At 41.1% G+C, this 72,089-nt stretch overlaps 1 non-coding gene and 2 pseudogenes across 1 annotated transcript; 1 reads left to right on the top strand and 2 right to left on the bottom strand.

Annotated features, from left to right (window-relative positions):
• Positions 1-4,344: 4,344 nt before the first annotated feature.
• LOC122096756 lies at positions 4,345-18,354 on the bottom strand (annotated as a pseudogene).
• A 1,804-nt stretch (positions 18,355-20,158) lies between these two features.
• Positions 20,159-37,890, bottom strand: LOC122096757 (annotated as a pseudogene).
• A 4,497-nt stretch (positions 37,891-42,387) lies between these two features.
• LOC122096787 lies at positions 42,388-42,550 on the top strand. Its single transcript, XR_006145393.1, has one exon. It is a non-coding gene; the product is annotated as a U1 spliceosomal RNA (small nuclear RNA).
• The last annotated feature ends 29,539 nt before the right edge of the window (positions 42,551-72,089 follow it).

The following is a 72,089-nucleotide window of genomic DNA, read 5'->3' on the forward strand; positions in this document are numbered from 1 at the left end:
ATTCCAACCTCATTCTTCAAGGAAATAGAAGAGGCAATCCAAAAATTCATATGGAACAATAAAAGACCCCGAATAGCAAAAACGCTCCTCAACGGAAAGAACACTGCTGGACGAATATCAATACCAAATTTCAAACTCTACTATAAAGCCATAGTAATCAAAACAGCTTGGTATTGGCATAAGAACAGACCTCAGGACCAATGGAATAGAATTGAAAACCCAGAAATGAACCTACAGACCTATAGCCATCTAATCTTCGATAAGGGAGCTAAAACAATAGAATGGAAGACAGACAGCCTCTTCAGTAAATGGTGCTGGCAAAACTGGTTAACTATATGTAGAAAACTAAAGCTAGATCCTTATATATCACCCTGCACCAGAATCAACTCCAAATGGATCAAAGACCTTGAACTCAAAGCAGACACTCTGAAAACATTACAGGATGGAATAGGAGAAACCCTGGGTCTCCTTGGCTCAGGCCGAAATTTTCTGAATAGAGACCCGGAAACACAACAAATGAAAGAAAGGTTGGACAAATGGGATTGTATAAGGTTGCAGAGCTTCTGCTGGGCAAATGACATAGCTAGCAAGGTCAATAGAAAGCCCATGGACTGGGAGAAGATCTTTACTTGCCATACAATGGACAAGGGTCTCATATCTAAAATATACTTGGAACTGAAAAAATTAAACCACCCAACAACAAATCCTCAAAGAAACAACTGCCCAATAAGTAAGTGGGCGAAAGACTTAAAGAGAAGCTTCTCTGAAGAAGAAAGAAGGATGGCCAATAGACACATGAAGAAATGTTCAACATCCCTAGCCATAAAAGAAATGCAAATCAAAACAACATTGAGATATCACCTCACTCCAGTTAGAACGGCAAAAATCAAGAACTCTAACAACAACAGATGCTGGAGGCGATGTGGACAGAAAGGAACCTTACTTCATTGTTGGTGGGAATGTAAACTTGTTCAACCACTTTGGAAAGCAGTATGGAGGTTCCTCAAAAGACTCCACATAGAGCTCCCCAATGACCCAGCAATCCCACTTTTGGGCATTTACCCAAATGATCACAAACAAGGCCACACTAAAGCTACCAGCACAACTATGTTTATTGCAGCATTATTTACCATAGCTAAGATATGGAACCAACCCAGATGCCCCTCAGTAGATGAATGGATCAAGAAGATGTGGTATATATACACAATGGAATTCTATGCCTCCATCAGAAAGAATGACATTTCCCCATTTGTTAGGAAATGGAAAGGCTTGGAAAAAATTATATTAAGTGAAGTAAGCCAGGCCCAAAGAAACATAGGTCCCATGGTTTCCCTTATTTGCAATATCTAGTATAGGTATGAGTCAAGCAGAAAAAGATAATGTGATGTTAGGAAAACGAACCCTCAAATATGTATTTTAATGTTTTTGTTTCTTTCATGCATGTGTTTCTAACGCATTTATAAGATTATTTCTTTGTTGCTTTGTATGTCCCTCCCCCACAGTGTAACCCCCCCGCTTTCACTATATTTGATGTCAGTATAACATGTGGAGGAGACGGGGACAAACAAGTCGTTTAAGGATTCAGGTGGACCTGTTGCAACAATGAGAAGTGCAAAATGTCATCTCAAAACCAGCTTTACAATGTCGGTGGGGGGGGAGGGGGGGTATGATTGGGTGGGGGGGAGGGGGGAGGCTGCGAAGGGAGGTGAAGGGTAAACAAAGGAGGAGGCTGCAATGCTTGGTAAGAAATGTATGTATTATCCTGCCCATGTAATTGTAACCCCTCTGTACAGTATGTTCTCAAATAAAATTTAAAAAAAAAAACAAAAAATACAAAAAAACAAAAAACAAAAACAAAAAAAAGATGATGTTAAGCAAAATGAACCCCAAGATAAGAACTCAAGTAGTTTTTTTCCTTCCTTGCTATTGTTCCTAACGTATTTATAAGGAACCATGTGATGTTTTTGTTGCTTTGTGTGTCCCTCTCCCACGGTATAACCCCTGTTTTCACTGTATTTGATGTTGGTATAATTTGAGGAGGGGAAGGGAAAAAACAAATTGTTTAAATAGGGATACAGGTGGACCCATTCCAACAATGAGATGTACAAGACAGTATGTCGAAAAATGAACTTTACAATTTAAGTGGGGGAGGGGGAACCTGGGGGGGGGTAGTTGTGGAGGTGGGAGGGAAGGGATGGTAGGGGAAAAACAAAGGAGGAGGCCACAATGCTGGATAAGAAATGTACTCATTACCTTGCTCATGTAACTGTAACCCCTCTGTACAGTATTTTCACAATAAAAAACTTAATTACAAAAAAAAAATACAGAGAAACAATAGGATTGGCACTATTGGCAGGAACAATTTGTGTGCAGAAGATAGGGCCAAGGAAGATGAACTGTAGTTGATTGACTAGAAAATGGTGGCAGAGAAGAAACCAGTAAAGGCAATGAATGTGAAGATGGAGAGGGTGCCATGGAAATCTCAGATGGTGCTTCTACTGCAAGTAGTTATTCTTTGGCAAGTGATAGTAGGAAACCTGAGCTTCCTAAGGCAAGACCTGGCTTTATTGCCTAGCTGGACTAAAAGTCAAGATCCTCCTGCCTCACATTGCAGAGTTCTAGGATTACAGTCATGCATAACCACATTTCTGTTTGAAACATTTAACTTTCATGTTAGATTATTTCTTTTTCACCTGTGGCCTTTATAAGCCTGACTTGGACATTTTTGGACCTTGGCATGAACATTTGTCTGGATTATGAGGAAAGAATAATTATTCCAACAGTTTCCCATATTGAAACACCCACTCACCCACTCCTTGGGTACTTGTCAACTCACTGTGTTCATCTGGCCTGTGTGGAGATTGTCCATTCTGCTCTGGTCCTTAAGAGGTCTGCTAGATTCTCAGCTGTGTACCAGAAGAACACAGAGATGGAGGGTTTTAGATAGCAATGAGAAAAAAGAAATTTACTTCACTGAAACTCGGTTATTTGCCTTATTTTTGCCTGTCATATTTACCTTGCTCACAGTTTACATTCTTTTATGGTATAATGAAGTAATAACATTTATTTTCCCCAGCATTTAAGTTTAATTCTTTGTTTTCATTGAGACAAACTTCTGAGAAAGAACAACTAACCTCACGCTCATTTCCACAAATGGATGTTTTTATTTTCATATTCCCTTGTAAGACAATAATTCTTGGTTTGGAAAGTTAGGAAATAGAAATAGATTAAAATTTTAAACATGATACATTTATTTGTGATGTCAGTAGGCTTTGGAATTTTAGTCACTAAAATATGTGTGACTACTACGCTTACTCTTGCCCACTCTGGTGAGAGCATCCTTAATTACTAAGTTATTAACAAGTGAATGGATTGCCAGGCAAACTTTGAGAGTTTTTGTTTTCTTGGCAAACCAATAAACATTTCTTTAGAGGAAAAAATACCACACTATTTCTTCTCTTCATAGAGTCTACTATACTTCAGTTAATTCATCTGTAACTATTAGTATACAACTGAGTGTATTTGCTTTTGGGTTTATTGGAGCATTCTAGCAGCCACAAATAAGGGAAACCATGAAGCTTGTGTTCTCTGGGTCTGGATTACTTCCCATAATATAATGCTTTCCCAGTCTTTCCACATTATTACAAATGGTAGTGCATCATGCTCTCTGATGGATGAGTGGGATTTCTCTCTGTTTGTGTGTGTGTTTATACATACATTTATATATGTATATATATGTACATATAAACACATATATGTATATATTTATATCTATATATACATATATGTATATAAAATGTGGTATACATGTATGTAACCTCATACATACATACATACATACATACATACATACATACATACATACATACATATATATATATATATATATATATATATATGTAACCTCATACATGTATGCCACATTTTATTGATCCATTCACCATATGAGGGTTTTCTGGGTACTGGAAAGTGAGAGACATGAGCCTTATCCCTCTGTTTGTGGGAAGACATGAGCTCTTGTAGCAGCAGTACTGAGCCTTGTTACCCTTTTTTATGGCCTGAAGTGGTAAAAGCTGATCAACAATTTGTTCATTTTTGCAATTCCTGGGGCCTGAACTCAGTGCCTGTGCACTGTCCCTAAGCATTTTTTGCTTAAAGCTAACATACTAACCTTTGAGCCACAGCAACACTTCCGGCTTTTTCTGGGTATGTGGTTACTGAAGAATCAAACTCAGGGCTTCATGCATGCTAGGCAAGCACTCTACCACTAAGCCACCTTCCCAGCCCAAGATTTTATTTTTTAAAAGCTAACATGTAAAAGAACCAACTACATGAACAACTGTATTACAGGAGGCGAGCTCCATGACTAGAACCATGACTTCCCTGGCCAGAAACCTGGGAGACCAGGCCTTTGCCACAAGTCTCCTGTGTGGTCAGCTTCCAACCACTGAGCATCGTTTCATTGGCCTGAAAGGAAGGAGAGTTTTGAGATGTGAAACATGATGCAAGCAGACAGAGGGGGCCTCATCCCCCACTGTCAACACTGAGGATGGGTACTCACAAACCCAAGACCCTGTGGCACACATGCTAGTAGACACTAATTATGAATTGTGTGGAGTCATGATCCAATGGGCAGATGGGCTGGGCTATTATGAGAAAGGCATAACCTCCTTCAGAATCATATGGACTCCAAAAATGTGAACTAGAAAAGGTCTACTTTGTGTTTGAGATTATTGTTTTAACTTCCTTTATCTGCACTCTGTCCTCTAAAGCCAGCTCCCATGTTTGAACTCTTCATATGCAGAAAATGAGCCATAAATAAGGCCAAGTAATTGTTAATCTTATGGAAGTCAGCCAGGCATAGAATGGCTGTCTGGGGTTTCTTTTCCTCTCTGAGTTACAAAAAGTGACTTGTTCCTGAGACACAGAGCCCATGTTCTAATGGCTGAGCTATTACTGCTGGATATCACATTTCACCATGTGGATATAACTATAAGAGACAAAGCAGCCAGGACTTTGATGTTCCCAAAATTATTGCCATGCTGAGTGAGTCTGACACATGACTTCGAATGACTGCATGAAGGAAGTGGACATTCTTTTGTTTTTACAATATGTAATAGTGTATACATCGATACATGCTTATTCACTTTACACTGACTTTAATTTTGTCCCAGGTTTTCATTTTGGTTTCAGAGGAAAGTGTCTGGATTTACCATTCCAGCAACAGGCTCCCAGATGCTCATGCAGGGTGAAGAGGGGAGAATGGGTTGAAATGATGACTTCCTTCTGTGTTTCCCTGGCAGTGCTGAAAACCAGACCCAGAGCTTCTGGGCTTCAGGTAAACAAGCAGTGGATAGAGTCTCCCTTCTCAAGAGATGAAATCTTCATGAAAAGTGCCCAGAGGACACTACAGTTTCCACTGCTTTTTTACTTCCACGCAGTGCACAGAGCACACGAGCAAATGCTGGAGGGCACAGGTATGGCTGACTCACCACCCTTCAAGAGAGTCAAAAAAGATGAACACAGTGGCAGGGGACCTGTTCCTCAGCAGAAAGCCTTGCAAGGTTCTGAACATCACCCTAAGTGAGGCTGGCATTTGAGCACAGTCTTGGACAGGTCATGAGCATCTGAAGAGTGTGGAATGTTCTGCTAATCCACAGGTTGACTAAGCAGCCTCTTCTTGGGGGAAAAGGATCTACTATAAGTAAACACTTATCAGAAATCTCACTAAACCTTGTTCTTTATATTAAGTCAGTTCTTCAAGGCAGACAAGTGAGAATGGATAAAGGAGAAGGGCCCTAGGACCACTGAATTTTCCCATCTTAGAGCATCATTTTCTTTCTCAACATACAGTAGGGAAGCCACAGCCTAGTCCTGCTAGCCAATAGAAATATATTCTCAATAGTATATGCCAACATGTTGAGGTCCAGAGAACTCAGTGATAGTGGTTCCACTCTGTTCTCTCAGTAACTTCTCTTCTCTTTTTTGAGATAGGGTCTAATCTAAGTAGGACTTTGGGCTAAGCTCCCTGTGTATGCAGATCATAGGCATGTACCACCATGACTAGCCTCATTACTTCTTTTTGTTTTCTTCCCTTTGAAAGTCAGCCAATAGCTCTAACATCGCTCTCTTCCATTTACATTCTATTCACGCCCTTATCTGGTTCTCTCCATCTGGTCTAACTGGAGCCATCTGTCTCTAGCCAGCACACTGTCATGGTGGTCCATCTTCCTTCTTCCCAGCTAGCTCCATACACATCTGTTTGTTACTAGGGAGTCTTTCCTGACTTGTGCTTTTCACTTTTCCAAATGACTGGATGTGCAAGACAATAAAAGGAGTTCCTGAATTTTGCCAAGAGTGTGAATGACATGGCTGATTCAAGGCTGTTAACTATTTTCCACTTAAACACACAAGCAGTGGGCCAGGATTGGTGGCTCACACCTGTGATCTTAGCTAATAAGTAGGCTTAAATCTGGAGGATGGTGGCTCCGAGACCAGCCTAAGCAGAAAAGTCTTGAGATCCCACCTTCAAAATAATCACAAAAGAAGGGCAGGAAGTATGGCTTACGGTGAGCATACAATCTGAGCAAGAGCTATCATAGTGTAGGTCACCTTGTGCTGCTGGTAGCACAGGCCCTTTAGTCCCAGGTTTGTATAATAACATCTCTTCAATTCCAACTTTGTGTATGAGTGTGTATGTGTACAACTTCACATACTCATGCACTTGTTGTGTACACTGATAATATTAAGTTGCACGTGCTTATGTTGCAGAGACTTCAAACCAATTTGAATCTTTCCAAACACAATGAACCATCAAGAATTCTACCACTGAAACATTCAGTACAAAGATTCCACTTCCAAAATGCCATTGGGTTAGATGGTGTTTACCTATCCATATTTACTTAGTCTTTCCTCTAGTTGACCCTCATCCTCCCATACCATTGCACCTCCAGACATTCCCCCAGATTATTGTTTACAATGATCTTAACATTTTCCTGGAAATAAAGATTCTTTAGTGGTAGAATTAGCATTTAATTGTTAGCAAGTCACCTTCTTCAGTAATAACTCACAATGAGCTTAAAGATCTACCCTTAATCAGGTAGGGATAGGTGGACACAGCATAGTAAAATGGACAAAACAGCATTCCAATGCCAGGTGGAACACTATGGGACCTGACCCGATACCATCATGTGCTAAACATGGACCTCCAAGGTGAGGGCAGAATACCCTCTTGTACTTATGGAACTCCTGGATATCAGGAAAGTAGGAGGCTGAGACCTGAGTCCAACCCTTACTCTTCTCAAATTGCTGGCGAAGTTTCAGAAAAACTCAGTAATCTGCCCAAGGAAGGTATGCTAGGCTACAGGTGAAGAAAGACAGGAGCCTAAAACGTGGCATGCAATTTCTGAGAAGACACCTTCATACTTACTAAGAACTTATGAGCTTATAGAAATGGATTGGTTGTGGTCAGACAGTATGGGTATGCAAGCCAAGGAGGGGACTGACCACTTCCTTACAGTATCATCCTATAGTGATAAGAAGAGGAAAATAACCCCAAATGGGACTGCACTGGTCATCTACTTGATGTCAAAGTATTAGGGCTGAACAATACTGAGTGTTAACCTGGACTGCTGGTCAGAGAGCTGGAAAAGTAGGGAGTAGGATGTGAATTGAATGATAAATAGAGGGATGAGTTGATGGAAAGAATTGTCAACTGCAACATCACATTCAGATCTACCAGAGATCTCTCATAAAGGGCCAATACAGTCAACCATGTGAACCCATTAGCACTGGTCATTCTTGTTTGCTAGCCAATCACTTTCTGACTTATCAGACATACACACACACCCCAAAGGCCATGGTTTGGTGGACACAGAGGGCTAGAATATAAATGTCAGCAAATGCCTACATGTTAGCAGAGAGTATCAAGGTTTAGCCACCCTGCACTGTTCATTTCCAAGATTCTCAACCTGTTAGGTCCTTGTGGCAAACTCAGTGCTCCAATGGGAATAGATGCTGCCTCCAGGCCTCCCTTTCGTATTCTCCAGGTCTCAGAAGTCCCCAAAAGGCTGGTCTGGAGGTGTGGGGGAATAATGCAGGCAAAGCCCAAGTGTTGGAGGCTCCAATTCATAGCAATGATAGGGTGCTGCAGAGCTCTGGATTGTGTTGTGCCTCCAAGGGAAGGAGGCACTGTTGGCACATGAGTGCATCAGGGCTTCCTGATCCTCCCTGCCCAACAGCAGCTGTTCTGGATTGAGCAGCACACTGGGATGGGGTATGAGGCACCCTGGGGACAAGTACCCACCAGTAGAGGGATGGATAGGGCAGGTAAATCTACAGACAACAGTGCCAGTACTGGGGAGCTGTGCTCTTTTATCAACTTCTCCACATTTCAGTTTTCAAAAACAACTTAGACTTTAGAGTAAGTTTCAACCTATGGAAAATTTACACAAGTGTGTTTCCCTCACTGCCCTAGCTCTCCCTTGATTCACATGTCATAAAACATATTATTCAAAGTCAGAACATTTCCACTGAAGCCATATTAGTCATTAAACACAAACCCCATACCAACCTCAACATTGCCTCCTTCTGCCCTTCTCTCACTCAGGAGTCCATCTGGTCCTGCAGATCATTGCTCTCCTCCCCTTTGAGGGGCCAAAGTTCCAACCAAACCTCCATCCTTGGCCATTGTGAGGGGTTCTGCTCAGCATTTGCCGTCTTGGTAGACATAGATTGAGGGATGTCGACGGACTGTTCCTCTTTGGCAGGAGTCTACAGAGCAACAGATGCTGCAGCCATCTCAGTGAATCACACTGGGGCACCGAGGTCACCATGCTTATCCTTGTTCATGGTACTCGTGTTAGAACTCAGAGTACTGTACTTGCTAGGTAGGTGAGCTATGTGCCTATTTTGTGCTGGTCATTTTTTAGTTATGGTCTTGCTTCCTATCCAGGTACATGCCTGGGCCTGGACTCACCTATTTTAAGCTTCCTGTTGTAGTGAAGTTGATATTCATTGCTAGCTTAAGAGGAGATGTCACCCAGTTTTTGGCCTGGGCTGGCCCTGAATAATGATCATCCAAATCTCAGCATCTTAAATAGTTAGGATTACACATGTGACTTCCAGCTCCAATGTGCCTTCCTTCTCAACCCTACCAACTCAGCAGTGACTGACAGCTTGCTCTCCTCAGTTACTCTTTCCCTCTGGAATTTCAGAGAGGAGTCATGCATTTTCTTTTTCACTGTACTCTAATTGCTCCCAAGATTGCCTGAAATTGTACTATCTCCTCATTGTAGGCTCCCCAAGGAAGTGATACCCTTGGATACTGGATATTTCTACATGAGGAGGTAAACTTAGCTGTGAACCCCAAAGGGAGATCCTGTTATTTCAGCTGTGGGCTGTCAGTTCCTTCCGCAACTCCCTCAGCTACAGTCATTTTCCATGACACAATGGTCTTCCTGCATTCCCCACACTGATGGGTACAAAGACAGCATCATGCCAATTGGCCAGGTCAAACTATGGGACACTCAGTGGTGGAGCTGGAGGAGTTGCACTTGTCCCCTATCCAATCTGACATCCAGTCCCTCCCTTCAACAGAATTCAATCTCTGTGCATTCTCCTCTCTGCCAACACTCTCAGTCTGTCTCCAGAACTAAGGAACAAGGTATATGTAATTGAGAAAACACAAACACAATCTCTCATCATGAATGGACCAATTTAAATAGTGAAAAAAATGAACCACAAAATTATACTGAACCCCTCTCCCCACTTCTTTTATTTGTGCAAGTTTGCTCCCTAATTGCTCTTGTGTGTTTGTTGGGGAAGGTGTGTGGGTACGGGTGTGGGGGACATTGTGTATAATAGGATTGAACTCAGGGCCTTTGGCTCTTAACCTGGCTCTTTTTGTTCAAAGCTGGCACTCTACCATTCCAGCCACTGATCCCTAGTGGATTTTTCCAGGCTAATTGCAATAAGAATCTCTTGGGTTTCTCTGCCTACACTGGCTTCAAACTGCAATTCTGGTATCAGCCTCCCAAAAGGCTAGTATTACAGGTGTGTGTGAGCAACTAGTGCATGGCCTCCCACTGCCACTTTAAAAGGGCAGCTTTTAACGTGAAGTAAAAGAAAATTCTTGATTGAAAACTGAGTATCAGTGTGATTTAGGTAAATCTGGAGGCTCCTCATGGGAGGAAAGGCCTACATGAACCAAGTAGGTTTGATGAAATGTCCCCAGAGAACACACAAGATACCCTGAGTGGAACAACACCCAAAGCACAGGTTCTTAGGACATTGTCTAAAATAAGTTTTTAACCAAGGTACTCACAGATGTGCCTCCTATATCCTTGGGAAAGATACCAGTAGAGCAGCCATCTGAATCTTGTCCTACGGGGGTACAGAGTGTTTGGAACCAAGCCTTTTCCTTGGTCCAAACCACATCACAAAGAGACAATATGGATGCTTCTAGTCCAATGGCTGGGCCCTTTACTGCTACAAAATTAGGCTTCTTAGACTGGATGAAAGTATTCACTAAGTTTCTAAAGTTAAAAAAAATACACAGGGAACAAGTAAAAACATTGCATATGTGAGCAGATGACAAAAATATATTCTAGATTGGAAGTTGCCAAGCAGAAACTGTGCAAATCATAAAAACAGATTTCTTAAAAAGCCTCCTCCCAGAAAAGGTAGACTGTGGATCTACCTGCTGCAGGTTGTAAAGGCTTACCTACAGCCTGGATATTACACAGGTGTGGCTGCTGCCACCGATTGTAGGTGACATAGCCAGAACGGCTTTCGTATTTACAGTGGCTCTTGGCCACTCTGACTATTGCATATAGCATTTCCAACTTTTTCTCTTTGAAGACCCAAAGATCATACTGATTTTAGGGAGTTCTTTTTTTTTTTTTTTTTTTTAGGGAGTTCTTGTATTCAAGAAAAAGGAAAATTCAGAGTAAACTTGGCACTAAGATTGTCTGGTACTGACTGAAGGGTTATTGACCAAGGGATATAACCTGCCCCTGCAAGGAGACTTTACACATTGAATTGGAAACACGTATTTTCTAAGGTCTTATAAACTGGACTAAATTAACTTATGGACATGGAGATAAGCTAATTTAAGACATAAGGTTGGAAAGAAAGATCAGCAAGCATCTCAATGCCTGTATCCCATTATGTGTTGGTGGATGCTACTGCCACAGGAAATTGGAGAGCAAAGCAGACATGGGAGAGGGTGGCCTTTGCAGGGGACAAGAACTTGCCATAAAACACAGCCAATGCTGTGCTGGAATTTGTTTTATAGGCTTTGTAGTTCCAGGGAGGTTGATGCTATACTATATAGGGAATCTGCTTCTTCCTCCCTACCATACAGCTGATTCTGTTTTCAGAGGTAGTTTCTTGTTCTGATTTCACACAGTAGATCAAAGCATAAACTTATACCTACATACATATAAAGTTATTCTTTATAGGTAGTTTGAGCCTGACCATTGAACAATAACTACAACTTTTCATATACAGACTTCTAAGCCAGGGCTTGACTGACAACAGCTATTGAAGCACTTCCTACTAGTTCCTCATCCTCTGAATACTATCAGATGGAATATAGTGCTGCATCTCCCCTCCCCCCTTCCTCCCCCCCCCCACCCTCCCTCTGCAAGTCCTGCAGTTGAACTCAGGGTCTTCTGCTTAGTTGGCTGGCACTTGGCTACTTGAATCACACTTTCAGTTCTGTTTGTACTAATCATTGGAGGCTCAATTTTAACAGACTTTTCTAATTGATCTGGTCTTAACACAAATCCTCTGGATGTATCTCAGACTTTTGAGTAGCTAGAATTACAAGTGTGAGTCAATGCTTCCAGCTAGATTATATTGTAAGGAGGGAGGTTGGGAGGTTTGTAAGGAACACAGGAGAACAGGGCTTGCAGATGCAGATTCCAGCAATTGGTGTGAGGTGTAGTCTGTTAGGTGAGGCCGACCTCATCTCAGCCTTGCCAATTGCCCCCAAGGTAAGTAATGTTTTGCATTATGCAAGAATTGATCCTTTAAAAGAACAAGCTGCACTAATATCTAAGGTTTCTAAATGAGATGGCCCAAGGCATTATTCAAAAGCTCACAATGGAGTTTAATGATAAAGCTGTGGTACATGAACACATAAGAATCAAAAACTGTCCACGATTCCATGCTTCTCCCATGATATATTTGTACATATATAAAAAATTTTCATCTCTTGGGCTGGGAAGGTAGCTGAGTGGTAGAGTGCATGCCTTGCAAGCATGAGGCCCTGGGTTTGATTCCTCAGCACCACATAAACAGAAAAAGCCAGAAGTGGCGCTGTGGCTCCAGTGGTAGAGCGCTAGCCTTGAGCTGAAGAGCTGAGGGACAGCACCCAGACCCAGAGTTCAGGCCCCATGACTGGAAAAAAAAAAAATTCTCATCTCAAGCCCAAAGAAACACAGGTCCCATGGTTTCCCTTATTTGCAATGACTAGTGTATGTCTGAGACAAGCAGAAATGTTCAGAGGAGTTGATGTTAGGTGAAATGAACCCCAAGATAAGGACTCACATTTCTTTTCTTTCTTGCTATTGTTTTAAACATATTTATAAGATGATTGCTTTGTGGTTTTTTATGTCCCTTCTCCTCAGTATAAACCCTGTTTTCACTGTATTTGATGTTGCTATAATTTGTGGAGGGGAAGGGAAAAAACAAATTGTTTAAACAGGGATACAGGTGGACCCATTGCAACAATGAGATGTACAAGACGTTATGTCAAAAAATGAACTTTACAACTCTGGTGTGGTATGGGGAGGGAGATGGGAAGGGATGGTAAGGGGAAACAAAGGAGGAGGGAACAATGCTTGATAAGAAATGTACTCATTTGGGCTGGGAAGGTGGCTCAGTGGTACAGTGCTTGCCTTGCATGCATGAGGCCCTGGGTTTGATTGCTCAGCACCACAGAAGCAGAAATAAAAAGCTGGAAGTGGTGCTGTGGCTCAAGAGGTTGAGCGCTAGGCTTGAGGTGAAGAGCTGAGGGACAGTGACCAGGCCCAGAGCTCAGGCCAACGACCGGACTCCCCAACCCCCAAAAAAGAAATGTACTCATTACCTTGCTCATGTAATTGTAACCCCTCTGTACTACATTTTCAAGATTAAAAAAAAAAATTCTGGTTTCAAAGTCTTTGAGGAAAATCAATACCAGGATTTCAATAGGATTGATATATTGTTTTATAACTGGAATTTCAATTTTTGCCTGGAATGGTAATAATGTCAAATGAAATTATGTCTCTATTTCAGAGGTCCATGCTAAATTCACCAGCAGCCATGCTCAGAGGAAGGGTGCAATGATGATGTGTAAACTCATTTGTAAACATGAGTTGAACAGAAACTCAGTTTGTTAAAACACAGCCACCCACCAAATCTTTGTAGAAATGACCTGTCAGGAGAGACCTCTCCGGTCCACAAAGCTGTACCATCATGTACTACAAAAATCCAGCGGCAGTGTGGCTAGTGGTAAGAGATCATGATGGACCTAAAGAGGAAATGTGTACAGTTTTGTTAAGTAAGTATACATGTGGTTGTGTTTGCTAGCCATGGGGCTTGAACATAGGGCCTGTGCACTGTCTCTGAGCCTCTTTGTGCTCAAGGCTAGTGTTCTACCAACTAAATCCCAACACCACTTCCAGCTTTTTCTTAGTAGTTTATTGGAGATAAGAGTCTCATGGACTTTCTTGTCTCAGCTGGCTTCAAACTGCAATCCTCAGATTTCAGCCCCCTGAGTAGCTAGGATTACAAGCATGAACCAGCAGGCTCCTGGTTTTTATACTTATCCTTTAAAACTTAAAATGAAAGCCCATAAACATTAAGAGGTGTACAATGCAGCATACACAATTTGTATTTGTTCCCATTGGATCATCTGTGAACTGAGTTAAAGGCTGTCTTAGATATGGAAGGGAAGGAAAGATTTTCCACAAAGTTAGTTTTTGAAGACATTATTATTCAATAGAATTCCTTCTGAGAAGACACTTGACAAGATCAGATGTTAGGTCAAACCCTCATGGAATGGTGTAGGAATTGTCTGGGGAAACCAGGCAACAAAATTTGAATTAGGAGGTAGTGTGCTTCCTTCCTCAGCTTACTCAGCTTTATTATCTGAAGAAGAAAGGAATGAGTAGGAAGAGGTCAAGTTCTAGGGCCAGTTTATGGGTTTGTTTTGTTCTCTCTCCAACTCCTGTAAGATAGGAGTGCTGAGTAATAGCCTCTTCCTTTGGAAAGTCCCCACATTATCTCACTCTATCATGAGAGGAGACCTCACTTCTGTGGAGATAAGCTTGCTCTTGGGTCCTTCAGACACATAGTATACATACATCAAAAGTCCAATGCTATAAAAGGAACCCAAGATACTCAGTTTTATCAATGATGTAAGGGCCATTTCATGACAATGAATCTGCAAACTGGGTATCATCAATTCCAATAGTGGAAATAGCAGCCCTGGACAGTGGATGATGTAAGATGTTAATTGATCTCCATTCTCACTTCCCTTTCCTTCCATTCTGAATATTTGCCACAATGAAGAGTTTTGCCTCAAAAAGTTTAAGGAATTTGAGTCATGATACCACAGAAACAAGCAAAAATATAATACATAGAAAGATTGTTTTGTGTAATGTCCCTCATAGGCATATGAAGTTAATTTAAATAAACTGAGTAAGAGAAAAATTAAGTGAAACAGCTTTAAATAAGTAGTTTTTTCTGATTCTCCCATATTCCATTAAGCAAAATTATCACTGATAAAAATACATTTACTCAAAGCAGCAGCAATGCAGGTTTCACAGAAGCACAATGTTTAGGTTTCCTATAATATCAGTTGAGCCTTCTGTGGGATCTAGGAGAAGGACATGGCATTGGGAGGCTGGGAGAAATAATAGGAGTGAGGATCTGATGAAAACAAGCATCTAAAATCACCTAAAAGTGCAAGAGATGAGGTTTCTACTTAAATATCTGTATCTATCTTTTCTCTTTCTCTAATACCAGTACTACAAGCCTCAGCCACTGTCTAGGGCAGAGACTGGATACCTGAGGAGGGAACAGACTGGAGAGCAGCAAGATTGGTAAAAAAAAGCTCTAAGATGCACAGGAGAGGACTCAGGGGGTCTCACAGAAGATGTACAAAGTCACCACTGAAGGCAATGGTATGTGTGTGTGTTTGTGTATGTGTGTGTGTGTGTGTGTGTGTGTGTGTGTGTGTGTGTGTAAAAAGTGAGGCTTAAAGTCATGCAACATATCCTGAACTATGATTTAACAATGAGTAGTGTCACACATTGATATGAGGTTCTGATAATCTAGAGCAGAATTATGTCCACTGATGAAGGTTTATAATTTCAAGTCAAGTAAGAAAGCAGTGCCTTCTAGCACCACAAAACTCCAATCTGAGAACTCAGAATAATAATGGGATTATAATATTTAATGGGATTATAATATTTCAAACCATAGGTATGTTATTCTGGGGAATAACAGAGATGGGGGGGACTGAGATCCAAGGCTAGTCTAGGCAAAGTGTTAGCAAGCAGACCTTATCTCAACAAATTCTTCTGGCTAGGTGGTTCATTCCTGAAATCCCAGCTCTGTGGGAGGTGTACGTGAGGGAAGAGCAAAGCCCAAAAATTACTTAAAATACTTAAAGCAAGAAGGGGGCAGGAGGTGGTAGAATGCATGCTAGCATGTATGAGGCTTTGAGTCCAATCAAACGATAGTACTATTAAAACAACCCAACAGATGTAAGTTGTGCTCATTAGCTGGATTCAGCTTTTTTCCTCTCTACTAGAAATATTTAGAATTCGGGGAAGCATAGGAGAAGTGTACAGCACAAGTACCATGCAGCTGTACATTATCTATACAGCACTCTTAGCCAACATGCTGAGCACTTGCTGGGTTTCAGTTGTTGGCCTCTGATAAGCAGTCATTAATATCAGACTCACAGAAAGAGCAGATGAGTTAATCGAGTCAACTGACTTAAATGACTGACATTGAAGCCTATGCAGGGCTGTGATCTTCAGTTCTAGTACTTGGAAAACTAACCCCAACCCTGATGCAAACACATTGGCTCTGCAAACCTGATTGCATCTGCCATCTTGGTGCCTTTTCTCTTTCTATCATCTGTGAGATGGTCTATGAAGTAAGTTAAATCCAGGCCACAATAGAAGACGCTGCCCAGTGCACTGAGATACACCTGCTGTCATCCGCAGTGGCTGTTTTCAGGACACTCTGGACTTCTTTTATCACCTGGAAGTCACCATAAGTTCCAATGATAAGAACCACTTTGGGTACAGACTACTATAAGCATTTTACTAGTCGACAAACTAGACTACAGAAAACTCATGCCCAGACTGATGTGCTTTGCTTTGCATAGAACAGCAATAAACAGTCTGTACATTGCTTATTTTCTGGAAGGAGAGACATATGTGCTGGGGACAAAATACACTGTAACTATGAAACAAGAGGAATATCATAGGAAAAGAAAGACCCATCTGTACGGTATTTTCACAATAATAATAATAAGAAGAAGAATGAGAAGAATGAGAAGAATGAGAAGAAGAAGAAGAAGAAGAAGAAGAAGAAGAAGAAGAAGAAGAAGAAGAAGAAGAAGAAGAAGAAGAAGAAGAAGAAGAAGAAGAAGAAGAAGAAGAAGAAGAAGAAGAAGAAGAAGAAGAAGAAGAAGAAGAAGAAGAAGAAGAAGAAGAAAGCCTTTGTTTCTCTGAAGGTTACAAGAAATGGGTATTTCTGCAGTTTGAACAGCAGGTGGCACTTTTAACTACTTTACAAGTGAGTCCAGTCTGTTTGTTGTTGTTTTTGTTATTGTTGTTGCTGATTTAGCTTAGGATAGAAACCTAAGTGATATGGTGAGAGGGCACAAAATCATTTAAAATGATCTTGGAAACATTAAAAAACCTCACCAGTGAACAGATTGCAAATGTACCAAAACAGATTAAACAGATTAAAAATGTACCAAAAATCAAGCCCTGAACTTGTTCTGTATGAGTGTAGCTAGCACATAGACCTTCTGTAGGTAGCTTTCCTTGTCTGGAACAACCTACTCAAGATGTGTACAAAGGAAAAGAAACAACACTAGAACTTAAAATTTGGAAATGCCTAGTGCAAGTTGAGATGTATGCATTTCTAGAGTCTTCCTAGCACTAGGGGCTTTTGAACAACAATCTCTCCAACAACAATCTCCTTGGCCTTTGCAAGTTGCCTTTTCAGGTATTAGTCAATATGCATGCATAGAAAGCCCCCTTGCTGTGTGCTCTGCCACAACACTAAGACCATCAGTGTTGTAGGATGATGGGGAAACTTCTCCCAGGACAGAATGTGGCCATTGTTATGTTTAGCAAATAATTAACCTGTCAAACTGGGCACCAGTGGCCCTTGACTGTAAACCTAGCTACTCAGGAGGCATAGATATAGTATGCCAGTAAAAAACCAGCTTGGGCAGGAAAGGCCTTGAGACACTTATCTCCAAGAAACCACCAGAAAACTGGAAGTGGCACTGTGGCTCAAGTGATAGAGAGCTAGACTTGAGCTGAAGAACAGAGAGACAGCCCCTAGGCCTAGAGTTCAAGTCCCATGACCGACAAAATAAAGGAAAAAAAAGTAAAAGAAAGAAAGAAAGGGAAAAAGGAAAGAGAGAAAGAGAGAGAGAGAGAAAGAAAGAAAGAAAGAAAGAAAGAAAGAAAGAAAGAAAGAAAGAAAGAAAGAAAGAAAGAAAGAAAGAAAGAAAGAAAGAAGAAAAAGTTGAAAGAAAAAAACCTGTCATGATGAGAGATATGGCAAAGCTCCAGCCTCTGCAGATAAAGACATCCTGACCTGGGAGATGGCTCAAAAACAGAGGCACTGTTACCTTCTCCTGGTAAGAACCAAAGCTCCCACTGGAGCCCATACCATTAGAATGGAGCAGATTCGCAGCACATGCCTACAGCCCCAAGTCAGTGTGGCCAGAGTGATTAGCAGCCAAGCTTCCAAGTCCCCTTTGATTCCTGCCTCCTGGGCACATTGTGGGCCAGCTCAGAAGGAGGTTTCAGAAGAGCATAAAGAGCCATGAAACAAAGCAGTCGTGTAGAAACACAAAGCACATGACTCTCACCTCTGGTCTTCCAGAGTTATTCTCAGATTATTTTGTGGATAAGAAAATGTGAGTGAATCATCTTGCTTCCTGAAAAATATCTCTGTATAGGTAGACATTATTTGCCTCACACTGAAAGGCAACCACTTGTCCAAAGGCTGGTCTCATCTGTGGCCAATAAATTTCTTTTTCCCGGCCATCATCCCTTTAACAGACATCTGTATGTTGGCTGATAGCACATCCATGAATGGAGATGTACCTGCGAAGGTTTTGAAACCATAGTGGTCCATGATGTCCTATCACCATTTCTCTCCCACTGTCATCTCAGAATTAGACCAGAAGCTGGTTGCAATCACAGCACATATCAACACAAGACTGTCAATACCTGAACCTTGTCAAAGTCTACTTCAAAAATAGCTTTCAGTTTCAATCTATGTCTGACAGAGTATCTACCCCCTACTTTTTTGGTCTAGGATATATGGAGCTATACACTGGGAGACTTAGAGAATAAGATTAGAGAGAATGGGTCTCCTGGACAGGATCTGCTATAGGTATGACAAGTTAGAAGGAAAAAGAAACAGCATAAGGAAATATTAACATGGCCAACGTGGTCAAAAGACATCTCTCCAATGCAAGAATGTGTTTCTGACAAACCTGTTCTTGTTGGGCCATGGCCTGGTATGGTGGTGCCACTTTACACTCTGGTCCCAATAGAGTAACATACATGTCATGGCTTCTTCCTTCCATGGCCTAGGCTGACTACCAGAGGTTTATTCCCTGTTTTTACCTCTGCTTTCTAAAAGGGTACACACATCAAGGGGCTCTCTTTTTTCCCCCTACAAATATTCTACCAATGTTCCCTCATTTCACAACTCCTCATTGCCAATCTAGGTGCTGCTGTTCTATGAGTCCTAATGTATCCTCTCCTGAGCCTAACATTTGTTGCCTTTCCTCCTTTTGGTGCTGGGGACTGAACTGAGAGTCATGTGCATGCCAGGGATGTACTCTACTACTGAGCTGCATCTTCACCTCTGAACTTTGTTTATCAAACTTGTTAAGAACTCTATTAAGTATTTGATACGATTACTAAGGTACATGAGAATAAGGGAGATGCTGCACTTAGCAATTGGACAAAAAAATCACCGATCTATAGGAATCACCTCCACATTAGCTTGTGTGGCAATGAATGCAGAGCTCTGGCTAGGAGAAAACAAAAGTCATGCCTGAGAAATACATGGTGGTCTACTGGTAAAATTATCAACAGGAGTTTTCTAAGGAGTGAGGCATGAGTCATTAATTATGAACCAAGAACTACTTCTTCAAAAGTGTAAAGAAATAAGCCAAAGCCACCAGAAAAGACTCATGAAAAGACTCATAAATGGGTACTTAAGAGAAAACAAAAATGTTCTTAGTCAAACACTGGTAGATAGGATGGGTGGTGCCTCCATCACAGCTTGGCCTCAATCCTTAACCCACTGAGGAATGAGAGTGCCTTGGCCAGGCCTGCCTTCAGTTCTGACCCAGCAGCCTTAGAAGATTTGGGTTCATCCAACCTGGTAAGTTCTAGGATAAGAGACCCAGGGGTATCAACACTTACTCCCTAGGACTCCCACAATGGAAGCTATTTGCACTTTGATCTCCCTGGGGCAAGGACACAAAATAACCTGCTTCTAGTCACAGATCACTCTCTGGGACCGTTTACTTTCTAATGAGTGAGACCAGCTTGGCTTAAAGATCTCTATCCCACCCCTCCCCACCCTACCCCAACCTCAGGGCTGGTAGAGGAAAACTTATGGAACTTACCATCTCCCAACTTTACTAGCAACAAGGTACTTGCACCTCACCCAGAAGTACCTTTTCCTTAGAGCTTTCTATAAGTTGCAGTATTCCCATAGCCCTGTTTCTGAAGAAAAACATACTCTTACAGGTTATTGGTGGCCATGGAGGAATGCTTGGCACAGACAACCTGCCTGGAGCCTCACTGAAAGAAGAGTGAAAGATTCTGGCAAAAAGAACCAGTGATTGATTTGGCCTCCAGTGAAAACAGAAGTGTTCACCCTCTTCCTGGCCATTGTAGGTTCTAAGCAATTGAGATTTCTGTTTCACTCATGTAAAGTAAACATACCCAACAGGCTAGATCCATCCATCCCTTATATCCTTACAACACCCTGTGGGCCTCAGACAGCTTTGACTGCTGGAAAAATGAACATGAGAATGGGTCATTGGGAGAGGCCATGTCTCCCCTCCTCTGTTTGACTTGGAAGTACTGTGTCAAGCAGTTCTTGATACACTATGGGACTGGTCAGCTTCTCAGCCTCTCACTCCCTCAAACAGCTAGAATCACTTCTGTACTTAAAGCTGCCAGACACCTTGAGAAACTACCCTGGCAACCAGGAACTTGCACTCATCCTGTGAGTGCTGCTTCATTGCCAACTGAACTCTAAACACAGGGATCAGTGTTCCTGATACTGTTTCTGGGGAATGTGACTGAAATCCCTCTGATGGGACATGAGACAAGAACCTGTGGTTGTCTGAAGGAGAAGTAGCATCTGGATCTAGTTTTCTTTCTCTTCAAACTGCTTTTTTGCTACTTGCATGCTTTTGAGAGATTGAAAACTATAAAACTGGGCCAGGGAGAAAAACAACAACATTGGCACTTGTCATCCTCCTCTTCAAAATAGCAAAAAAAACCATGAATTTAATACTCCTCTTGAGCACCAGTCCTATATTGCTAAGATTAAATCCTTCTGGCCAAATTTATATTTCAAATACACTGAAAGAATAAAAAGGATTCTAAAGAAGAATAAGGGCTCAGGGTATAAAATGTATACTTCTTTATTTATACAAATAGGGTTTTAAAACAATCATATTTAAAAGAAATCTGCATTTTTACATTCACTGTCAGTGAGTTCCTGACAGAGAAGGCTGAGCATGATGATACATAGCAAGGTCCCACTGCAGGACAACAGTAGCTCAGGAAAGCACCATTTATTTGAGAAGCAGTAGGCAGGCTCTGGCATTCCTGTTGCACTGCTAGCAATGGGAAGTCTTAAACCTCTTCTTCCACAAGACTTCTTCAAATTCCCCCTGTTCATCAGCAGTGGCATCTTTGATTTGCTGGTACTTGGACACCGGGTCATTGATGTTGCTTTCAACCTCAGTGAACTCCATCTCATCCATGCCCTCACCTGTATACCAGTGCAAGAATGCCTTGTGCTGCAACATGGCACTGAACTGCTCTGAGGTGTGCTTGAGGGGTTCCTGGATGGCCGTGTTGTTGCCAATGAATGTGGCCAACATCGTGAGGCCATGTGTGGGAATGTCACACACAAGTGTCTTCACGTTGTTGGGGATCCATTCTGCAAAGTAGCTGCCGTTCTTGTTCTGCAAGTTGAGCATCTGCTCATCCACCTCCTTCATGGACATGCGGCCTTGGAAGATGGCAGCCGCTGTCAGGTAGAAGCCATGGCGGGGATCACAGGTGACCATCGTGTTCTTGGTGTAAACATCTGCTGGGTGAGCTTGGGCACTGAGAGAGCATTGTACTGCTGGCTGGCACGGCTAGTCAGGGGTGCAAGGCCAGGCATGAAGAAGCGCAGGCAGGGCAAGGACACCGTGTTCACAGCCAGCTTGCGCAGGTCTGCATTCAGCTGGGCAGGGAAGTGCAGGCAGGTGGTGACCTTGATCATGGTAGCCAACACCAGGTGGTTCAGGTCTCCATAGGTGGGCATGGGCAGCTTCAGGGTGTAAAAGCAGATGTCATACAGGGCCTTGTTGTCAATGCAGAAAGTTTCATCTGCATTTTCCACCAACTGGAGGACAGACAAGATGGTGTTGTAGGGTTAGGTGAGGATGATAGGGTTAGGTGGATAAAGGCTCAGCCCAGCACTGGGAACTAGAGTGTCTGGATGTTAGGGAGGAGGGGTGCCCGTTAGCCATCTCCCATGGACTATGATGACATATCAAATATGAAGTTGTCTGGTCTGAAACTCTGGCCAAATGGTTCCAATCTCACTGAGTCTAAGGTGCCAGTGTCCAACATCTTGGGCAAGGGCATGACACTGAAGGTGTTCATGATGCTGTCTGGGAACTCCTCTTGGATCTTGTTGAGAATCAGGGTGCCCATGCCTGACCTGGTGCCACCTCCCAGGGAGTAGGCCAGCTAGAAACCCTGGAGACAGACACACCTTTCTGCTCACCACTTCCAGCACTGACTCCACCAGCTCGGTTCCCTCTGTGTAGTGGCCCTTGGCCCAGTTATTGCCTGCTCTGTTCTGGCCTATCAGACACAAAGACATGATGAGACACATACTCCAGGAATAATGACTTTGCTGTACGTATTGTGAAGACTATAGGCTCCTCTGAGCAACTTTGGCTATTATTTTAGATACACTGGTGAAATAAAGGAAATGTTTTCTTTTTTGGGGTCCAGTCGTGGGCCTGAACTCTGGGCCTGGGCGCTGTCCCTCAGCTCTTCAGCTCAAGGCTAGTGCTCTACCACTTAAGCCACAGCACCACTTCTGGCTTTGTTTTCCTGATTATATGGTGCTGAGGAATCGAACCCAGGGCCTCATGCATGCAAGGCAAGCACGGTACTGCTGAGCCACCTTCCTAGCCCCCAGGAAATGTTTTCAATGTATCTGGGACCCTACAAATCAACCAGGTTCTAAAGAAAGTAAAGACAATGTGGAGGAAGATACATTTTAACCCAAACCACGTACTTCTAAAAATGAACAGAGCCTGGTGATGGGAAGGGGTCTTAGTGGTAGAGTGCTTGCCTCACATGCACAAGGCCCTGGGATCGATTCCTCAACACCACATAAACAGAAAAAGCCAGAAGGGATGCTGTGGTTCAAGCGGTAGAGTGCTTGCCTTGAGCTGAAGAGCTGAGGTACAGTGCTCAGGCCTAGAGTTCAAGCCCCACGACCGACCAAAAAAAATGAACAGAGCCTGCCTCAATACTGGAAAAGTACTTACTTTCACAAGAGGAACAGGAGAACAGAATGGTCAGAGGGAAGCTAAGCTGCAGGCACTTGTCTGCACCTTGCTCACACATAGCTGTGCTTTGATTTCTGGTGTCCTGAAATGGTTCCCTGTTATTGCCAGGTATTTGAAAGGGCCAGCAACGCTGAAACCTTGTTGGAGGCGTTCCCTGCTCGCTGTTCATTCCCTTCAGAGGCTGTTTGCAGACTGGTATTTATCTGTGCTGATTGAGTGGACAGGGACATGACTCCCGTGGACTGAAATAGGTGGGTTAGGTGAGGATGATATCTAGATGAATAAAGGCTCAGCTCAGCTCTGGGAACTGGAGTGTCTGGATGTTACAAAGGAGGGGTGCCTGTTAGCCATCTTCTATGGACCATGCTGACATACTAAATATGAAGTGTCTGGTCTGAAACTCTATGGTTCCGATCCTACTAAGTCTAAGGTGCCAGGCTCTAGGTCCACCATGATGGCCCGAGGAACATATTTGTTGCCTGTGGGAACAAGAGTTGACTTGGGCCTATACTTGACAAGGAACTTAGGAGCAGAGCTTATGATTCTAAGTGGCTCTCAGCATTCATTATATAAATTACAGCATTTCAGACATGGAAACAGAAAAGATATCTTGAGAATGAATCACCATGCAAGAGGCTTCAGCAACTTTAAGGACGTTTGCAGTTGTCTATTTCCATGCATTTTATTCCTTTGCTTTGGGCATGGTGGCTGAAATCTCAGCTACTCAGGAGGCAAAGATGAGCATCAGGCTTTGAGTGAGGCAAAAGAAAGATGACAACACCTTTTTTTGTTGTTGTTGTTCATGGTGGGGCTTGAACTCTGGGCCTGGGCACTGTCCCTCAGCTCTTCAGCTCAAGGCTAGCACTCTATCACTTGAGCCACAGTCCAACTTTCAGTTTTTTGAGTTGTTTATTGTAGATAAGGTTCTCAGGGACTTTCCTGCCCAGGTTGGATTTGAACGATGATTCTCATTTCTCAGCCTCCTGAGTAGCTAGGATTATTGGTGTGAGTCATCAGTGCCTATCAGCAAGAAGCTTTCTCTTTTTTGTTAATTTTATTTTTATTGTAAAGGTGCTGTATAGAGGAGTTACAGTTACATGAGTAAGGAAATGAGAACATTTATTGTCGAACATTGTTACCCACTCCTTTGTTGTTCTCCCACTATCCCTTCCCTTCCCCAATTAAAAGTAGCTAGGTGCAGAGCACCAGTGGCTCATGCCTATAATCTTAGCAACTGTGGAGTTGGAGATCATCACTGTTCAAAGCCAGCCTGGGCAGGAAAGTCTGTGAGACTCTTATCTCCAATAAACTGATAGAAAACCAGAAATGGCACTGTGGCTTAAGTGGTAGGGCTGCTTGTCTTGAACAGAAGAGTTGGGGCACAGTGCATAGGCCCAGAGTTTAAGTGCCACTGCCGACAAAAAAAACAAACAAATAAAACAAAAGAGCCAGGTGTGGCTCTTCAGCAAGTAGATGTAAGGGAAATTCAAGCATAATGCTTTCCTGGGGAAAATACATAAAATTCATATTTCTTGTGTTATAATTTTTCAATAATTGTTATCAAATAGCACATTTCCCTGTATTCAAATACTCAGAGCAACCTTGGGCAATTACTTGCAATTTGCCATTTAACCTGATTTTTCAAAAGGGATATCAGTTAAAATGATATAAACATGAGTTTGAGACTGCCCCCTTCCTAAACAATGACATGAAGAAAACTGGCCATCCTGCCTGATATACAGGATCTAATAAAGACACAACATAAAATACTGTTCATAGCAGTGACACAATTCCACACAACGACTCTCAACCAAGGAACCACAAGATTAAAGTCTTATATCTTACTTAAGCAATATCACCACAAAATACGAAGGTGAGGACATCCCCAAATGTAGATCTATAAAACTCAAATACATTAAATAGCTCTGTCCTTTTGTTTGCACTTTTTCATTGGTTTATTACACAGGAAAACCAATTATCTACGATTCTGTTTGTATACAATGATGTAGAATGGAAACTCTTTATATAAAATTAAATGAATTTCACATTGACAGTTACAAAAACTGACAATCTACTCTGTAGACTTCAGTAAGGTTGTTTGTATTAGGAAAGACAATATATATCACTTAAAAGCAGTGTTTACACATTATTATTGGGTTTTTCTACATCACAACAATGTTTTTTACTTTAAAAACCTTAAAAAGAATTTATTGTTGGCTAAGTATTCATATTCAAAATGCTGAAGTCCAGAAGTGTTATAGATTTCAGGGTGAGACACTTTATTTATGCTTTATGATTTGGACTATTCACATATATATTAATGACTGAACATCCATCTTTAAAATTTTCAATTTCAAAAATTTTTTTTAGAAATTTAATCTGTATTTTAAAGAGGGCAATGCAACTGGGCTCTGGTTGCTGAAGGGTGAAATTCTAGCTACTCAAAAGTCTGAGATCTTAGGATCGCAGATTGAAGCCAGCTGGGGCAGGAAATTCTGGGAGACTCTCATTTCCAAGAAACTACCTGAAATAGTTGGTGTCATGCCACCTCCTGCGGAGTCTGCATGAGATCGCCTTAGACAAAGAGCTTTAAGGAAGCATGCCTGCAGGAAGGGGGTGTTGGTTCAAGGCTTCCCATACACTTGGCTGCACCTTTATAGCCTCTACCTTTATTCTTACTATATTCTTCTTGGCTGTACATTCATTGCTTTTATTCTCGTTTTGGCTATTTTTCTATTGATCCGTGAACAGAGCATGTTGTTTCTTTCCAGTCCAATAGAGATGACTTCTCTAAATAATAAAGACTAGGACCAAAGATTAAATGTGGGTGATGCCCCAATCAATCATCTGATGTGATGCTGCCTCCAAAAACTCCTACAACTTCACAAGCGGTTTTGCGGCTCACGCATAGTAAACATAAAAACTTAAAATTTCCAAATATGTTACAATAAGCAGAATTAATGAATTAAACTAAGCTAGAAGGAGTTATCCCAGAAGCCCAGAGAGTTCTAAAAAAAGGAACCCCTGGTAATAGAAGGAAAAGAAAGATTGAAGAGATGAAGGACAATGCCTATGCCCAGAGTTGAAGCCCCATGACAAAAAAAAAAAAAAAAATCCAGCTGTGGCTAGTCAGCAAGTACAGGTAGGGGGAATTCAGTAAAAGGCTTTCCTGAGGAAATTCACAAGTGTATACTCAAAAATTAAAACAAAATATATGGTGGAGGGGCTCAGGTGGATACAGCACTTGACTTACAAGATTGAGGCCCCAAATTCGAACTACAATACCACCCTAAGAAAGGCAGGAACTCCTTCCTTGTCATTAGTATTCCCCAGGGACCTATTCTGCCACAGTATTGGAAGCCAGACAGGAGACACTCACTAGCTGCCTCGTTGTAATATACCTCGATTCTCTGCAGCTGTAAGCTGCTGTCTACATAATAGTTGCCAGTGCAGTCAATGTTGTGCTCATCGCTTAGCATTTCCCAAAACTGAGATGGAACTAGAAGTGTATTATGGCCTAGAATGTTAACTGTCCAAACAATGGATTTTAAAAGAACTATAAGAAACCCAAGTCCTGTTGACACAAATATTTTTGTAAAAAAATTAATTTTTTAAATTAAAAAAAGCACAAAAATTGATGGTATTTTAGTTTTGTTAATCTCTTTGCTATCTGGCTGAATAGAAGACATCTGGGTTCTCCTAAGTTTATTCCATCTTACGGGATACCATATTCTGTTTGGATTCTATGATGAGAACCTGGCCTTATATGGACATGAAATTGCCAAAGCAGTAACTTGAAGACTCAGCTAGAAGGGTCTCCAGAACCCCAAGGGTCCTCAGAGCATGCACCGACAACCACGGATTTAGAAAACACCCAACTTAAGGGAACTGAGATAGGGCATGAAAACTCAGAGAAATTTGCATTAAGGTGGATGAACTGTTCTCAATTATCTAATACTCATCAGTTGACAAAAAGGGAATCCTCTGTATCTGTCAGCTCAAAGACACTGCACTCCTTTCTTTCAAATCAGACCAAAAATGCATTAGTCTATTCCCAAGAAACTAAGTACAATGACTTGAGTCTCAGGTAAGACTAAGACATGCAAGGGATTTGAAACCACCCCAGCTTTGCTTAAAAAACCACACCCACCTGGGCCACACAAATTAGGGAAATTGGGGAAACTATCTGGGGGACTTGATTTCTAGGAGGTTAGGGACTACTATGGAGCCCCACCTACCTCAGCCTAGACATGACCACCACCACCTGCACCCTCCAACCCCGTCCTCTTCCTCCTCATCCCCCTAAATTTGAGACTAGGATCCTAGGCCAGTGTCTTGCTCCCCTTTGCGCCAATCTGGTTGCCAAAGTGGCTTGCCTGTATGTACACGATCTCCCTCACGGTGTAGGGCTGCAAAGCAGTTGGATGCGTGTCCTCAGCAGTGGTGTACACAGAGGAAAACAGGTAGGGCTGGGGAGCAGGAATCTGACACAGCCAACTCAGATCCCCATTTAAACCTCTGGTTGTTACGGGGCAGAGGAGATGGGGTGGACTTGATAGGCAGAGCCAGCAGGTGCTCCAACTCAGTCTGCCTACTGCTGGGTAATCAGAGATAGCTACCTGTTATCACTTAGCCCTGGCATCCAGCTGTCAGCCTCAAGTCAATTAGCACAGCTGCCACTCTATTTGGAACCTCTTGCCACACTGCCATCCACCTCCCACCCTGACTCACAAGAGAGGCTGAACCCTGGGATCCAGGAAGCAAGAGGAGGGGCTTCCTCTACACAAGGTACTTGTGCCAGAAGCCAAGAACAAGCCTACCATCTATTTTTGATAGGAGGGCCTAGAACTGAAGGGCCACATTCTGTTGGATTCCATGACTGATTTCCATTCTGGGAAGAGTCAGGGGCTTAGGGCCTTGCCTTCATACTCAAGTTTTCTTTTCTTTTCTCTTAAAAGCAGCTTGCTTTATTACTTAAGCCATAGGTCTACTACAGTCTACTTTTTGTTTCATTTGGCTTCTGCTCCAAGCGTGAGAACTCAGCTCCTGCTCTCTCTCTCTCTCTCTGTGTGTGTGTGTGTGTGTGTGTGTGTGTGTGTGTGTGTGTGTGTGTGTGTTTGGCCGGAGTTAGGCACGTTGGTGTTAGGGCTTGAAATTAAGGCCTGGTGACTCTTTCTGAGATTTTTACTATTATTGAGATTAGGAGATTACCTAAATTTCTCTTATTTCAGAATATTGTGGAATAGTGATATTTAGTTGAAGTCACAAACATATTTTAACCTTCATAATGCAAATTGTCATTATTATGGTCGATAAAGTTTGTGAATTCTATAAGCTTTGACAATACAATTCTATAAGCTTTGACAATACAATTATTTCTTCCAGGTGATATATACATTTCTTTCCTTTTGCTTATTGTAAGACGTTCTGTCTTTCACTCTCATTCCTCTCCTCTCTTTCTGAGGTTTTATTGATTTACTTAGTTAACTGAAGGGTAGATGGCTCTACTACTTGAGCCACAGCTAAACTGCTGCCTTTTTTAAGTGATTAATATGAGGCAAGAATTCCATGGGTAGTCCAGGGCAGTACAGAGAGGCTTGAAATCTGAGGATCAGAGTTGAAAGTCAGCCTGGGCAGGAAAGTCAATGAGCCTCTTATCTCCAGTCAACCTAATAGGTGGAAGATAGTAGAGCTGTAGCCTTGAGCAAAACACTTCAATTTTAAGTCCCTCGACTGAACACACTGAAGCAAGTTTCATGGACTTTCCTGTCCAGTATGGCTTTGAACCATGACCTACAGATTTCTGTTTCCTTAGCACTCAGAATTATAAGTGTGAGTCAACATTTACAAATCTTTAATTACCTCTTCTTTCACCTTTTCAGTTATTTATTATTTCTTTCTTTTTGGCATTTGTTATTAGGCACTAGCTATTATGCTGATTTTTTGTTTCCCTTGAAACTACCATGACCTACAACTTTGACCACAGGTAAACTACAGGCTGTTTTTCTTTTTTGCAGCTCTTTTTCTAGGGCTTAAACTCAGGTCACAGTGACTGAGGTTCTATTTTTTTTTAATTGAGTGGTGGTTCTTAGGTCTTGAAATTAAGTCATGATGACTTTCCTTGAGGTTTATTTATTTTTACCTTAATAGTAGCTGGTTTCACTACTTGAGCCACAGCTCAACTTTTGCATTTTTTTGTGGTTAATAGGAGATTAGAATATCAATAGAAAGTCAAGAGCATTACAGAAAGGACTGAAATCTGAGAATCATGTTTCAATGCCAGTCTTGGGCAAGAAAGTCAATGAGACAATTATCTCTAATAACCACCTAGAGGTTGGAAGATGTAGACCTGTAGCCATGAGCAAAACATAGCAAGTTCAAGCCCCCATACTGAACACAGTAAAATATGTCTCCTGTACTTTCCTGCCTGGGCTGGCTTGAACCAAAGTCCTCAGTTTTCAGTAATCTGAGCAGGTAGAATTACAGTTTTGATTTAGAAGGCCTTAATATGCTCCCTTTCCACCTTTTCATTTATTTGATTGTCCCTTCCCCCTTTTTCAAAGTTCATGTCCTTTATTATTAGGGCCTACTCATTTATGCTCAGTATTTAATTAATTAATTTATTGATATTGTCAGTTTTGGGGCTTGAACTCAATGCCTAGGAACTGTCCATCGGGGACACAGCAGGCACACTACTATTTTCAGACATAGTGCCACTTCTACTTAGTTGGAAAAAACAGTCACCAGGGGACCTTTTAGCCGAGGCTGGCTTCCAAATGTGATTCTCAGATCTAAGCTTCCTGAGTAGCAAGGATTACAGGCATGAGCCAGAGGCACCTGGCTTGTTTTTTTTAGATCAAAACTAGCAGGCTCTATATTTAGGCCACACTACTTCACTGTCCATGAGATTTTTGGCCTTTTGTTTTTTGCTCAAAGCTAGCAGGAACAAAAACTCAACTACTGAGGTCTTTTTTTTGGGGGGGGAGGAGGCTTGAATTCAAGGCCTAGTGACTCTCGCTGAGGGTTGTTTTGTTTTGTTTTGGGTATTTTGTTTTTCATTTCAAAGCTAGCAGGCTCTACTACTTGAGCCTCAGCTCAACTTCTGCCTCTATTTTTCTTTTAGTGGTTAATAGTAAATAAGAGTCCCATGGGAACCAAGGCACTACACAGTATCCTAAAATCTAAGGATTACAGATTAAAGCCAGCCTGGGCTAGAAAGTCCATCAGTCTCATCTCCAATTCAGCACATGATACAGGAAGTAGTATTTTTAAACTTGAGTAAAAACCCTCAAGTTCAAGCCCATGTCTAGCACACTCAAAAAGAAGTTAGTTGGACTTTCCTGCCCAGGCTGGATTCGAACTGTGATCTTTACATTTCAGCTTGGATTAAAGATATGAGTCTATATTATAAAAAACTAATTGGCTCTTTTCTTCGTCAAATACATTTATGTATTTGTTGGTTCTCTGTCTTGTTTTTAGGGCCTCACCAATCCTGCTGAAGGATAGAATGCTCTAAAACTTTAGTAACAGTTGCAATTTGGTTCATTTTTTGGTTTTGGTGGTTAGTAGGAGGTAAGTATAGACACTCCCACAAGGTCCTGACTTATACTGATTGCGGTTCATTGTCAGGAGACAAGGAAAGTTCATGAGACTCTTATCTCAAATTAACCTCCAAAAGATTGGAAATGGTCAAGCAAAAACTTGTAGATCATATCCTAGAAAGGAACACACACATACTCATACACACACACACACACACACACACACACACACACACACACACACACACACACACACACACACACACACACAATGGGCTTTCCTGTCCTGGTTGGCTTGGAATAGTAATGCTCAGTTTCAGTGTTTTGAGTAGCTAGAATTTCAAGTGTGAGCCACCAGTTTCTTGTTAATTTTTATCATTTTTAAGACTCTTTGTGCTCTCTTGCACTTTTTAAAAAAATTTATTTTGTGGTTGTCTTAGTGCTAGATCTGTTTTTCACTTACCTTTTTTAAAACTTTTTTTCTTAGCTTTTTCTTAGCTTTTTTTTATGCTCAAGGTTGCTGCTCTACCACTTCAGCCACAGTTCCACTTCTTTTTGCTGATTAGTTGGGAATAGGAGGCTCATTGATTTTCCTGCCCAGGCTGGCTGTGAACCACAGTCCTCAGGTTTGAGGATACTGTGTAGTGCCCTTGGCTTCCTGTGGGAAACTTCTGTCCTATTTACCACCAGAAGATAAAGAGTGTGGGGCAGAAGTTGATCTGTGGTTCAAATAAGAGAGCCTGCTAGCTTTGAATTAAAAAAAAATACTTGGAAGTCTAATTCTGGTACTAATTGTACACTATTCAAACAAAACAAAACAAAAAAAAACAAAAACAACTTATGCACAGTGACCAGGTAATAAGGATTCCTAACTGATAACCTGAACTCATTTCCCAAAGCCTTTTTTAGATATATATGGTCATTTGTGTCAGCTGAGGAGAGATTAAAGAACAAGGCTTTACAGGCCAGTTACTCAGGACTTGGAAATCAGGATCCATTGGCAAAGCTTTTCAGAAAATGACTAAAAACTCACTCTTCACAATTCCAAATGGTTCTTCCCTCTGTGCAAGGGAAAGAGGGATGAGAAGGAAGAAATATGGGAACTAAGAACCCTCAAACAAGGTAAGTTATGTTAACTTTATTAGATAAAGTAAAACATAGGTGTACGGTGTGCAATCCAGAAAAGGACATGTCACCTCTGTGTGGATCCCAGTTAATTTAGTTAATCGATGGTAAGGAGTAAAACCCACTATTGTATTTATAGAAAGGAGGTACATGGCAGGCAAGTCAGTTCACTAACCTCAAGGATTTTGAACATAAAGGAGTGAAAGTGTTGACTCTGTTTGGGTAACAGGAAGGAACAGAGCTGAGGAGGACTGAGATGTGCAGACATTCCCCAAGAATGATCTCACTGACATCAAGTCTTCAGATGCATGCTGGTTGCCAGTGGCTTATGCCTGTAATCCTACTCAGAAGGCTTAGATCTGAGGATTGTGGTTTGAAGCCATCTGGGATAAGAAAGTTTGTAAGTCCTTTATGTTTTACAACTCAAGAATATTCATATTTGTTGCTAATTGCAACCCAAGGCAGTGCAATAGCATACCAAGCTGAAGAAAATTAGAAAATACACGGACAGGTATAGAGAAAAAGAAAAAAAAAATCAATGAGGACCTGGGGTCCCAAGGCTTACTGGCACTTGGGCCCCAGGTCATACAAGCAATCATATTTATTTGGATTCACACTGGGAAGGTTACCATGGATACATGCAAAAATGAAGCTTCTATATAGCAATCAGAGCCACCACAGTGAGTGAGAAACACTGGTTCCCTTTTTGTTTTGAGAAAGGAGAATGCAACCTAGAGAAAATCCAGACATTTGGTCTATTTTATCTAGCTTCCTAGGTTAAGTTGTCAATTCTTTTACCTCCCAGGCTTCAAGGCATTTAAAGCACTATGGAAGGGGGCAATAGCTTAACACTCTCCACAGCTGTGCTTTTTTTTTAAATTGTGAAAATACCATACAGAGGAGTTACAATTACATTGACAAGATAGTGAGTACATTTCTTATCAAGCATTGTTGCCTCCTCCTTTGTTTCCCCTTACCATCCCTTCCCCTCTCAACCCCCCTTCCTTCCCCCTACCCCCTACCGAAGTTGTAAAGTTCATTTTTCAACATAACATCTTATACATTTCATTGTTTTAATGGGGTCACCTGTAACCCTATTTATATATATATATTTTTTATTGTGAAAATACCATACAGAGGAGTTACAATTGCATGGGCAAGATAATGAGTACATTTCTTATCAAGCATTGCTGCCTCCTCCTTTGTTTTCCCTTCCTATCCCTTCCCATCTCCCATCCCTCCCCACGTAGCGCCCCCCCACCCCTCCCTCCAGGTCTTCCTACATCCCCCCAAAGTTGTAAAGTTCGCTTTTCGACATAACGTGTTGTACATCTCATTCTTGCAATGGGTCCACCAGTATCCCTATTTAAACAATTTGTTTTTTTTTCCTTCCTTTCCACAAATTATACCAACATCAACTACAGTGAAAGCAGGGCTAATACCATGGGGAGGTACATACAAAGCAACAAAGAAATCATTTTATAAATATGTTGGAAACAATCTCAAGAAAGAAAAAAAACATTTGAATCCTTATCTTGGGGTTCATTTCACGTAACATCAACTTGTCTGACAGTTTCTGTTTGTCTCAGACATATACTAGTTATTTCAAATAAGGGAAACCATGGGACTTATATTTCTTTGGGCCTGGCTTACTTCACAGAGCTGTGTTTTAACCTTTGCATAGTCAGCTCTCAGCTTTCTGAGTACTATTCAGGTGATGTTCCAACCTCTCAAACCTTTTCCAGGTTCAACAGCTCAGCTTGAGTCTCCTACACCTATTAATATTAATAGTATGGATTACAAACAGTAAAAAGAGAAAAATAACATTATACATTTAAACAGAAATAACTGACTTCATTCATTTATACAGGACAAAAAATTTAGCACTGCTGTTTAAGTCACTAATAACACTTTTTTAAGATATACTTTCATGGCTTTCATAAAACTTCCTATATAGTCCTTAGAGTGTCTTTTTACCTCCCATTTTTATTTATTGCATTTGCATAGTAGTATATCATCCTTAAAATCATATCACCTCATAATTAAAGTTTATCTTGTAAGTAAATACTTGTGAGACTTCAATAAAATATCAAAAAAGCTGAAAGTGGAGCTGTGGCTTAAGAGCTATAGTACAAGCCTTGAGCAAAAGAGACTCAGGGGCACTGTCCAGACCCAAAGTTGAATCTCTAGTGTCCACACATACACCCCCCCCCACCCCAGACCCCACACACAATCAGATGATAATGTCTACGAAGTTCTTCCTTAGGATGATCTTGGTGACGTCAGCAACTGTATCAAGTTTCTCTCTCTTACATGCATTTGTGGTAGTAGACAGCAGAGTCACTGTAGTATAACACATGTCTAAGACCTGGCATTAGCAAAGGCTATCATGTAACATATCCAACATATAGTCCAGCTCTCTTGATGGTAGATCTGCACATCTTGGGACTTGATGGGACCCATGTATTCTTCAACTAGCTTTCCCATCCTCTGTGCCACCTGCTGCAATGATTCATTATCCACACCAAATAGGCTTTCATAACCTTTCCCTAATTATCTGAATACTGGATGCCAGAGATGTCACGGAGACACTCTCTGGCTATTCCCCTCCCTGACAGTCCATTTTACCTCCTATGCTCTCCTCACAGATGTGGGCAATGGTCTCTGAGAGACTTCGTGCCTGATCTTGGAGAGATTTAGTTTTATTGTATCCATAAGCTTTGGGAAATCATGCAGTGAAGGGTCCAGGTTAGGAACATAGCTCCTCCTTCTGGAGGTTTTCCTGTATGTTCTCTTGGCCATTGAACAGAAGTGGGGTCTCTGAAAGGGAACTTATATGGTGTTCTCTGTCTGTCTTGGTCCATATAACATAGAACCACTTTCCCATCCCTTTAATGATTTAGACATGCTCCATGTGATTTGTGCTGCACTGCTCTCAATGAAGTAACAACGTAGAGGACACAACTGGATGTTGTGTGGATAGCTGTCCATACTTGGGCATGAGTCCCCTTCCAGGCAGGACCCATAACTCCATGCTGGGAAAGTGAGAGGAAGATTAGCTGGCTTATATCTGTGTAATCTGAATGACCCCAGGAGGTATTGAGGCCTCCTCTTCATGCCCATGGCCCCTCAGCATATTGATAAAGAATGACACACCATGCCCAATCATCACCAAAATGCTCACCTGGTCCTGGGTATTATCACCACTGTCTCACCCACTTCTAGCAAATTCTCTTTTTCAAGGCCTTGCCAATCCTCCTCCTTGCATTCTCAGTTAAAATACTGCTATCCATGAATAAAGAGCAGAAGACAAGGAAGCAGGTACCCTAGGGAAAGTAAATACTGGATCTCTTCCATGGTGAGAAGATAATGCAACCTGCAACTATAGAATAGCGAAGGAGTTAAGATGGTTGTGCACACAGTTTGTGCAGAAAAAAATGCCAGACCTAGTATGCCCTGTTCAGAGTTTCAGTCCATAATCGTCTCTAACAAGGACATCTCAGGTACAGATAAACCAAGTTCATAGTGTCTTTCCTTCTTTTATTCTGTGCCTTTCTGGGGCTTGCACTCAGGAAATGGATACTATCCCTGTAGTTTATGTTTTTCCCCTCAAGGCTACTGCTTTACCACTGGAGCCACAACTCTACTTCTAGGTTTTTTTGTACATAATTGGAGATAAAAGTCGTATAGGCTTTCCTACCCAAGTTGGCTTCAATCACTGATCCTCAGCCTCATGAATAGCTAGGATTACAGGCTTGGCCACTGAGCCTGGCAGCAATACTCTTCCTTTTTTATTTCCTTTTCTTTATTTTTTTTGTAAGTTATGGGCCTGAATTCTGGGCTTGGGCACTGTCCCTCATCTCTTCAGATCAAGGCTAGTGCTCTACCACTTGAGCCACAGTGTGCCTTCCAGCTTTCTTTCTGCTTATATGGTACTGAAGAATTGAATTCAGGGCCTCATGAATGCAAGGAAAGCACTCTACAATTGAGCCACCTTCCCAGACTCATCTTTCCTTTTCTTAAAAAAATATTATTAGGAATATGACGTTCAGAGGGGTAACAGTTAAGTCAGTTAAATTAAACAGTTGTCAGGTAATGAATACATTTTTGGGGGACAATTACACCCCTTCCCTTGCTCTCAGTTTATCCCTTCCACTGTGGCTTTTTTTGTGGTTAACTGGAGATAAGAGTCTTCCAGACTTTGCTGCCCAGGGTGACTTTGAACCACAATCCTCAGACATCAGTCTGCTGATGAGCTAGGATTAGAGGCTTGAACTTTAAAGTCAGGATGACTGTTCTGAAGATTGTTCTATATTGCCTATGGGCTGTGGGCCTGAATGGACTTAGGCAGTGAATGCCAGGCAGGTCTGTCATCCGGAAGCATGTGTCCTACTTAAGCCTGACTGGCTCTCAGAACAGGTAAGTGATGCTTTCAGAGCAAGAACCAGTGTGTACTAGCTCAACAGAAGTCCTCACTATATTTATCTCATTCAACAACTACTGGGTTGCTTATATTATCAACACTTTCTTTTTTAAGAACATTTGTATTGTAAGATTGAAGTAACTACAGATTTGTAATGGCCTAGGAATATATGTGTGTTATCAGATTTAATATCCAAACTACATAACTTCTCTGAATCATGTTTTATTTATCTTAAAGTAGTTCTTGAATAATACTCTTTATTAGTAATGATATTATTAATATAAGTATTAAAGTTCTTCAAACAAGTTTCTCTTATTAGATGAATCCTTACAGTGACATTGATATTACTTTCTTTTTTTTGGGGGGGGGGGTCCAGTCGTGGGGCCTGAACTCTGGGACTGGGCGCTGTCCCTCAGCTCTTCAGCTCAAGGCTAGTGCTCTACCACTTGAGCCAAAGCGCCACTTCCAGCTTTTTTCTTATGTGGTGCTGAGGAATCGAACCCAGGGCCGCGAGCATGCAAGGCAAGTGCTCTACCACTGAGTCACCTTCCCAGCCCCAAAGATTCTTTTTTTTTTTTTTGGTTGGCCGTGGGGCTTGAACTCTGGGCCTGGGCTGGGCGCTGTCCCTCAGCTCTTCAGCTCAAGGCGAGCGCTCTACCACTTGAGCTACAGCGCCACTTCTTACAGTGACATTGAAAGCATCTTCTGTAGCAGCAATGGAAAAGATACTTGGTGAATACTAAGAATGAGGGATGAGAAGTGTGAAAAACAGAACTAAGAGACTTACAAGTGTGACTGGGAAACATCTTCCACAGAGCAGAATCCCAGACTTTTGAAGGTTAGTCGGTCTGAGAATAGGTCTTCAACCAGTTCACGTGACCACATGGGTGAGTCTCAATGTTGCCACATAGATATTATTTTGATTCCTATATGAAACACTCATGTCTGATGGGCTTTCACAACACCAGATTTATGAAAGTTTGCTGTCTTCTTTCCTTCAATATTACTTCACACTTCAATATTGAGTGCATTTTTTTCTTTTAAAACATGAAAACTCAACACCATCTTTTGGACTAAGGTGTTTCCTGTCTCCCTAAAAATAGCTCTGTTATTTAAGAGGCTTCCTGACAGGTTCCAGTGCCTCACTTCTTTAATACTAGCTACTCATGAGGCTGGGATTTGAAGATCAGAGTTGAAGCCTGCCATGGTAGGAGAGTCCATCAGAATCTCATCTCCAATCAATTAACAAAAAAGCCAGAAGTGGAGCTGTGGATGAAGTGGTAGAGCAGCAAAAAAGGCATAAGGGCAGGTTGCACTCAGCCTCAGCCTGAGCCCCAGCCCAGCCTTCAGGCACACACACACACACACACACACACACACACACACACACACACACACGTGTCTTCCTGCCAGGCTTGTCCATGGGGTCCCATTAAATCGTTGGAGACCTGTCTTCAAATGGACTCACCCTTGTATTCACATTAATGTGGAAATTGGCTCTCAGTCACCTATAGATCTATTGGTTCAGGTTGTGTATTTTGCATCCCACTTCCTCTGCTTGTTTTCTGAGGTGAGTTTTGTAGCTCAAAACAGCTGTCCATACACTTCAAGATGCTGCTTATGGTCCCAGGGCCTGCATTCACACTCCAAATGGAAAAATAAAATATAACCTGAGACCGTCTGCTTACTTTGAGGACCATCTATCCAGGCAAGGGCAGCTCCCTATGAATGGCATACTGGAAGCCAGGCTCAGGGTGTTCAAACAGACAGAAGCGAGGTGTGGAGGGCTTGAGTTGTTCTGAGGAAAAGCAGAGAATGGAGGAAGACAGAGAAACTGGGAAAAGACAATCTACCTTCCCATGTTTCCTTGCAGTTCCTGATCAATAGTATAACCTTTGCTAACTGTTCTGCTGTGTGTGTGTGTGTGTGTGTGTGTGTGTGTGTGTGTGTGTGTGTGTGTCTCCGTGAATGTTTGCATGTACACAGTAGTTCTGGGCCTTGAATTCAAGGGCTGGGCACTGGGATGTCAGGATGAATGTGAGCAAGTATATCATATGCGTGTGTGGAAGTAACTCCATCAAACCTCTCAGTGTGTGCAACTAGTATATACTAATGAAAGTGAAAAAATGATTAAGCAATGCTCAAACTCCTTCCTAAGCTATTTAGAGATAACTTTAAAAAGTATGAGAAAGCATTGTTGGTAGGGGATATGAAAACAGCTAGTTAAAACTATGGGATTATTCAAGCCAGGTCCTAGTGGCTCATACTTGTACTCCTAGATGCTCAGGAAGCTGAGAACTAAGGATCATTATTTGAAACCTGCCTAAGCTGGAAAGTTATGACACTCTATATAAGATATACTACTCAGAAAAAGCTCAAAGTGGTGCTCTGGGACTCAAGCGGTAGAGTGCCCTAAGTTCAAACCACAGGACTGGCAGAAAAAAAAAGAAATAGTCCAAACTTAAGATGTCTAGGGAGTTTTAGAATAAATATCCTATAAAAACAAATTACTATATCTTGGGGTTCATTTGTTGTTGTTGTTTTAGATTTATTATGTAAGTGTTTGGTTTCCTTTGTATATTCTTCCCCCTGTGGTATATCCCCTGTTGTCACTGTGCTTGACTTTGATACCCTGCATCTTGTAGATACATTTTTCTAATTTGGGGAGGGGAAGGGAAATAACAAAATGCTAAAACAAGGACACAGGATGACTCGTTGCAACAATGACACCCATAAGACAGTATGTTGGAAATGAACTTTACAACTTCGGGTGGGGAGGGGAGGAGTGTGGGAGGTGGGGGAGGTAAGGGATAGTGGAAGATAAACAAGGGAAGGGGTAACAATGCTTGACCAGAAATGTACTCATTGCCTTATTTATGTAACTCTAACCCCTCTATAGACTCTTTACAATAAAATAAAATTTAAAAAATGAAAAATAACTAGTTACAGCTAAAGTAGGAAAGGAAAAAAAAACCTTTCACCCACTGGCCTGTGGCAACAGTAATTAGAAATATACAGTCAGTACAAATAAATTGCAATCCCCCTACAGATTCATGCCTATGGCTACTTCACCTTCTTTGTCCCCAGGGGAAAGTCAGGAGAAATCAGTACAAGCTTCCTATCCTGTGACTACTCAATACCTGTACCAAGATTGTCATCTGTAGGATATCAGATGGAAAAAGTCAACATTCCTTCCAAAAGGGTCTCAAATGAGTCTTATAAACCATAGCCTCCTACTGTCCTGATTTAAATCTTATTTCCCTTCCCAAGCTACAAATACATATAAACTTGTGGAGGCCTCTAGAGAGATGGACAAAGACTTATAAAATATATACTATATTTCACACCTGTAGAAAACTAAAACTAGATCCTTATATAGCACCCTGCAACAGAATCAACTCCAAATGGATCAAAGACCTTGGAGTCAAAGCAGATAGCCTGAAAACATTTCAGGAAGGAAGAGGAAAACCTCTAGGTCTCCTTGGCACATGCCGAAAATTTCTTAGTAAAGGCCCAGAAACACATAAAATCATAGAAAGGTTGGACAAATGGGATTGCGTGAAACTGCAGAGCTTCTGCATGGCAAAGGACATAGCTAGCAAGATCAATAGAAAGCCCAAGTACTGGGAGAAGATCTTCACTAGCCATACAATGGACAAGGGTCTCATATCTAAAATATATTTAGAACTCAAAAAATTAAATTCCCCAAAAACCAATCCTCAAAGAAACAACTGCCCCATGAATAAGTGGGCTAAAGACTTAAAGAGAAAGGTCTCTGAAGAGGAAATAGGAATGGCCAATAGACACATGAAGAATAAAAATGAAAATCAAGACAATGTTGGGATTCCACCTCACCCCAGTTAGAATGGCTATAATCAAGAACTCTAATAATAACAGATGATGGAGGGGATGTGGTCAAAAAGGAACCTTACTGCATTGTTGGTGGGAGTGTAAACTTGTTCATCCACTTTGGAAAGCAGTATGGATATTCTTCAATAGACTCCACATAGAGCTTCCCTATGACCCAGAAATCCCACTTTTGAGCATTTACCCAAATGATCGCAAACAAGGCTATATTAAAGCTACCAGCACAATTGTTTATTGCAGCATTATTTACCATAGCTAGGATATGGAACCAACCCAGGTATCCCTCAGTAGATAAATGGATCAAGAAAATGTGACATATATATGTATATATACATATACATATACATATATGTATATATACATATATATATATATTATACACACACACACACACACACACACATACACACGTACACAATGGAATTCTATGCCTCCATTAGAATTACATCACCCCACTTGTTAGGAAATAGAAAGACTTGGAAAAACTTATATTAAGTGAAGTAGGCCAGGCCCCCCCAAAATGTAGGTCTTATAGTTTCCCTTTTTTTCAATATCTAGTATATGTCTAGGACAAGAAGAAAAAATCAAAAGCTATGTACATATGACCATATAGGATGATGTTAAGTGAAATAAACCTCAAGATAGTAACTCAAGTGCTTTTTTCTTCCTTGCTATTGTTTTTAACATATTTATAATGTACTATGTGATTTTTTTTGTTTCTCTGGTATGTTCTTCCTCCAGGGTATTACTCTGTATTCACTGTATTTGTTTCTGGTGACCTGCGTCTTATATGTACATAACAAGATGCTTAAATAAGGATACAGTTTAACCCATTGTAACAATGAGATGTACAAAACACTATGTTGAAAACAAACTTTACAACATTTGTGGTGGATGGGAGGTGTTGGGAAGGTGGGGAGGGAAGGGATGTTTGGGGAAAAAGAAAGGAGGAGGTGACAATGCTCACTAGGAAATGTGCCCACTACTTTACTCATGTAACTGTAAACCTTCTGTACAATATTTTTACACTAAAAATATTTTAAAAACAGCTTAAAGAATATATACTATGTTTCAATAAATTGAATGAGGATTCATAAAAGGCATGTTTTGAATTTTATTTTTAAAATAAAATGAGGGCTGGGAAGGTTGCTTAGGGGTAGAGTGATTGTCTTGCATGCATAAGGCCCTGAGTTTCATTACTCATCACCACATAAGTCGGAAAAAGCCAGAAGTGGTGCTGTGGCTCAAATGGTAAAGCACTATCCTTCATCTAAAGAGCTGAGGGACAGTGACCAGGCCCAGATTTCAGAGTTCAGGCCCCATGACTGACAAAATGAAAGAGGGAAAGGAAGAAAGAAAGAAGGAAAGAAAGAAAGAAAGAAAGGAAGGAAGGAAGGAAGGAAGGAAGGAAGGAAGGAAGGAAGGAAGGAAGGAAGGAAGGAAGGAAGGAAGGAAGGGAGGAAGGGAGGAAGGAAGGGAGGGAGGGAGGGAGGAAGAAAGTTGAGATAGTGTCCAGGGCCAAAGTTCAAGCCCTGAAAAAGTACCCCCTCACCAAACACAAAATCATACACAGGGCTGAGATTCAGCTTAGCAACTTACCATGCATGAGTTTTGATCCCTAAAACAAGGAAAGGGAGGGATTGGGTGAGGGAAGAGAGAGGGAGGGAGAAAAGGATAGGGAGAAATAACAGCATATAGAAAAGAGGGTAGCTCTGCATAATAAATGATATTCACTAGGGTACATGGTCAGGCAAACATTTTCTGTGAAGGAACAGAGTAAGTACATCCAGGCCTTGGGAGTCACATGATATGCCCTAAGTATTCCATTCTTCTGTGGCAGTGTGACAGGGGACACAGATAAAATGAATGCATTATAACTTTACTAACATTCACTGAAACTTGAATTCTATTTTTATTTGAAATATGGCTAGTGTAAATGTGTGTCTGAATTTTAAATTTTATGTAATTTTGCTTACTGTAAGTATTGTCACTTACAACTTTGTGGCTGGCTACTCCACTGAGTAGAACAAGTCTGGCCTCTGATGAAGTCTTAGAGCACCTCCAAAGTAATCCAGGAATACAAGCCATGGAAGTCACTCAGCTTTTTGGTAGTCACAGTAAGAAACAGTAAAATAAGAAAATAAATAAAACCTTCAATTAAAAACACCAAAGGAGCTTTAATAAAAATTCAGCAAAATTTATCTAGTATTTAAAGCTTAATCCTCAGATTTCAGCATTCTGAGTAGCTAGGATTACAAATGTGAACTACTCTCATGTGTTTGTTAGTTTTTTTAAATACCAAGTCAGCCTTGTTACTTACCTGGCACTTGTTACTTACCTGGCAGGGGAGATACTATGATCATGAAGATGGTTTTCCAGGGCCAGGCTTATCTATTGCACTTCAGATGTGCTGACCCCTGAGATTTCCCCAAATGTGGGAAATTCGACTGTATAATTTGTGGTAGTGGGGGACTGTGTTAGTTCTCTCCACTGGATAGATAGATAGATAGATAGATAGATAGATAGATAGATAGATAGATAGATAGATAGATAGATAGATAGATAGATAGATAGCATTGTATTTTATATTGGCCTCATCTGCTTTCCTGCACTCAGCAGTCACTTGGTCCTAAGGACTACTATAAACGATGAGGTACCTCTAGGACTACTTTGTAGTTGCTAGGAACTACAAGGAGTAGAGAAATCAGCTTGAACTCACCATGAGAAAATAAATGAGGAAGTTGGGTGCAGGTGGCTTACACATGTAATCGTGAGATCTGAGGATTGCAGTTCAAAGCCAGCCCATATAGGAAAGCTCATGAGATTCTTATCCTCAATTAACCAACAGAAAACCAGAAGTGGGCTCTGGCTCAAGTGGTAGAGCACTTCACTTGAGCTGAAGAGCTCAGGGACAGTACCCAGAGTTCAAGTCCCATGACTTACAAATAAAAAGAAAGAAAACAAATGAGTGACCAGAGCCAATGGCTCATACCTGTAATTCTAGCTAGCTAGAAGGCTGAGATCTGAGGATCAAGGTTCAACACCAGCCTAGGAAGGAAAATCTATGAGATTCTTATTTCCAATTAACCACTGAAAACCGTAAGTGACAATGTAACTCAAAGTGTTAGAGCACTATCCTTGAGCACAAAAGATCAGGGACAGGATCCAGGACCTGAGTTCAAGCCCCACAACCGACCAAAAAAAAAAAAAAAAAAGGAATGAGAAGCCACCTTAATGAAATAGCTAGGCAAGTACAATATACAGAATAACTCCTCCCTTCCTTCTTTTCTTCCTTCTATTCCTTCACATCCTTTCCTCCTTTCTATCCTAGAACTTAAACTCAGGGCCTCATGCATTTTAGGTAGGTACTTTACCAGATGAGCCATACACCTGCTTTCTTTGGCTTTAGTTATTTTTCTTTCTTTCTTTCTTTTTGGGGGGGGTCCAGTCGTGGGGCCTGAACTCTAGGCCTGGGCACTGTCCCTCAACTCTTCACTTGAGCCACAGCGCCACTTCTGGCTTTTTTCTTTTTGCTTATGTGGTGCTGAGGAATCGAACCCAGGGCCTCAGGCATGCAAGGCAAGCGCTCTACCACTGACCACCTTCCCAGTCCTCATTTTTCTTTTGTTGGTTATGTAACTTGAACTCTGTGCCTGGGTGTTGTCCCTGAGTTCTTCAGCCCAAGGTGAAGGCTCTACTGTTTGAGCCACAGTACCACTTCTGGTTTTCTAGTGGTTTATTGGAGATATGAGTCTCACTGGGCTGCCTGGCCTGGCTTTGATCTGTGATCTTCAGATTTCAGCCTCCTGAGTGGCTAAGATTACAGGCATGAGCCACCTGCGCCTGGCTTGGCTTTAGCTATTTTTGTGGTAGGGTTTTATGTCTATGACCAGACCAGCATGGACCATAATCCTTCTTTTTACCCTTTCTGAGTAGATGAAATAAGAAGCACAATGCATTGGGTTCAATATTGATTGAGATCCAATATTTTGAATGTTTTTCCTGGGCTAACATCAAATCATAATCCTCTCTGTATCTGTCAAGACCCAGCAGCTAGCATTACAAGTGTGAGCTCCCATCCCTGGCTCAAATTTCTGATGACTAAAACATCTGAACAGAGTTTTAATAATTTTAAATGTTGAATTTGGGGGCAATGGGTGCTCTTACTTGCCTAGTTGCAAATTGCACCAAAAATTCCAAATATTAACTTTTGATTTCCTAGAGTACATTAAATAAGCAGATAAACTTTAAAAAGCAATTAACTAAAGAAAAAAGCTAAACAGAATACATCCTTACCATTGTAACTTTGGACTAACACCTTGTCAGTCATTGCTTCCATCGTAGGTTTTTGTCTGGGCAGTATATTCCATACACGGATCATGCCACCCCCAAGGTTGTGGGCTAAACAGCCTATATCCACAGGAGTGAAAGCCAGGCTCTAGGCAAACACACCAAAGGAAGGCAGGGTCCAGCAGCATTGTAAGTGGCAATGTCCCAACATATGACCCGAAGTTTTAGGGCAGCTTAAATAAAGCTTTTTCCTTAGGAATAATACTGTATTAAGGCATACCTCTTCTTCTGGGTTTATCACTGCTTAATTGGAGACAAGTCTCATGGACTTTCTGCTTGGGCTGGCCTGAAATCATGTTCCTCAGATCTCAGCCTCCTAAGCAGCAAGGATTATAGGCATGAGCTACCAATGTCTAAATTGATTATTCCTTTAATAAAAATCAAAATGGCTACAGTATGGTTTGACAAAGAGCTTGAATCCTTTTCTGAGCCTTATAAATTTTCTGACTAGAAGCAGAATGACAAACTGACATATGGGAAACATTGTACCATATTAAACCATTTTTCAGAAGAGTATCTGGCTCATCAGTTTGGCTCTTGTCCTCCTATTCTAATGGTGACTTTTCTGCCCGGGCTGGATTCAAAACACAATCCTTACATCTCAGCCTCTTGAGTAAGATTATAGGCATGAGCCACCTGTCCCTGGCACCATCCACATTTCTGTACAAGTGAATAAAACTCAATGATGTAGTATCTACCTCTTTAACCCAAAGCAGGTAAGAAACCAAAATTGAATTTGAAATTCAGTTGAATATGAGTCTATATTCTTAACAACAGGGTTGTAAATTATTTGGTCTTTGGACAAGTCTCTTAGTAGATACAGCGCACATGTCATGATTTTTCTATTTCAAATGGTCCATGAGAGATAGCTCGGCATGGTATGGTAAGCCTGTAATTCCATCACTTGGGAAGCTGAAGCAGAAGCAAAATAAGTTCAAGGCCATCTTGGCTATGTAGTGAGATGCCATTTCAGAAGGGCAGGAAGTAAATGGCTCCTGATTATATAAGCCTTGGCAATTACTTTCCCATCTTCTGCGTCTACAAAGAGAAGCCTAAGACTCCAAGGCCAAACAGAAAACATGACCCAAAGACTAACACAAAACACCTGGATACCAGCTGTGTCGACTCATTCTTGGGCCAATAGAGTGTCAACCAAAGGCACTCTTGAACAGTTGAGTCTATGTCCCCTCCTCTTCTCTTCAGAAAGGGTCATTTCAAAATCATGATTCCTAGAAATTAAAAGACATCAGTGATATTAGAATTTCCATTCCAGCATATTTACAAGTCAGTGAACACTTAAGACATTGGCAACTATACAATTAAGTGACTAGCAAGTGGAACATGGTACCTGAAGACACTAATAGTTCATAGTATATGGTCTGTGAATTAGAACTTATTAAATTTGCTACCATAGCTGCAGCAGGTGGAGTAACAGTTGGGGTAGGCAGCAGCAACCTTGGCTCCAGCCCCTTGACCTCCGGAGTGCATCATGGAACCTAGCAGCCCTTCACAAAGGCTGGGAGAGAAGATAGCTGCCATGGAATGCTAGGATCATGCCTCTGGTGTGGCATGCGACCATCACCTCACTTCTGCTTCCTGGCTAGATGAATAGGGGCCGCATGCCTGTGTCACCTCACTCCTGCTTCTGGTCTGGGTGGGTAGGAGCCGTGTGCCTGCACCACCTCACTCCCACTTCCAGTCTGGGTGAGTGTGGGCTGCATGCCTGTTTTGCCTCACTCCTGCTTCTGGTCTGCATGAGTGGGGGAGTAAGGGCCATGCTGCCTGTGTCACCTCACGACAGCCTCCGGTCTGGGTGGGTAGGGGCCATGTCCCTGCATCACCTCACTACTGCTTCCTGGCTGGATAAGTCTGGGCTTGGTGCCCTTGTCACCTTACTCTGTCTTCCGGTCTTGGTGAGTGGGGGCTGCTTGCCTATGTCACCTCACTCCTGATTCCAGTCTGGGTGAATAAGGGAGTAGGGGCCATGTGCCTGTACCAACTCAATCTTGCTTCCGGTCTGGGTTGGTCTGACTGGCTGTGAGCTAATTACTATGTCCAGATGCTGTTTACCAGCCCACACCAGACGTTAGACTTTTCCAGTTCTCATAACAAAGCATGACATTAATGGATTAGGATGGCACCTTGCTAGGTTTGAGAACCATGTTATTAAATTGTGTGTGTTTGCATGTGCACTGGTCTTGGGCCTTGAACTCAGGGCCTGAGGTCTATCCCTGAGGTATTTGATCAAGGTAGAGCTCTACTTCTTGAGCCACAACTCAACATATGGCATTTTTTTTTGTGGTTAATTGGGACTAAAAGTCTCCCAGATTTTCCTGTCTGGGCTGGCCTTGAACCACTATCCTCATATCTCAGACTTTTCAGTAGCTAGGATTTACAGGTGTGAGCTACTGGTGCCTCTGTATTTGCTTGATTACCATCGAGAGAGAACTGTGTTTGGTAAGTGTTTTGGAGGAAAAAGAATTGAACTCTTCCAATGAGCAAAGGTGAAAATACTCAGGTTCTAGCCCGGGATTGGTGGATCAGGCCTCTAATTCTACCAATTCAGGAATGTGAAATCTGAGAATTGCAGTTAGAAATCAGTGTGTGGAGGACAGAGTTCTTGAGACTCTTTATCTCCAACAAACTATCACAAACCTGGAAGTGGCACTGTATCTAAGTGGTAGAGCACCAACCTTGAGGGAAAATGCACACAGACAGCACTCAGGCCATGAGTTCAAGTCCAAAGACCACAAAAAAAAAAAAACAAGAAAAAAATGGGTTCTTCAGTAGAAGTTTATCATTATAAATATCTCTTTCCCATTACATTTAGATCTGTCATAGATGTATGAATCTTAGGGGAATAAGAAACTTGGCTAAAAAATATAGTAAGCATTGTGTGTGTGTGTGTGTGTGTGTGTGTGTGTGTGTGTGTGTGTGTGTGTGTGTGTGTGTGTTTGCCAGTCCTGAGGCTTGAACCTAGGACATTAATCTCTTGATTGACTTCCTTCCATCAAGGCTGGTACTCTGCGACTTGGTACACAGTCCTACTCCCAGATTTTTAATTGTTAATTGGAGATAACAGTTTTACACACTTTTCTGCCTGTGGTGGCCAATTCTGGAATGTGATTATTTTGAATCATGCTGTAAAAAAATGTGTGTGCAAATAGCTGTACTATAAGGCTGACTTACATTTCTTCAGGTGTATATGTAGGATTTCTTGTGTGGAACTTCCACACTGATTTCTGTTGGGGCTGCAATGATTCACTTAATTGCCATCATTGTGTAGGGTATCTTTCCCCACCTCCTTGCAAGTATTTCTGTTTTCTTTTTTAATAGGCATTCTGATTAGGCAGACATGAACTTCAACATAGATTTGATTTGCATTTCCTTGATTACTAACGGTGTTGAATATTTTCATGTATTCCTTAGACACCTACATCAGTTTTGGGGAACTATCTAGTCAATTCACTTGCCTACTTATTGATTAGATTATTTGTTCTTAGGGTGTTTCATTTTTTGTCTATATATTCTAGATATTAGGATTCCTTCTGTTCCTCAAAAGGCAGGAGTTTAGGCTTATTTTACTTAATCTTAACAAAAGATGCCTGTGAGCTTCAAATTATTTAAATGATGATTGATTTAAAAATAAGAAGGATGTGGCTCACAGAATAGAGTGTCTGTCAACATGTACAAGTTCTGAACTCAGAGTACAGTGTCTACAAAAAAAGAGATCCTATTATTTTAGAACAATAAAAGCTAATAAGCTACATTTTCTCAAAATATGTAATTCTAAATATTTCACTATTCTTCGTGGTAAAACTATTGCAAATTTTAGCACAAAATAATAATTTTAGGTTCTATTTTTTCCTTGGTAATCATTCAAGCCAGCAAAACTGAAGAAAATACAAGTTTGGCTAGGTGTTGATGTCTCATGTCTGTATTCCTATCTACTCAGGAGGCTGGGACATGAAGATTGCAGTTCAAAGCCAGCCTGTGCAGGAAACTCCATAAAGCTTATCTACAAATAACCACCAGAAAACTAGAAGTTGTGCTGTGGCTCGAGTGCTAGAGTGCTTTCCTTGAGCTGAATAGCTAAGGGACTGCCCCTCGGCCCAGAGTTCAAGCCCCACGACTGACAAAAAACAACAAAAAAACAACTTTGTATAAAGAGTAGAATCTCCAAGTTTTTATTCAAGTTTTTTAATTCTTGTGGCAAATGTTTTCATTGGATAGAAAGTGGACAGATTATATGTCATTGTGATAAACTTGCTACTATGTGGTTGCTTTTCTCCCATTTATAATTTCATCCATCTAACATTGTTGAAGATGAAAAATCCATCAAGGACAAGACATACTATTTGGAAAAACTGGTAAGTTGAAATGACTATTACTTTCTAGTTTGGCAAAGAAGCTGTGATTTTCCTTCCCTCCCCAGGATTTGAACAATGAAAAAAAAAATTGTCTTGGTTTTTCCAAAAAGTGAGGAATACAGCTCATATTCAAATAATTAGAAGATAATGAAATGAATGTTTAGGATACATAATATGCTTAATTTTGAACCTTCCTCTCAAGAAACTTCCAAGAAACTTAGCACACATTGGTTAGATATTGATATCAAAGAGCCCACTGCAGGTACTTCATACCTATAATTGTCTACTCAGAAGGATGAGATCTGGGATTGAGATTGGTGCCAGCATGGATGAAGTCCCCTGCTGTTAGATCATATGTTTCTTCCTCCCATCCTCAATGTGAAGTTGTCTCCCCAGATTACCATCTTTCTGATTCATTGATATTATCATTGGGATTTCTGGTTTTCTCCTTCAGCATGAAATTTGCATGGAGAAGGCCATTCATAGCTGTATTCACATGTTTCTCCAGTTGCCTACGGCAGTGCCTGGTCCTTAGTGCTTAGTAGCTTTGTGTAGAGATGAGCCTTAGTGCTTAGTACCCTTGTATAGAGGTGAGCCTGCTCTGCTCATGTAATATCAGAATTCAGTCAGGAAAACTCATCAAGCTGTGGTCTTGTAGTTAATAGTCATTTCTTCTAATTATTTTTTTCCTCCTTGTGTATCTAAGTCCACATAAGGGTGAGATCAGTGGCTGACACCTATCCATTGTGATGGAAAAAGAGGTTGTGACATCATAGAAGTTATTGTGAAGCTGCAGGATGACCCCACCACGAAAGCACCCAAAATGGCAGGCTCCCACATTCACGAATACATTAAACAAACCATCATTCACTCTCTGCTAGGTTTAGACTCAGCGTTTCCCTTTCCTATTTAAATTAAAGAAAAATTCAAGACATTCCTTTTTTGATTTGTCATTGAATTATTGATATGTCCCTCCAAACAAAAGAAATAAGAATGCCATTTAATGGAATGTAAATGTAAGGCATGGAAAAAAACAACATAAAAGTTCCTAGGGAAAACATCAAAAGTGGCAGCTGCTACAAAAGTTGGTTCTTAAAACCAACTGGTGTCTCACACCAGTAATCCTAGTATAATATAAGTTAATGAAAGTTTTCTTTTTGTGCCAGTCCAAGGGTTTGAACTTGAGACCTGGGCTCTGAGTTTTTTGCTCAAGTCTAGCAATTTACTACTTCAGTAATATCTTCACTTCTAGTACATTTGGTAGTGTAGTGGAGATAAGAATTTCCAAGATTTTTCTGCCTGTGCTGGCTTCAAACTGTGATCCTCGATGTCAGCCTCCTGAGTAAGATAACAGGCATGAGCCACCAGCTAAAATTTGCTTTTGTGAGATATAAAAATTTACTTATGTAAGATATAAAAAGCAATATAAACAAATGAAACATTAGAACAAAACTGGAACAAGTTATATAGAAGACATAAAAAGACCAACACCAAAGCCCCAAGTTAAAGCCTAAGGACCACCACAAAAGAAATAAAGAAGTGTAGAAGAAAAGTAATAGCCAGTGACAGAGTTTTAAATTAATCAATCACAGGTGGCTTACACATGTTATATTAACTACATAGGGGACTAAAGTCAGAAAATACCATTTAAAAGGCAAGCCCAAGCAGAGAAACCCATTGGCCATTTTTCTGTGTGTGCCAGTCATGAGAGTTGAATTTGTTCTACTTTATTCAAGGCTGGAGTTCTATCAATCTCAGCTTTTTGGTGGGATCACTACCAGCTAACTGGAGATAAAGAGAATCATGGAATTTCCTTTGCAGACTGGCTTCAAAACTGTGATCCTCAGATTTCAGCTTCCTGAGGTATTCTGTGCATTGCATGAGACTCTTATCTCCAATGAACCACCAAAAAAATAAAGAAAAGAACAAAAAAAACAGCTGGAGGTTGAGCTGTGGCTCCAATGGCAGAAATGAGACTGATTTCTGGGACAGCACCCACATCTTGAGATAAGCTTCAGGACCAGTACAAACAAGAATAAAATAAATAAATGAAAAGAAAGGTAGAAGAAGAAAAGAGAGAGCAAATTTCAGAGGATAAAATAAAAACTGAGGTAGCTTACACTTGTTATTAAAGTTACTCAAGGGTCACACATCTGAGACTCAGTGTTCAAGGCCAGCCAAGGCAGGTGAGTCCATGGACTCATCTCTAATTAGTCAACTACAGTTTTTAAAAAAATCCACAAATATTGCTGTGGCTCACGTATTAGCATGCTAGTATTAAAAATGTACTGGGACGGGGCTGGGAAGTTGCCTCAGTAGTAGAGTGCTGCCTTGCATGCATGAGGCCCTGGGTTCAATTCCTCAGCAAAAAATAAGAAAAAAAGCCAGAAGTGGCACTGTGGAACAAGTGGTAGGGCTCTAGCCTCAAGCTGAAGAGTTGAGAGACAGTGCCCAAGCCCAGAGTTCAGGCCCCATAACCGGCAAAAATAAAAAGTACTGGGACAATACCCAGGCTCTGATTTATAGCCCTAAGCCCAGCATACATATAGAAATAAAAAATAGAAATTAAAAAATGTATTGGAAAATCCAATTAAATTTTCCAAATGAGCCATTTGTTTTTGTTTCATGTGTGTAATCCTAGAAACTAAGATAGATGAAATCTGAGGATTATGGTGTCTCATCATCAAATCACCAACAAAACAAACAAACAAGAAAACAGAAGTGAGGCTGTGATTGGAGTTGTAAGGCACCAGCCTTGAGTGAGAAAGCTACAAAACAGTGCCCTGAGTGCCTCAGAGATCCAGCCTCTGGATCACAAAAAAAAAGATAAGAAAAATAGAACCCAGGGCTGGTGACTCATGCCTGTAATTCTAGAACCTCAGGAGGCAGAAATATGGGGATCCAGTGTAAAGACCAAACTTAGCAAGAAAGCCCAGAAGACAGTTCTTTGTGGCACATCCTAGGGCTGTAACTGTACTACTCCCAGATTTGTGGCAGTTAATTGGAGGTAAGGATCTTAGACTTTCTGCTCAGCGTGGCTTTGAACCATGATGGTCAGACTTCAGCCTCCTGAAACAGGCCAAGCCTTGCATGAGTTCTAGCTCCAGGACCATCACCCACAAAACAATGAAATGAATAAATGTAAAGAAGGGTAGAAGAAGAACCAATAACGGAGGCTTCACTGAGCCAATCAGCCAATCATTGGTGGCTCATAACTGTAATTCTAGTTACTCAGGAGGCTAAAATATGAGGATAATATTTAAAGACCAGACCAATTAGGAAAGTCCATAAGACACGTGTGTGTGTGTGTGTGTGTGTGTGTGTGTGTGTGTGTGTGTCTGTATGTCTGTGTGAGAGTCCTGTTGCTTGAACTTGTACTGTTTTTCTCAAGGCTCTACTATTCTCAGCTTTTTAGTTGTTATAATTGGAGATATCATGGACTTTCCTGCCCAGGCTGGTATAAACGTTGATCCTCAGATTTCAGCCTCATGAATGTGGACTGGCTCTACTCATTTCTAATTAACCACCAAAACAGAAAAGAAAAAAAAAAACCCTGGAATTGAGCTGTGGTCAACTGGCAGAACTGGGCAATAGTATCTGGTACAGCACTCAGACCCTGAGTTCAAGCTGCAGGACAAACATAGAAGAAATAAAAGAAAAGGAGGATAGAAGTACAAAACCTCTATCAGTGATAGAGGTTGAAATGAATCAAACATTGGTTGCTCACACATGTTATACGAGGTACTCAGGAGGATGAAAGCTAAGGATCACAGTTCATGACCAGCCAAGGCAGGAGAGTCCATGAGACTCATGAGACTCATCTATCTAATTTGCCACCAAAAATAAGCTACAAGCTGTACTTTGGCTCATGCGGTTGAGTGGTAGTCTTAAACAGTAAGCTTGGAACAGCACCTAAGCACTAAGTTGAAATCCTAGACACATATTTCAAAAAAAAAAAAAAACAAACACAAACTAAAAATGATGGGAAAAGAGAAAGCCAGTTTCAAAATGAGCATTGGTTTTGGTTCATATGTGTATTCCTAGCTATTCAAGGTTCAAAGCTAGACTGGGCAAGAAAGTACATGAGACTCTTATACCCAACTACCCAGTGTAGATATCATTGTAGTTGTAAAACATTGTATTTGTTGAAAAAGCTAAAAAAAAAAAATTGTTTATTGATCCAGAGATCAATTCCTGGTGCTAAAAAATTGTAGGAGAAGAGAAGAAAGGCCAATTGTAAATTGAAACATAAGCCTGGTGCTTGTTGATCGTGGGGGCAGAAATCTGAGGATCAACTTTCTTTTTTTCTTTTTCTTTTTTTTTGGGGTCCAGACGTGGGGCCTGAACTCTGGTCCTGGGCACTGTCCCTTAGCTCTTCAGCTCAAGGCTAGTGCTCTACCACTTGAGCCACAGCGCCACTTCTGGCTTTTTTCTTTTTGCTTATGTGGTGCTGAGGAATTGAACCCAGGGCTTCATGCATGCAAGGCAAGCGCTCTACCTCTGAGCCATCTTCCCAACCCCTGAGGATCAACTTTCAAGGCCAGGTCAAGAAGCAAAATCCAGGAAACTTTGGGTGTATGTGTGTGTGTGTGTGTATGTTTGTGTGTGTGTGTGTGTGTGTTTGTATTTGTGATGTGTGTGTTTGTGTACCATACTTTGCTAGTACCCTAGCATTACCAGATTTTGGGTGGTGAATTGGAGATAAGAGTGTCATCGATTTTCTGCCCAGGCTAGCTTTGAAACATGGTCCTCAGATTTCAGCCACCTAATTCAGCTGGAATTTGAGCTATGACTTAAGTGGCAGAACTGGGAAAATATTTTCTGGGACTCCACCTAAACCCTGAGTTGAAGCCCCAGGACATGCACAGAAGAAATAAAGAAGAGTAGAAGTAACCAAGGAAGAGTGAGTGACAAAGGCTTAAATGAATCAAGCATTGGTGGCTCATACATGTTCTACTAGCTATACAAGTGGCTAAAATCTGAGGATGATGGTTTATGTCCAGCCCTGGCAGGAGAGTCCATGAAAATCTTGTCTGTAATTAATCACCCTCCCCAATAAAGGGACAAAAAGTTATAGTGTGTCTCATGTAATAGAGGATAGCCTTGAATAAAAACTTCTGGGACAGAATATGAGCCCCAATTTGTAGACCCAGTAACAACACACATATGCAAAAAAAGAGTAAACAACAGTAGATAGTGGAAAGCACATATTAAAGTTTTAAAATGACACAAGGGTTATTGGTCCTGTGTATAATCCTAACTCCACAAGAGGCTGACATCTGAGGATTGTGATATCAAGTCAGCCTGGGCATAAACGTGCTTGAGATGCTTATCCAAGCTACCTAGCACAAAGCCCTGAGCTGAAGCTGAGGTGATAAAGTAGCAGCCTTTGTTTAAAAAGCTAAGAAATAGTCCCCAGAGCCATAGGTCAAGCTGTAGGACCACTAAAAATTACAAATAAAAACAATAAATAAAAAGGACAGTGGAAGAAGAGAGACTGAAATCTGAGGATCAGAGTTCAAAGCTAACACAAGCAAGAAAATCCATGAGACTTTGTGTATGTGCATCTCGGTGCCATCCTGCAGCTTGTGTGTGCCATCCTTGAACTTGTGCTGGTTTGTTCAAGGATAGAGTTCTACCACTCCCAACTATTCAGTGGTTAATTGGAGGTCATAGTCTCATGGACTTTCCTTCCCAGGCTAGCTTGATTTATGCTAGGCTTTGTCTCAGACTCTTATCTCCAATTAATTGTCAAAAATAAAAGAAAAAAAAACCTGGGAATTGAGTTATGGCTCAAGTGGCAGAATTGGGCAATCAGTTTCTAGGACAGCAACCAAGCACTGAGTTCAAGCCCCAGGACAATCACAGAAGAATTAAAGGAGGGTAGAAGTGCAGAAGGAAGATCCAATGACAGAGTTCAATGACAGATCCAATGACATTGGTAGCTCACTGATGTTCTATCAGCTACTCAGGAGAATGAAAGCTTAGGATCACAGTTGAAGGCTAGCCCAGGTAGGAGAATCCCTGAGATTCTTATGTCTCACTTGTCACCAAAAATATGCCACTAGCTGTGCTCTAGCACATGTGGTAGAGTGCTAGTCTTAAACAGAAAGCTCTGGGACAGCACACAGACCCTGGTGCTGATGCCCTAGCACAGACACTTACAAAGAAAAGAAAAAAAAGCACAAATTATAAAAGATGGGAGAATCAGAAAATTATAGTTTCAAAATGAGTCATGAGTTATTGGTTTATGTGTGTATTCCTAGCTACTCAGAAAGATGAAATATGAGGATCACCACTAAAAGCCAGCTTGGGCAGGAAAGTGATTGAAATTCTTTTCTCCCACTACCCAGTAAAAGCTGGAAATGAAGGTGTGATAGTAGTTGTAAAGTACTGAAATTTCATGAAAAAAAAACTGGGAAACAGTTCCCTGGTCCATAATTCAGCCCAAAGTCGACCAAAAACAAAACTGAAAGAAGAGGAGAAATGACCATTTGAGATTTGAAAATAAGCCTGGGGCTGGTGGTTCCTGCTTATTATTTTAGCTATTCATGGAGCTGAAGTCTAAAGATACATTTTAAGACCAGTCCAAACAGGAAAGTCCATGGGGCTTTTTTACTGTGTGCCTAGGGCTTGAATTTGAGTATTTAGTTGATGCAAATAGTCTCATGGACTTTCCTATCCAGGATAGCTTCAACTTCAATCCTCAGATTTCTGCCTCCTGTGTCTTGCTGGGCTTTACATGATACTCTTATCTCCAATTAACCACCAAAAGGAAGAAAAATAAAACATGGTGATTGAGGTGTGGCTTCAATGGCAGAAATGAGAAAATAATTTCTGGGACAGCACCCAGATCTTGATATTAACTTCAGGACCAACATACACACAAACAATAAAATAAATAATTGCAGAAAAGTTAGGAGAATAAATGACCAATTCCAGAGCTTAAAATGAGCCAAGCATAGGTGGCACACATCTCTGATGGTAGCCACACAGGAGGCTCAAATCTGAGGATCACAGTTGAAAGCCAGCCCCGGTAGGAGAATTCATTGACTCAAATCTAAGTAGCTACTTAAAACAAAACAAAAACTAATAGCCACAAGTTATGCTGTGGTTCATGTCTTAGTGTGCTAGTCTTGAATAAAAACTTCTGGGACTGCAACTGGGCTGATTTTTAGACCCAGGACCAGCTTACACAAGAAAATAAAAATACAAATAGAAAGGTGTAAGAATGGCTGGGAATGTGGCTTAGTGACAGAGTGCTTGCCTACCATGTTTTAATCCCTGGATTTGTATCCTCAGTACCTCATAAATAAAAAAGGCTAGCAGTGGCACAGTGGCTCAAGTAGTAGAGTTCTTACCTTGAGTAACAGAAGTTCAAGGACAGTGCCCAAGGCCTGAGTTCAAGCCCCAGGATTAGGAAAAAGAACCCCCCCCCCCCCCGTGAGAAAATCCAATTAAATTTTCAAAATGATCCATGTATGAATGTTTGGTCGATATGTGTAATCCTACTGACTCATAAGAATGAAATCTGAAGGTTGTTGTTCATAGCCAGCCTGGACAGGGAAGTGCATAAGTCTCCAACTAACCAGCAAAAAACGCCAGAAATAAAGCTGTGGTTGTAGTTGTAAAGCACCAGCCTTGAAAGAATAACTTATTGAAACAGTGCCCTGGCTCAGAGATCCAGCCTCAGGATAACAATAAGAAAATTAAATGCTTGGAAGTAGAGAACCAAGAACTGTTGGCTCATGTCTGTAATTCTAGAAATGCAGGAGACTGAAATATAAGATCCTGAGTAAAGGCAAACCCAATCAAGAAATTACAGGAAACTGTTTTGTGTGTGGTGGCCACACTGGGGATAAGTTTTTGTTGATTGAAGGGAGATAAGAGCTTCATGGACCTTCCTGCTCAGGCTGCTTTCAAACCATGATGGACAGATTTCAGCCTTCTGAATTAGGCCAGGCCTTGCATGAGTTCGAGCTCCAGCACCAACACACACGAAAGGAGTGAAATAAATGAAAAGAAGGGTAGAAGAAGAGAAGAAAGACCAAGTAACAGAGGTTTTGATGAGACAATCATTGGTGGCTCATGTCTGTAATTCTATATACTCAGGCTGACATATGAGGGTACTCTTTAAAGCGCAGCTCAGGTATAGGTGTTCATAAGATACGTGTGTGTGTGTGTGTGTGTGTGTGTGTGTGTGTGTGTGTGTGTGTGTGTGTGTGTTTGCCAGTCCTGGTGCTTGAACTTGCACTATTTTGCTCAATGGTCTACAACTCTCAGACTTTAGTGGTTAGTTGGAGATAGGAGTGTCATGAACTCTCCTAAATTTTCAGCCTCCTGAAATTGGCCTAGCTCTATATGATTCTTTTCTCTCCAATTAACCTCCCCTCAAAAGCCAAATGTTATGGTTGGTCCCATGTATGCCATGAGACAACATCTGAGCTTCAATTTCTACTCCCAGGACAAGCAAAAATGGAAAAAGAAAAAGAAAAAAAGGTGGAAGCAAGCACATATTAAAGTTTTAAAATGACCCAAATGTTGATGGCCATGTATGTAATCCTTACTACACAAGAGGCTGACAACTGAGCATTGCAGAGTCAAGTCAGCTTAGGAAGGAACGTGCTTGACATTCTTATCTCTAGCCACATGGCACAAAGCCTTGAGCTGTGGCTGAGGTGGTAAAGCACCAGCCTTGAGTTTAAAAGCTAACATATAGGCCTTAGAGTCAGAGGTCAAGCTACAGGACCAATAAAATTTTCAAAGGAGAGAGGATGAAGAGAGGCTGAAATCTGAGAGCATGGGTCAAAGCTGGCCCATGCAAGAAAGTCCATGAAGCTTTCTCTGTATGTGCATTTGTGTGCTATCTTGTGGCTTGAACTTATGTTGTTTTGTTCAAGGACAGAGCTCTACCACTCTCAGGTTTTCATTGATTAATTGGAGCTAAGAGTCTCATGGGCTTTCCTGCCCTGGTTGGCTTTGAACCATGATCCTCAGAATTCAGCCCACTGATTCATGCTAGGCTTTGCATAAAACTCATCTCCTATTAACTACCAAGAAGTAAAAAAAACAAAAACCTGGAGTTGAGCTGTGACCAAAGATGCAAACTGGGCAATCACTTTCTAGTACAGCACCCAGGGCTTTAGGTCAAGCACGAAGACAAAACAAGTATAGCCACAAATTATAGTTTGGCCCATGTGGTAAGCTACTAGTCTTGAAATAAATCTCTGGCATTGTATCAGGCCCTGATTTGTAGTCCCAGGACTAGAACATATACAACAATAAAAGCAAGGAAAAATTTAAAAATAAAAGTGAATAAAACATATTAATATTTTTAAATGATCAATGTGTTTGTGGTTCATATGTATAATCAGAGCACCTCAGGAAGCTGAAATCTGAGGATCATGGTTTGAAGCCAGACTACCCAGAAAAGTACATTTGAAACTTATGTCCAATAAACCAAAAAAAGCTAGAAGTGGAGCTGTAATTGAAGTTGTAAAACATCATCCTTGAGTCAGAAAGCTGAGAAACAGAAGGGCACTGCTGGTTCTAGCCTGTAATCCTACTACACAGGAGGCTGAGATATGAAGATCATGGGTCAAAGCCAGCCTGGTCAGGAAAGTTCATGAGACTCTTATCTGCAATTAAACACCAGAAAACCTGAAGTGACTCTGTGGGTAAACTGGTAGAGCATTTGCCTTAAGCTGAAGAGCACAAAGACAGCACCCAAGCTGAGAGTTCAACCCCTACCCCCCTTCAAAATAACTAAGAAACAGCAATGTGGCCCAAAGATCAAGTCTACTGGACAAAATTTAAAAAAGTATTGAGGTTGAAGGCAAGAAAGAGATGGTTAAAAATAGTAAAATAAGCCGGGTACCAGTGGCACACGCCTGTAATCCTAGCTACTCAGGAGGTTGATATTTGAGGAACAGTTCCAAGCCACCCCGGGCAGGAAAGTCCGTGAGACTCTTAACTCCAATAAACCACCAGAAAACTGGAAGTGGTTCTATGGCTCAAGCGGTAGAGTGCTTGCCTTGAGCTGAAGTGCGCTGGGACAGCACCTAAGCCCAGAGTTTAAGCCCCATGAACGACCAAAAAAAATTAATATAAGTCAGCAGTTGGTTTCTCATGCCTGTTAATTCTAACTACCCAGGAGGCTGAAATCTAAGGGCTGTAGTTCAAAGCCAGCCCAAGCAAGAAAGTCCATGAGACTTGTTTGTGTAATTACCAGTATTAGGGCTTGAACTTGCCCTGTTTTACTCAAGGCTAGAGTTCTACTACCCACCGCTTTTTGGTGATTAATTGGAGATAAGAATCTCAGACTTTGCTGCTCAGACTGACTTCAAACCAAGATCCTCAGATTTCATCCTCCTTAGTTGTGCTGGGCTTTGCATGAGACTTTTCAAAAGAATGAATCTGGAAGTTGATCTGTGGTTCAATTGGCAGAACTGAGAAAAATCTCTGAGAGAGTGGCCACTCCCTATATGCAGAAAAAAAAATGCTAAAAGCTTTCAAAAATAAATAAAAGTAGTTGTAATATAGAAAAAATTAAAAAAATGTTTAATATGATATAAAGAAAAGCTATGTTTTTTTTTAATGTGGCAAATGAGAACATAGTACAAAGTTTCAAAATGACATACTGAGAGTAAGGGAAAAAGGAAAATTTTTAAAAATCATGTAAATATTAAATACAAGCTGACATGACCAAAATATAATGTGATCAAAAGCTTATCTCTTTCTTATCTCTCACTTGTAATTGCTTACAAATAATTATCCCTCTAGTTTCAGCAGATACCACAGTGATTTAGACATGACCTCTCTATGAAGCCTTAACTGTGTAAGGATCTTCCTGCTTTAGCCTCTTGAGTTAATACTGCAAGCATTGCTCTCATTTTAATATATGAGGTTTCCTTTAAAACTCAGAATTAATATTCAAATAATGGATTTTCTGTAATGAATGACTAAACATCAGAGATCCACCAGAGATCCTCTGAGGAATACAATCAAAACAGTAGAAAAGCACCTACCACTCAAGGTAGGTAACAGAAGGAAGAATTAGCGTTTTTTTTTTTGGATGTGCTGGGGGTTGAACGCAGGGCTTCATGCTTGCTAGGCAGGTATAAAATTCAGTGACATTAATTATATCCACACTGCTTTGTAACCATTACCTCTATTTGTGAACTATCTTTTCGATACTGATGGAATCCACACAATCATTGAGTAATAATCACCCCAATGACCTGCCCCAGAAATTTTAATCTTCCAGTTTCTCTTATGAAATGGTTTAGTCAATATATTTCAGATAAATAGTAGATTATTTTTGGTCTCCATCCATGACAGACATATATTAAATTGCAGCTTTTCTGTGGATGTCATAATCCATATATGCATACCTCATATTTTATAAACCTGTTCATCTGATAGACACTCTAGGTATTTCCAACTTCTGACTATTGTAAATGTTGCTGTTATCATTGGCATATGAGCTATTAGTTTTTTCTTTTCAGTTGTTTTGGTTATGCAATGAGCAATGGGATTGCTGGGTAATGTGGTCATGCTATGTTTTGTTAGAAGAATGTGTCAAATTCTACCATAATTGTTATATCACTTTTCATTACCACAGAAATGTAAAAATGGTCAATACAATACACAAGAGTATTTCAAATCTTCCACAGCTGTGCCCTAAAGGATCATTTTTCTTACTTTTTACTTGTTTTTATTTAGGTCATGTAGGCCTGGAACTGTGAAGCATTGTCTAGAGCTGAAGTGAGAACAATACCAAATGCCACTTACCTAGCCTCCAAAAAAATTTAATCTGGTAGACATTTTTTTCTAGAGATAAATTTTAGTGATTATTTGCATTTTTTACTCTTTTAAAATAAGATTTTGAATTTTAAAATGACTTATATAAATGTAACATCTCTGTGTACCTTCTTTTTAATAAGAAGAAAAATTATATTTACAAAAAATATAAAAGGACAAAATAAGCTTCCCAGCAGGAAAATACATTACAATCACAGTCTGATTCTGACCCAAGCAAAATAATACAATAAGAACTCATCTAAAGTAAAATGAAGTACAGGGGCTGGGGACAGGGGTCAAAGGGTAGAGCACTTGCTTGCCCAGCACCAGCCTCTGAATCAAAACCACAGTACTGCCAAGGGATAAAATAAAGTATTAAACTTAAGGAAACATGCAAATAATAGTATGATGGATAACATAGATGTACACACCTGTAATCCCAACACTTGGGATACTAGGCAGGAGAATTATGAAGTTAAGATCAGACTTGGCTATATAATGAGACTGCAAAGAATAAAATAAATCAAACTATATTTTTAAAGACTAGGGTGTATTTCAAGTGTAATTCAAGTAGTTTTGAATGTGCAAGGAACTGATACAATGCACAAAAATTACATGCTTTGATAACTACAACGTTCAGTTACACTGCAGTATAAGGTGCCCCTTGGCTGGAATCTCTCCTGAGGAAACCTAAGGCAGTTGATGCATCTGTCTTCTTGGCTGGACTGAGGGTGTTGCTGGGCAAAATGTTTTGATCTCCATTCTTGAATCCCACTTACAACTCTTTTTTAGTAGACCACCTACAAATCTCTCCCATCTCAATAACAGGGTCTTCTGTGTTTCAAGTGAAGTTATCTTTGATATCTCTTAGGGCTCTCCTCCCCTTTGTCTGGAACTGCTCTGTTCTTAGGCCCACATTCAATAGCTTGTTCTGAGAAGAGTGGTAGTTATTTTGCTAGCCTCCTCTATCCACTGCCATTTCCTCCTCAAATTTGGTATCAGTATGAGTCTGCTCAGAGGGTAGAGCCAGTCTGGGCTGGCTTTGAACCGTGATCCTCAGATCTCAGCCTCCTGAATAGCTAGGTGTGAGCCACTGGCACCCAGCCATCATTTCTTTTTTCCAGGAAAATTTAGGGGGATTGAATAGCACAGCAGCACATATATTTGATAGCAACTGCCCCAGGGTGAACCAGATGCTCAGACCAAACCGCTGACCTTGATATTACCTTTGGTATCCAACAAGATGTTGTTGGACTTAAGGTCTTGGTGTGTGATTCTATTCTAGTGTGGGTAGTGAACAGCACTTATAATTTGTGTGAAGAGCCTCTAGGTTTCATCCTCATATAGGTTGCAGAATTTTCAGATCCAACCCAGGTGGTATCCTCTACTGACCAGTTCCATGATGAAATACACATACTCTTCCTTCTCCATCACCTGGTACAACCTCATGATGTGTTTGTGCCATACTGTCTTAAAAATGTCCACCTCATTCTTTAACTGATGACTGGAGAACTCTCCTTTCAGGAGTATTTTAACTGCCACTGCCATGTGTGTGAGGTGAGGATGGGCCAGCTTCACTTGTCCATTAGTACCATGGTCAATGAGCTCTTTCATCTGGTATTGTTTGATGATCTCCTCCTTCAAAGATCTGGAGGATGATTCTTTGTATTCTTCCATGCTTCTGCTATGGTGGCAGGCAGCAAGTCTACCTAAAATTAACTGAATAAAATAATGAAAAACCCAGAAAAAGTAAAAATAAATACTAAAATCCAAATAACAACTCACCCCCCAGCCAAAAATATCATGGATTTAGCTTTGAGACAGTCCAGTGGGTCACCAATCAAGAGCTCCTAAAGGTGTTAACTGACATAGGTTGGAGTATAGTGGCTTCCTATATATCCTGCATGACCTCTCAAAATGGAGCTATCACAGCCCAGCATAGTGACATCATAGAGGAAATGGACCAATCAGAGTCTGGGCCAGTGAGGTCAGAGAAAAAGTGGACCAATCATAGCTTGCCAGCATTGCTACTGTAGCTCATAGGCTTCAAAGACTGTGGCTAAGGACTCCATGTGGGCTTGAGGTTGCTCTGGTCATATTATGCCATTCCTGAAACCACTAGGACAGTACTCAAAGTCCTCTGACCTTATAGAAGACTCCTGAATCTCATAAATTGCTTCTGTGGAGACACTAACCAATAGCCTCCATTCTTGATGCCCACCTTATCCTATATCTTGTTCCACCAATGAAATGGCAAAAAGGCCTCTGCCTTCTCAAGGACAGCTGTCCTACAACTTGCTCCTGAGGGGACAAGGTCCAGAATATCTGAGCCACAATCCTCACAATTCACCTTCCTGAGTAGTTAGGATTATATGCCTGAGCCATCGTTAGGTACTTAGCTCATCGCTCACATTTGGAGGAAGTATATATATTTGTTAGAAAGGTTGGTATTAGATATGTCCTTTAGCACCTTAAATTTGTTGCCCTTGCTGTCTAATAGTTAATCTAGTGTCGGATGAGAAATTTGTCATAATATCATTGAAGATCACTTGTGTGTGATGAGTTGTGTCTCTGTGCTTTGGGAGATATTCTGTCTTTGACTGTTTAATTAGAATGGGTCTTAGTGTGGACCTGTGTAATTATGTTAATTGACTTCTTTAAGCTGCTAGATTCCTGCATAGAAGGGTTCATGCTTTCAATCAAATTTGGGATGGTTTTGGTAATTATTCCTTCAAATACTATGTATTTTTTTCTCCCTGTATGTTATATATATATATATATATATATATATATATATATATATATATGTTTATGTATATATATATATATACACACACACACACATTATACATACAATACATATTCACATTGCGTATGTGAATACACATATATATGCCTACATATTTATATTATATATACATTTATATACATATTTTTTTTTCACATGACATCCTCTTTTGTGATTGTTTATGGAGGAAGTCTAGATTGATCCCAGCTACTCCATCAGAGTTAGAGTTAGAAGTTTTCCATTTTATTTCTTGGTGAAAATTTTCTCGGCAAGGATATTTAAACTGGTACAAATCAGAGCTAGCCTCTCTCTCTCTTTCTCTCTCTCTCTGATTTCCTACCTGTCAGGTCTCTGAGCACAGGACCATGGCTTACCAAGTTCTTCTAGTGTGTGCTGTGATCTTCTAGTGTGTCCACTGTCATGTTGTGCTTCAAAGGCCACCATGCCTGCACCTGGAAGAGGAGCTGTTCCAAAGTCAGCCTACACAGGTGTGCCTGCCTCTTTCTTTATGTCAAAGCCCCCATAGCTACTGGGGTGGACATAGTAGATGCCAATGTGCCAGGACTGCTGACTGCTGACTGTGGGCGACTCAAGCACAGCCTTTTTTACCCAAGTCAGAGGTCTGCGTTGGATCCTGGGGGCATTGCCCTGTTAGTGACTGTGCCAGGAACAAGGCTGTGCACTGCAGAAGCCTCACTGTGGCCTGACTTCTGGGGAACAACATATGTCAAAGGCTTCTCTGGGCTCTTTTCAAAATACATGGGCATGTTCAGGAAGCAGAAGCTGACTCAAGGGGCCCCTAAACACAGGGTGGGCAATGGACCTTGGAGGAACAGGGCTATCCAGTTTGGCAGGGGGACAGGTGATGAGCCTGTATTAGTAGACTGCCGGCTTCCTAATGAAAAGTTAGACTTTCTTGCTACCCAGAAATATCCCCCTAAAACTGGATGCACCAGAGAGTCCCATGCTGGTGAGGGGCAAAATCCCAAAGACCAAAGTAGACAGACCAGGAGTACTTGGTGCTCTTGGTGGGCAATTCAACACTGGCACTGGCAGGAGGAGCTGCGGGTTCCCTAACACTGCATGTCCAGGGAAGCCAGAGCTCAAGCAGACACCAGGATTGGCTAGCTGTACGCTAGACAGGCTGGAAGGTGAAACCTTGCTGGATAGCTTTGCAGAGTCTGCAACTTGAGGCACCTGAAGGCACAAGAAGCTGCCTAGCATCTACTCAGACAAAGAACTTGGGGACAGCAGCTTTCCCAACTTGGAAATGAGTGTTCAGCTCACTAGAGGATGCTTGGTCAGTTTGGGTCTGGGAGGAGTGGCAGGCCTGCTGCTGGATGGAGCAGATGCCCCTTCCAAGGCTTCTGGGGAAAGGGGAGCTCCTCAAAATGGGCTCATGGGAAGGCTGGTGTGTCTTTCCCAAAGAGAGCACCTCCAGCTTGTTTGGCTGTTTGCTTGGGTAGGGAGTCGCCCCTCGGGGACAGTGATATTAGGAGAGTGTTTGTGAGATTATCCCCAAATGAAACAAACCCCTGAGGGAGCAAAAGAGTAAGGATTGCTGAACTGCCCACAGAAGGTGGAGTTGAGGTCATGGCTGCTTCTGTCTTGAAGGACCCTGAGGCTTTGTCACCAGAGGACAAATGAGTGGACACTGGCATGGAGCCTGATAATTTTAGGAAAATTATCAGAGAGCCCTACTTAGCTTGCATGTCACTCAGCAGGACTAATACTGGGTGGGGAGTTTGGGCTGTTGTCGGGAGCCCTAAAGGGAGTCTTTCTGCATGATAGGCTTGACTATCTCACTGGAACATCTCGAGGCTGTTTACAGAATCTGGTCTTTTCATCCTGCCCCAAACAAACACCAGGTAGCTGCTAACGACCATCTTTTCACACTGCCCTAAGCAAACATCCTGCAGCTGCTACCGCCAATGAAAAAGCTTCCTTATTCTAAGCATATAAATACCCCTGTGTGAAAAATAAAAATTTGCATCTTGATCAGAATCCTTGTCTTGCTGTCATTCTTCGTGTCTCTTGTCCCTTCATTCCTTCTTGCTTAGGTTCATTGCCCTCCTTGAAGTCCTGCGGGTGGGGATAGGCTGTAAAACTGGGTATTACAGCTTGTTCTTTTTGAAAGGCTGAGGACTCCTTCTGGCAGCGGTTAGAACTTTATGAGGTCTGAGAACATTATGTGATTAGGTGTGGTCCTCTGAGCTTCATCTTTGGGCTGTTATAGGGCTGAGCCCTCCCTCCCTGCTGTCCTGGTGCTCTCAGGATGTGGGCTGGTGTCTGGCGGGTAGAAAAGGGCAGTGTGTTTACCCCCTGACACTCACTGTGAAGAACTATAGTTGGCAGGGAGGATTGTGCCATTGGGAGGTCTGTATGTTCTTTGAGTAAGGGAATCTACACACCTCAGAGCACATCTTGACTTTCTTTCTGAACATTTGTTTTTTTTTTTTTTTTGGAATAGTAGTCTCTGAAATGCCTAAGAGTTCTAAGGCTCCAGAAGCTTTCTTGATTTCCAGACATGTCCCGGGCTTGTTCTTTTTCATCTTACACAGCTCTAACTTCCTCCTTTAGTCGTGGTCTACTGAGCCTTTTGGCTCTGGCATAAATGAGAAAAGATAGTCAGGGCTGTCTTGTTGCTAAGGAAAAACAGACAGGGCTGTCTTGTTACATAGTTTCATTTTATTCTCCAATGTTGGTAAATAAAGCCATCAGATTGGACTTCAGGAGCTGCCCAAGATCATTGCTCCATCGTTTTTCCCTGCTCTTACCATACTGCCTTTCCATTTAAATTTATTTTCATTTTCAATTTTTGTATTGGTGATTGAATTTAGGGCTTCAATAAGCCAAGCATAGTGATGTGAACCTAAAAGCTTAGCTTTTGGGGAGGCTGAGACTGCAAAAGTTGTGTTTTCAGATCAACCCAGGCAGAATTCTTTGAGACCTCATCTGAACAGAAGAAGCTGTGCACAGGGGTGTGCACCTCTCATCCCAGCAGTGATGGGAGAGGAAAGTGGGAGGACTGAAATCCAGTTGCACACCTGAGCAGGTAATGAGACCCTGTCTCAAAAACAGCAAAAATTATACAAGTGTGGCTCAATACTACAGTGTGTATCTGGAAAACATGAGGCCCTGAGTTCAAACCTCAGTACCATAAAAGGAAGACAACCAGTTATGTTTGGAAAGCTTATTAAAAGTAGTCTTTTTAAAAAAATGTATTTTGATATTGGGTTTGAACTCTGGGCATTGACATTTTACCTTAGTGAAAATTTTCACATAAGACTGAACTTTGTTTTTTGGGGATACAGTTGACCCAGTGTAACAATAAGATGTACAAAACACTAAGTTGAAAATGAACTTTACAACTTTAGTGGGGGTGGGATGGGAAGGGTATTTTGTGGAGGTGGGAGGGAAGGTAGGGTAGGGAGAAAACAAAGGAGGAGGTAACAATGATCAATAGGAAATGTACTCAGTACCTTGCTCATGTAAATGTAACCCCTCTGTCCAGCATTTTTACAATAAAAATGTACAAAAAGAGACTAATCTTATACTATTGAGCCACAGCTCCACTTCTAGCTTTTCGTGTGTGTGTGTGTGTGTGTGTGTGTGTGTGTGTGTGTGTCTGTGTCTGTGTGTCTGTGTCTGTGTGTCTGTGTGCCAGTATTAGGCTTGAACTCCAGGACTGGGCACTGTCCTTGAGTGCTTTTGTTCAAGGGTAGTACTGTACCACTTGGCCCACAACTCTCCTACTGGCTTTTTGTGGTGAAGGTGATAAAAAGTTTTGTGGACTGTTCTTGCTCCGGCAAGCTTTGAACGGAGATCCTCTGTTCTCAAACTCCTAAATGGCTAGGGTTATGGGTGTGAATGAGCAGTATATGGTAGGAGAAGTGTTCTTAAGCAGAAATAATGTGGATGTGCTGGCCTTGTGCAATTTGGTGGCATGCTTTTTTTCTTAGAAAGGAATTCCTTTACTGGGAGGCCAGAGGTTACCCTGGAAGCTAGGAAGGCAGAGGAAATGCAATCTCCTATCTCCAGAGGGACCTTTGGTATGATGGTTGTAAGACCATCATCTTCCTTTATCAGAGCAGATATCTATGCTAACCTGAAGGTAACATTGTTTTCTTCATCAGCTTTGTCTTGGTTGCATTAAATAAGAAAATTACTTTGATAACTCTCACCAAAGTTCACCAGAGAGAGGGGAGAATGAAGCTTTAAAGTGAGGCATTAGATACTACATGAATATACCAGAAGGGGCAAGGAGAAATGAGAGTTCATAAATACAGATTTTTATTTAAACAAAATAGGGAGACGACATGAATATATGTCATTACTGGACAAGTGTGCTCAAAGCTTTCTAATAAACTAGCATTTAAAGGAAGTATTTTTATGATGCAGGACTGCTCATATTACCTATGTAGATTGTCTAATACCTTCACTGTCTTCCCAAGGGAAGATACTGTCCCTCCAGCTCAGAGCAGGGCATCTAAGATAACATCTATCAATTACTGGGCAGTGGAAGATCATTCAAACAGCTGGTGAAGTGTGGACAAGCTGCTCTAATCCTGTTTCCACCCAATTCTAGCCTTTGCTGTATAGAGTTCACAGATCAGGGGAGATGCTTGAGAGTACTGATGGACCCACAAGTGTGTGTATGTGTGTGTGTGTGTGTGTGTGTGTGTGTGTGTGTGTGTGTGTGTGTGTGTGTGTGTGACAGTACTCATATGCCAGCATGGGGCTTCTTTTGGTCTCACAGGTGTTTACTCCTTCTTCCCCAAGTCTACTGAAAAGATTTGTCTTCCACTGCCTGAAATGCAGCAGAGGAGGAAATGATACCCGAATTCTCAACTGGTAGATCAGATGGGTCCTTCTATGTGCTCTGATTTATACTAATGCTAGTGTTAATACTAACCCATGCCTGGGAATATTAGCTGACACTTTTTGTGTATTTTGGCACTAGTTTTTTTTACATGGATTAAGCAAAAAATTCTCATAAGAATATGAGGACATAGTGTTAAGTATAACATTCTGTATACATACAAACACACATACTTGGCAGCAGTCTTCATTATGTAAAGTGGACCATGAACTCTAGAGAAGTTCAATGAATGCCTCTCAGGGACCAGATCCTACAGTCAGCACTTTGGAGCAGGGACTCACAGGAGTTTGACCAACAAGTTGGAGAAAAGATGATGTGGATCACATGCCATTGTTGGCTACTGGCCTGATCTGGAGGGATGCAGGTTTTGCTATCCTAGCACTGTCCCCCATGGCCTGGCCTGGCCTGGCCTCACCCCAACCCCACCTAATCTTTGGCACAGGAAGGACAGTTTTGTCCTTTTGGCCATACGTTCATCTGACACATAAGGTTGGCTCCATAGAATTTCCAGAGGACAGCAGGAAGATATTTAGAAGATACATTAACTGAGGTCAAAAGGGCAAAGACTTACTGTAGGTCTCACATTTGGTTAATAGTGGGGGTTTTTGACTCCTTGATTCTCACAATGCTCCCTTAGAAAAATAATCTTGTAGATTGGAAAACAAAGAGGCAATTTAAAAAATCTATATGTAATGTTAATTTTTATTCTTGAATTACTAAAATGCATGCAGAACCTGTCAATTCAAGAAGCACACAATGGCAGATAGTGTGAGCTTTACCCCTGTCCCTCTACTGTGGCTCTCTTGTTCCAACCTAGGGTGACCACTGCTACTAGTTAGTTAGGAATTCCTACATCTAAAGTAAATGTTCACAAAAGGAGACTTATTGTCCACAGCTACCAGAGGTCCACCAAACTGCTAGCTTAGAACAAGGCCAAATTTCCTTTCACACTATAGAGATTGAAACTTCTACACTCAGATTCATAGCCCTGAGCCAAGTCTGTGCTGGAACCACATGACTGAAGGTGATAGCTCCTAATTCACCAAGGAAGAAATCTTCAATAGCTGGAAGTCCGCTCTCTGCCTTTCCCAATAGGTTACAGTATCAGCTATGAGGACTAAGGAGTTACACAGGATTTTCAGAGATTACTAGACATTGGGGCTTAACTTTTGTAATGGCAAGTTTTGCTTCAGATCAAATACTGGGCCTGCACAACAGCAGCAGCTCAAGTGGAAGTGATGTCCAGAACTTGTGTAAATGTCTCAGAACATTTGAATATTTTTTTTTTACAGAATTGTCTTTTTTCCTACAATCCACAACTGTGGCCAACTGGGGGCTTTCTTACAGATAGCTGACAGAAGATACAACACTGGATCTAGTTTATACCTCTTTCTACAGACTTGTTCTGGAATATGACTGTTGCAGTCTTAGATTTACAAGTCCACTTTCTATCCCTCTCTCTTTCCCCACACTCTCTGTCCTTCAGTGGACAATTCAAATGTAACTTGTTGAAAAAGAATCTTGGAAAATTGTCTTAACGTTAAACAGTAGTGTCCACCTTTCAAGTCTGCCAATATTGTTAACCCAGCTGGAGAATAAGCAAGATAAAAAGTAAATGCACAAACAGATGCATACACCGACACACACACCTACAGCAGATAGACACATACATACACAGAGACACAAAAATACCCCACAGGACATATAAACCTTGTTCTCTTAATAATTTAAATAGACAAAAATATGTGATTCAGGTAGGAAATCACTAGGGTGGGTGTACACCTGTGTGCACGCGCGAGCACACACTCTCTCATACACACACATACCCCCCCCACACACACACACTGGAGCTTGAACACAGGATATGTGTAATGTCGCTGAGATTTTGTAATGAAAGCTGCCACTTTACCCATTTGAATCACAGCTCTACTTTGGCTTTTTGATGGCCAATTGGATATAAGAAACACACTGACTTTTCTGCCCAAGTTGGCTTCAAACCACAATACTCACATCTCAGCCTCCAGACTGGTTGAACAATTTATATTCTCACTAACAGTGATAGAGCTCCCTTTGGCCACATCCATGACATCATTTGTTGCTAATCACTTTAAAAAACATTTTTATTGGCCTTCCTTACTGGGGTGAGGTGGAATTACAGTGTTGTTTTGGTTTACATTACTTATATGTTCAGATTTGTTGAACATTTCTTCATGTATCAATTGGCCATTCTTACTTCTTCTGAGAAGTCTCTCTTTAGGGCATTACTTCATTTAGTAATGGGGTGTAATTGGGGTGTTATTTGAGGGTTTCTTGGGGGCTAATTTTTTGTGCTCTATGTATATTTTTTCTATTAGGCCTTTGTCTGATGCAAAGCTCATAAAATTCTTCTCCCATTCAGTGGGTTTTCTATTTAGCTTGTTATGTCCTTTACCAGGCAGAAACGTTTAAGTTTCATCCAATACTATTTATCTAGTCTTTCTTTGATTTGTTGTAATTCTGGATCTTTACTTAGAAAGTTTGGACCTGTGTTCTAGGAGCCATGGTGTTTCCCCTGCCACTTCTTGTAATTGTTTCATGGTGTCTGGCCTTATATTGATGGCTTGGGATATATGGACAGCATTAATTTGATCTTCTTACAATTCCTTGGTTCACAGAGACTGTAAAGTGGTACCCTTTCTAAGTAAGATGAGGTGGTTCCTGGTGGTTTGGAAGGAGGATGGCTTCCCAGAAGTGTGAATATGGAAATCATAAGTGGGAAGCTCAGGCATTATTATAGTAATTACATATTTATTTATAAGTACATTGAATCCCGATCAATGACACTTTTCTCATCATCTCCCCCATCCCTGAAACTCAATTCCTTCCCTTCAATTTTCCTAGTTTCATTGGATATGCATTGAAAAATATGACTTCATTCACCTGCTCCCCACTTTTGAATTTTCAGTTTCTTCATAGTCATTTTATTGTACTGTTAGTTTTTCCAATTAATTACAACATTTAAAGTCTTTCTTACATTTACTGTACTTTGTGCAATATGTTTATGTATATGTGCACAAAACCTTTATGGGTTTACTTGTATATTTAAAAAGTGGACCTATCTTCCACATGTGAGAGAAAACATGCATCCTGACTTCACAAAAATTTTTCCAGGTCTATCCACTACTTTACAAATGATGTAAAAATCTAATCTAAGAGTAAAAATCCTCTGTGTATATATACCATATTTTCTTGATCCATTCATTTATTGAAGTCATTTGTGCTATATCTATACCTTGACAATAAACTGTTATATGGGTGGCCTTTCTTTATCCTGATTTGTAGTCCTTTGGGTAAATGCCCCAAACTGGTATTCTGGACCACAGGGTAGTCCTAGTTTGTTTGTTTGTTTGTTTGTTTTTTAGTGTGGTTCAACAAGTTCACATTCCCACCAGCCCTGTTTTATGTTCCTTTGCCTGCACATCTGTGACAACCACTTAAGCCACGGCATTACTTCCAGCTTTTTCTGTTTAAGTGGCACTGTGGAATCAAACTCAAGCCTTCATAAATGTTAGGCAAGCACACTACCTCTAAGCCACATTCCAAGCCCTTGGGTTATCTTTTAAATGCCATTTTTTTATCATGAGTTTTCCACTGTCTTGCTCATTCTGGCTTTGTACAGTGATCCTCAGATCTCAGCTTCCTAAATACCTATGATTACAAACAATGAGCCACTGGTGCCTGGCAAGTGGTGATTTTTAACCTACTTTTAATTTTCCTCATTAATGGAAGAGCTGATTAGGTAACATGAAGAAAGGAGAAAGCCAGAGGCAAAAGCAAAGTAGTGGATACTAGAAAAGGACA

Source organism: Dipodomys spectabilis, unplaced genomic scaffold (assembly GCF_019054845.1).
Source record: "Dipodomys spectabilis isolate Male_0828 unplaced genomic scaffold, ASM1905484v1 ptg000388l, whole genome shotgun sequence".
In the NCBI taxonomy this organism is placed as follows: domain Eukaryota; kingdom Metazoa; phylum Chordata; class Mammalia; order Rodentia; family Heteromyidae; genus Dipodomys; species Dipodomys spectabilis.